The sequence below is a fragment of the Nelumbo lutea genome, chromosome 1 (genome assembly GCF_056320005.1).
Source record: "Nelumbo lutea isolate HS-2025 chromosome 1, American lotus-T2T, whole genome shotgun sequence".
Classification (NCBI taxonomy): Eukaryota; Viridiplantae; Streptophyta; class Magnoliopsida; order Proteales; family Nelumbonaceae; genus Nelumbo; species Nelumbo lutea.
The window spans coordinates 174,238,477-174,299,424 of NC_142684.1; the positions used below are offsets into that span (position 1 = coordinate 174,238,477).

At 36.8% G+C, this 60,948-nt stretch overlaps 1 protein-coding gene and 2 non-coding genes across 3 annotated transcripts; 2 read left to right on the top strand and 1 right to left on the bottom strand.

Moving 5' to 3' along the window:
- Positions 1 to 18,889: 18,889 nt before the first annotated feature.
- TRNAG-GCC (transfer RNA glycine (anticodon GCC)) lies at positions 18,890 to 18,960 on the top strand. Its single transcript has one exon. It is a non-coding gene; the product is annotated as a tRNA-Gly (tRNA).
- Positions 18,961 to 18,969: 9 nt separating this feature from the next.
- TRNAF-GAA (transfer RNA phenylalanine (anticodon GAA)) lies at positions 18,970 to 19,042 on the top strand. The gene has a single exon. It is a non-coding gene; the product is annotated as a tRNA-Phe (tRNA).
- A 14,837-nt stretch (positions 19,043 to 33,879) lies between these two features.
- On the bottom strand, positions 33,880 to 60,407 carry KAPP (kinase associated protein phosphatase). The gene is made up of 13 exons (XM_088960810.1): positions 60,204 to 60,407; positions 52,941 to 53,130; positions 52,589 to 52,789; positions 52,280 to 52,455; positions 52,013 to 52,171; positions 50,497 to 50,640; positions 50,335 to 50,396; positions 49,365 to 49,500; positions 35,979 to 36,073; positions 34,836 to 34,951; positions 34,622 to 34,751; positions 34,201 to 34,255; positions 33,880 to 34,102 (listed from the first exon to the last, which is right to left on the bottom strand). Exons 1-13 carry the CDS (start codon positions 60,330 to 60,332, stop codon positions 33,944 to 33,946), a joined length of 1,752 nt encoding a protein of 583 aa, XP_088816936.1. The 5' UTR covers positions 60,333 to 60,407; the 3' UTR covers positions 33,880 to 33,943.
- Between the last annotated feature and the right edge of the window lie 541 nt (positions 60,408 to 60,948).

Consider the following 60,948-nt stretch of genomic DNA (forward strand, 5'->3'; position numbering starts at 1 on the left):
AAAATGCAATAAGAATTTAAGAAGTATCACCTCAACAAATTTGATTTAGCTTAATTGTCATTTCTCACTTGATTATTTTCTTTGTTGGGAATCATTATCTTAACATTTTTACCACACTGCATTTTTCTTTTTATTACTTATGTTTTTTTTTGTTATTTTTTCTTCTTCTTTTTTTATTATATTTTTTTGGTGCATAATGAGCAACTGAATTCTTTTTTAAAAGACTTTTGCAGTGGTGCAACTTAAGTTTCTTCTTTGAGACATATTTATGCTTAATTTAGGTATCAAATGCCATGAGCTGCCCTGATTTTATTTCCTTTTCTCTTTTTTTTTTTTTCTTTGTAACTTCTACAGTAGAATGACCATGCGACTTAAACATAAAGGAAATGGGGATTTTATCTTCTCTATATGGTACATTTTTTTGGGGAATCTACGAGACCGAAACAAGAGATGATAGAACAATTATGTCCAATGGGACCTACGTCATGCCTTATCAAGAGATAAAAGTATTATTCCCCTCTTCAAAAAGAGCTGATCAAAACCTTAGTAATTATAAAGGCATGTACATCGAAAATGGAAGGAGATAATCATATATTCGCTTTGGGAAACACATGCATTTCATGGACAACTACCCCAGTTCTTAGTTAACAGGAGGATTTGTGATGAGAGTTGCTTGATTGAAGAAGGTTCAAAACAAAATCCCTCATCTCCAACCAACAAGGTTTATCCCGTGCTAAATTATCAATTTCTAAAGAATCGATGATGACTTAGTGAACAAGACGAGACGTGGTTTAAGACAGGGGATTTGAAATGAAGAGTGAAAGTCTCAAAAACATATTTACAATAGGAAAACAAATTCTTGACCTTTATGCAAGGTTGTTGTTTCTCTTCGTCCTCATTTTTGTTTATCTCCTCTCATTCCTTTTGCTTTTTCTCATTTCTTTTATTTTTTTTACATGCTCTTCACATCTTCAAATATGAATTATGTTACTTCACTTATCATGGTGGAATTCACATGTTAGAGAATCGAAAAACAAATACTCAAACTAACTGATTGAAGCATATATTTGCCCTAGTTTTTTTCACTGCTTCTTTATTTTGCAACATCCCGCAAACATTTCTCCATCATTCCCTTTCACTTTTCATCTGCCCCAGATTCCCTACTTTGATTTTCTTTGAATTTTGTTTCCTCAAAGTTTTTCCAAACTTCATTGATCATTCCTCCATTCTTAGTTGCTTCAATTTCTTCTTCTTTGTTCATTCCTCATTCTCTTTTTTTCTCTCTTTTTTTTCTACTTTTCCTTTTTTTATTTACTCTCTCTCTTCCTCTCTCTCTCTCTCTCTCTCTCTCTCTCTCTCTCTCTCTCTCTCTCCTGCAAAAGGTGCATCGAGAATTTATCAAGTTCACCAAGGAAAAGGTATTTATGCATTGGCTTAATCAGGGTAGACTAGCGGATCTTAAGAAATAGTAGGGTCACTTGAGTATTAAAAGCGGCCAAAGGCGACCTCCAGTCTTTTCCTTTATAAATTGGTGAAGCACTAGGTCATAATGATATCCTTACATTGTGCTAACTTTGGGGAAATTGGTGGAGGATACACATTTTAATTATCAAAATTGCCCCAGTTTAAGGATACTTGGGTGTTCCTGGACAAAGATTGGGATTTATGCACAAGGTTGTTTGAAATGTTCAATGATGTAGGTAGGGGTAGGCATCAATCCTTTTATTCATTGGGTAATCCTTTTTTTTTTTGGTATTTCCAAATGCGAGTCAGTGATTGTCAACTAGCTTTTTACGAAGACATGACTTTGAGATTCATTGCAAATGCTTGATTTTTTAGGTTTCAATTATGTAACTTTCTTAGAAGGTGGAATCTTCATCTTTTACTAAGGAAAATGGGACCCAATAGGATTTATTGTTCAATCATGATTAAGTGATTCAGGGAAAAGCAAATGTTAGAAAATGATTGGGGAAAACTGGTAATTTATTGATGGAAGAGGTCGGGCCCATGAGATGGACTGTTCTTCATACCCTTGTGAGAAGGATCAGGCCGAATGTAATTTAGTGTGTCTTCGAATGACACAGAAACAAAAGTGATAGGGACTAGGTATAATGACGAAAGGATGCTCTCGAAGAATGTGGAAGTAGGGTAGAGAGCATTGTCTCCCTACTATGGAATTTACGTCTAAACTGACAAAGGTGCCCTAGTATCGGAGGCACCATTTCAAATAGTCGAGAAAACAAACAAATTATTCACAACTCTTGGCAAAACATCTAAGTCGATCGCATAGATGTCTTCCTTAGGTAGGCTTTCAATAGCACATTCTGTTGCCCACAGAAAGGTCAGGTTTTCAATTACCGATGATGGCTCAAAATTGGAATTGTTGAGTTTGCTCAATTGAGGCTACAACAACATCAAATTTTTCTCCTTATAGTGACTACCTCCTCTGAGAGTTGGCAGAGAATTAATAGCATGCTTTGGTCAAGGCCAAGAGATCCAACTAGCTGATGTCTCTACTCTAAGAGAATGGACTACTGGTGGAGTTCTAGCGGAAGTAATGAAAATGGTAGGATCATAAAATGCCTTTCCTTCACCCGAGAAATTGATGGAAGTGTCAATTTTTTCCCTGAATCAAGTAGTAGGTTTTGGGGGACTTCTGTAAAATGTTGCATTTGCACAAGGTCTTGGTAAGTGAGAATGTTACCCTCAATCAAATCTTGAATTGATGGAAGTGTCAATTTTTTTCCCTGAATCAAGTAGTAGGTTTTGGGGGACTTCTGTAAAATGTTGCATTTGCACAAGGTCTTGGTAAGTGAGAATGTTACCCTCAATCAAATCTTGAATTGCAAACCTCAACTGCCAACAATGGTTGGTGGTGTGACTGGGTCTTTGATGATAATCGCAATGAGCATTGTCATCATAATTTCTAGGTTTAGGCTCTCGTGGAGGCCTCTATGTAAGCAGCTACAAAAATCCACATTGAACTAAAGCAAGAAGCAGTTGAGAATGAGCACATGGAAAAGGGGAAAGTTTTCTTTTTTCTTTTTGAGGAGATTGATGAGTGATCGGGGTTATGGGAGGCAGATGATATGTTTGTGCTTGTGCGGGTGAAGGATAATATGTCTATCGGGGGCAATCGAAGTGGTCTGAGAAGATCCTAGATAAGCTACTACTTTAAAACTTTTCGGATAATGGGCTTGATGTACTTGAGAGTCAAAAGTAGATATAGCTTTCGCTTCATTCCCTTCATTATTCATTGAAGAGGATTTTCCAATTGATCGTGATTTTTTGGGGATCATCATTGGGTTGATTCGACCTTGCCTAAGAGCCTCTTCAATTTTGACAATTCCCTTTACGACATCACTAAAATCCTTCAAAGGTTGTGCAATCAATAAGATCCGATATGGATCCTTCAATGTCTTAATAAACAACCTCACCATCTCTTCTTTTGGCATGGGGTCTGATATGCATAATCTAATAAACATTCTCCTAACTTCTGAGTCATAGACTCGAGATCTGCTCGATCAGGTTCTAACTCCATGTTGTAAGAAAATTGATCCAAGAATGCTTCTGAAACACCTTTCTAAGCCTTCTTTTCATCTGCCAAATTTGCAAACCAAGTTCTAGCATTCCCTGTAAGGCTCTTCTGAAACATTTGAATGAGTAACTTCTCATTTGATTCGTATTGAAACATGTCACCACAAAATATCTTTAGATGGGTTTGTGGGCATCCCTTCCCGTCATATTTTCAATGTTTGGCATTTTGACCTTAATAGGTAACTCCGCACCAGGGTACAGGCACAACTCTCTAAAATCTGTAATTCTCAAATTCCGAACTTCTTTTAGCTTCTTCAAATCATCTTTCATCTGCTCTATTTCAATCTTGAGGGGATCTTGAAGCAAAGATTGGATGGTAGTCATATTCAAATTCTTTCCTCCCAAGGATGTAACAGTGGGTTGAGGCATGGTTGAATTCTCAAAATTAGGAGTGGAAAATGTCCTTAATTGATGAGCCTGTTTGGTTCCCGTAGTAAAAACAAAGGGAGATGACTAGTATGTTGTTGTCGGCATAGGTGCAAGGTTTTGGAATGAAGAGTGTCCAAAGGCATTGGATGCAGGAGGGAAAGATGATTGAGTTTCCATTACGGGAGCAGATGGAGCAGTTTGGGATTTCCCGGCTTCCAATTTGGCCAACTTGATAGGCATCTCATTCAATGTTTCTTAGAGATGGAGGTAATCACTATAAGGGACATGAGTTGGCACCGTCTTTACTGAGTTTGGCGGGACTGCCGCTTGGAGGTCACTTTGGTTTTCACTTCTAAGTTTCCCTCCGTTTCTCTCTTTTCTTTCTCGTCTACGGTCTACCTTCCATCCGAAAGCATGCCCGGAGACATGAAACCCACCTGCAACCACGCGTCGTTAGTCATCATCAAACCTGCAGAGTTCGCAATCTAGGTCAGTCTATTGTTGACGTTTTAGGTTGAAAAACTTTTGGGTTGTTTCCTTTGAGATCTCTCTCTATCTATCTATCTTGGAAATATCTTTTTAATCTTGTTAGCCATTATTGTCGATTTACCATTAAAGAAAGCTAAATGGGTTCATCTTTTTCTTTCCATTAATGTTGATTTATTATATTAATAACCATATCCCATTAACGAAAAACAGTTTTCTTCCCAAACATCACAGCAAGAAACTAGAAGAAACCAAAGGGTTTTATCAAGATTTCATCAAGTATGTCTGAGAATGGGTCATCTACCAGCTCAAATCATACCACAGGCATTAATGCCAGACCGATGCAGCAGCGGAGGCTTCTGTTCCAAAAGATTTTATCAAGCAGCGATGTAGGTCGCTTCAACAGGCTTGTCATTCCATCAGTACATGCCAGAGCCCACTTCCCTACCCTAAAGATAGGCGGAAACATGTACAAAGTTGAGATACTAAGATTGATTGACAATCAAAATAGAACATGGGAAGTCAAGTTTGAATTCTTGCCAAGAAGCAAAACCTTTGTTCTTAGCAGAGGGTGGAGGAAATTTGTCAGGCATCACGACTTGCGAAAGGATGGTGTTATTCGTTTCTACAAATTTTTAATTCAGAGAGGAATCACTTACACTACAGTGTTGAGTATGAGAATCCGCCACCTTAGAAGTTAAGATTGTTCGGGCAAGAATTTTCACTGGAGTATCAGAACGGGCAATATAATGACCATCAAATAGTTGTTGAGTATTGTTTCTTTCTTTCTATTGTGAGGAGGAACTTATATGAAACTGGCATACACTTGGAAGGTGGAAGAATTCATGTAGTAAGGAAAGATATGTTTTTCATCACCATCCCTATGCTAAATGCTAAATATCCAATAATGCATGGCTTTTACTATACCTAGCTAAAACATTCTGGATTTTCTATATCATGTAGTAAGGAAAGATATGTTGCAATGAATTTGCCTATGGGCTTTCATTCAACTGAAAGTTCCGCATTTCATTTTAATCTAGCAAGACTTTGTTCATTTCATTTGAATATACCAAAACATTAAAAAGATATTTCCAAGATAGATAGAGAGAGAGAGAAAGATGTCAAAGGAAACAACCCAAAAGTTTTTCAACCTAAAACGTCAGAACAATAGACTGACCTAGATTGCGAACTCTGCAGGTTTGATGATGATTAACGACGCGTGGTTGCAGGTGGGTTTCCTTTGACTCGTCTCCGAGCATGCTTTCCGATGGAAGGTAGACCGTAGACGAGAAAGAAAAGAGAGAAACGGAGGGAAACTTAGAAGTGAAAACCAGAGACTTGGGTTGATATATATATATATATATAACAAGAGTGGAAAGAGTTCAGAAACTAATCAAAACAAGAATGCAAGATGACATGGATACTTATAGGAAACTTGAAGTCAAGACTGCGATTAGATTAGAAATTAGAATATTCAAGGCGTCAAGTGGGACCCAGATGCCTTCTCGTTTGTTTTATTTATTTCTTTTAGAACCTTGTTTTTAAAACCGTTCCACCTGGGAACCAATCACCTATCCGGTTCCGTTTTGCATCTGACTCAGAATTTCCCGGTGCGGCTTGCATGCGTTTGGTTGCACTGCATTGTGCATTATTATTTGCACTAGTATAAATATATAGGAGTGCAAATGAAAAAAATGCAAATTCTGATTTAATTTTGTTTTGGGTTTTGCTTGAATCTGTTTTAGGTCTTACTGTACTTCATTTATACTGCAATCAAATAAAATAAGATAACATTTGAAATAAAAATAAATCAGAATTTGCACTATCATAGTTCCGCATCAGTGCAACCAAATATAACACCAAAACAAATGTTGGCTCAAACGGTTGAATCATTCAACGGTTTGACTCAGATAACGGTTTTTTGGATACTTTTTTATTTTTTATTTTTAATTTTAAAAACATCACTTACTGACCATTTGAAACGAATGATCGGACCATTTGATCCGAAAACCTATGGGCAAAGCGGTTTCGGATCGGCTTTTAAAACCTTGAACAAAAATTCAGGTACTGAACTGAAAAGGTTATTGTTTTGTCTTTTTTTCATGAGGTTGTGAGTTCCTTTAATTTCTTTTCCAGTTCAGACAGTTTAATCCGTTATCTTGCGACCCCACATATACACCAGAGTCTCCTATAGAGTGTCTCACAAGTGCTGAATTTTCTTTGGGTGTCGGGGGCTGCAATTTGGATCGGTATGGATGGAAGTTTGTTAAAATTTGAATGGAGACTCGGTCCGTGGGCTTGGGCCCAATACTGTGTATACTCTTCAAATGATGTCTCAGATTTTGCACTTGACCGTCGATGGACTCCAAAAGTCAGAACCTGTTCCATCATCTTTCAATCTCCACACCTACATCTATTTAATGATTGGATTGGATGCGATTTTGATTTGGATAGATTAAATTTTATTATATTATAATTTAATTATGAATAAATGTAGATATTATATATTATTATAAATTTTATACTTAATAAATTCAAAATTTTATATTATATTTATATAAAATTATTATATACTATAAATTAAAAGTAATAAACTTTTAAAGCTTTTTCTTTACTTTTTTTTTTTATTTTAAAGACTATAAGCTGGACTTGGTTGTAATTTGAATCCAATCCAAGTTTGTGCTATTATATTTCGGACTGAATCTGGATGTGATTGGATCCAACCCCACAGGATTATAGACCTAGTTGCATGAGAAATGAATGAGAATGATCACTTTTAGCCCGACCCAGAATTTTGGCCACGCCTAGCCCGCAATATATTTATAAACCATTGAAATAAATTATAACATATATAATATATAAAATATTTTATATATTGAATATAATGTATTTAATGGCAAGCTAAAAGTCCTGTCCACTCAAAAAACTTTGGCTCCAACCTCGTTGGAGAAATGCGTCCGACTCAGTACTTAATTTCAGGGTTTAAGGGTTTAAGACGGTTTTTATTATAAAAAGGTAATTATATTTCTTTGAATCGAGTCGTCAGACGCATTCATCCGATCATGATAGTGAAATAAAACTTGACCATTGACCAGCCCATGATCAATATGACCTGAGGAGCAACGGGCTTAACAAGTAGGAATGGCAACGGGGTGGGGCGGGGATGGGGACAAAGTTATCCTCATCTCCATCCTTATGAGGATCCCCATTCTCTGTAATTTTTTACAATGTTAACTATTTTATTTAAAAAGTAAAATGAAATAATTAAAATTTACAATCCTATTAGAAATGATTCAAACAAACATATTGAACCATATTTTTACAAATATTAATATATAGACATATGTGTATATATACATATATAACATATATATATATATTAGTGGGGATCCCACGGGGCAGGGATTGGGGTCCCCGTAGGGCGGGGAGTGTTCTCCACGTCCCCGTAGGGTAGGGAGTGTTCTCCCCGTCCCCGCAGGGGGGAAATCATCCCTATCCTCGCCTCATTCGGGGTGGATCCCCACGGGGATCGGGGAAATGGGGAAAACTACCATCCCTATTAACAAGTTGCTAGACTAGCATGCATGGTTTTAAAAAATGACCCAAAAATGAAACCGTTTTGGCCATTGGTTTCTCGGTCGACGGTTCGAATGGACAATCCATTCTCACAAAAAATAATTAAAAATAAAAATGGCCAAAAACCTTTGAATGGGTTGACGGTTCGACCGCCCAGTGTCAGTGGTGTGGTGAGGCTAAGTGTGGTGGTCTCTTTGAAAGGCAAAGGAAGGGTGGAAGCAAGGGTAGGCTAAAGGCTTCTATCGACGGAGTCGTATGTTCATTATGATTCATGCCTCCTTTTATAGGGAGAGATCCCGAGGTTTTAAAATAATAATTAGGATTTTTCATTAGATGTCCATTTTCTAGACACTTTTCAATAAGGAAAATGATTCTAATCAGGACCCCATGCCATTAGGTTCCTAACTAATCCAATCTTGTAGCTTTTATATTACAATAGACTAAACATCATCCAACTTTAGACTTCTAGAAACCAACTCTTTGGTGACATTTTTGGCCAGATTTTGATTCCAAATTATAGTTATTGGTGAGATCTTTGAAATGGTAGGTAGAACTCGTCATTTGGACTTCTAGGTGAAAAGTTATGGCTAGGAAGTTGGCATTCTGAACTGAACTTGGATGTAAAATCCACAAAGAATGATGATTAGCCATTTTGTAATATTTTTGGGCTAATTTCGGTTCTATCTTATAGATGGTCATGGGAAGTCCACATTTGGAGTATAAATTCATAAATTTTGTCCTTAGGAAATGATTAATTGTGTTTTCTTCCCTAAACATTTGGTATTCAAGTTGGATATGTTTTGACTACAACGGTTAAATGTGTTATTAAGACCCATGCGTGGATTGTTGCATTTGTCTGTATTCTAAAATTAAGTGACTATGCTTTTGGTCTCGCCATTGGGGATGAATATGATGACATCATAGGTTAGTTTGTTCCAAGCCCTCATCACAAGGCATATATGTGGTTCTAGACCTTACCACTAAGGTTAGAGTGGTCATAGTCTACTTTCTAAATCCATTATGTTATATATGTTGCACATTCTATGTTATGTATTCTAATATTTTTTTCCAATATGTAATTTTTGTTTTATAACTATTTAAATTGTTATTTCCTTCAATAAAATATATATGGATTTTTTTTTTCCAATAAAGGATTTTCTATCAGATTCCAATTATTATATAATGATTTTTCACACCAGCTTGATATGACCAATGGGATGGGTTGTCAATTACTGAGTGTTGTACTCATCCATTTTCTTTTCATATTTTCAGATACCAAGGAGTATCTTTTGCAATTTGCTTGGGTGTGGGAAGAGTAGAGAGCTTGTTTTGCTAGTGCATTTGTCTTGAAATCACGATTAGATCTCATTAGTTAATTATTTATTTAATTTTTTTCCTTTGTGTTTTAGAGGAACTATTCTTTGAAGATAATTATTGCTTGAATAGGATCATAAGACACGTGGCAAAACCCAAGTAGTGCTTCCCTAACAACTGATAGCAAATCCAATATTCCCTTTCATAATGGGAATCAAAGGCTTTTGGCTCCTTCATTTTGGGACCTCGGGATCTCTCCCTATAAATAGGGGTCCATCTCATAACAAAGAGATCATCTCATCACTCACATTTGCCCTAGCCTTTAGCCTACCTCCTGCCTTTGGTCTTCCTTTATCCTTCAAGGAGAACCTTGTACGTAGCCTAACCACCTTACTTATATATATATATAACTGTGTGTGTGTGTGTGAATCTATCAAACTGCTTGAACAATTTGACCTATATGATCAAACGACTGACCTAAAAACCAGTGGTCAAAGCGGTATAGTTTTCGAGTTGGTTTTTAAAACATTGGTATTATGTGTTACCAAAAAAATAAATTAAAAGAAAAAAAAATTACTTTCACTTCTTTAAAAAGGAATGGGAATGCTCTCCTTTCAGTAGATGTGGATACTACTTTTTTGTAAACGAAATTTTCCTAATTAATGATGCAACAAGAGATAATAGGATAAATATTATTATATAATATTTGAATAACAAATTTTATATTAATATATATAGAAATGTTATATATTTTTTATACTAGACTAGAATTAAATAAAATTTTTAATTTGTAAAAAAATCATAGCTTTATAATTAACACGGGCCTCTTTATCAGCAGAAAATGGCAAGCACGAGCCTGAGCTTAAACCTGACCCGACCATCGGGCCTAGATATTGAGCCCGAGCCTAGCCCTTATATAAAGTCTGATCTGTACACAAAATGTATTATTTTTAATATACTTTTATAAACTAATATTATATTAATTTAGTAATAATTTAATAAATTAATAAACTAATTTATATTTCATAATAGTAAATTGATATTTATTAATAATTTAAAAAGCATATGTATATTATTGGACCAGACTTATTTGAGAAAGCTCAAGCTTGAGCCCACGAGCCTGAAATTTTGTCAAAGCCTGAAAATAAATGGATCAGGTCGGGCTGGGCCGTCGGGCTACCTGACCCATGATAGGTCTAATTGTATATATAAACAATTGTATACATAAAAAAATCATATGAAATAAAAATTTAAACATATTTTTCAATTTTTTTTCTAAAACAGGACCTCTCATAGTTTGGCTCTATCCACGGCCTGGCTTGGCCCAAGGCTCGGCCCAACACGACCCGATTTACACCTCTTCTTGAACCTACCTAATGCTGGGGACGGGGTGGGGAAATTCGAGATTTCCCCAACCTTAATGAGGAGTGGGGTGCCTTGCCCCTGAACTCGCCTGACATTGAGGAGTGGTTGCCTTGCCTTAAACCCGCCTGACACTGGGGATGGGGTGGGGATGGGGTAGAGTGTCTTGACTAAGGGGCAGAGACAGGGATGGGGTGCCCCACCCTATTGTCATTCCTATGTAATTGTTAATTATTAGTGAAATTAATAAAAAAAATGTTAGCTTTTGTAATTATTTTTGTTTATTTAAAGTTAATCAAAATTTCATTTAAAAATAATAACAATTATTAAAATTACTATAAATTATTAAAAAAACTAAATTTATTAAAAAATATTTGTTCATATTAAATTAACAATAATTATTTTCCGTAAATCAACATTAAATGAAAATATAGTTATTAAAATTTTAGATATTAACAATAACTTTTAATTAATTAATAACAAATTTTTATTATTAATTTAATAATAATTAATAGTAAATAAAATTATTAAATCTTTCATATTTTCTTGTACAGTGCACGAGTCCCCGCTAGTTTTCTTTATCAACCATCCAAACATTGACAATAAAATGAAGAGTCCCAAATTCTAGATTCTTCTAAACAATCACCAACTTTTTTTAATAGAAGAGGCTAGGATTTGGGACTGTTCAGTTTTTTGCCAACGTTAGGATGGTTGATAAAGAGAAATGGATGGCATTCTAAGGGCATTTTTAACTTTTCAAATGTCACTTAACAACTAAATAATGGATTGGTTAAGGACAAGTACTATGTTGTCACGTTTTGAAAATTCGAGTACTGGATTGTTGCATTTCAAAGTTCGGGGACCAAATTATCACTCAAGCCAAAGTACAGGGTACTGATCCATTTTTTCTATTTGGAAATGTTGCTACTAGGTAGGACGTTTACCGGAATAACAACAACACTTTCTATTTGGTACCAATGCTCCATGTCTGTTTTCAGCACTGGTACCCATTATAGAAATTCCATGTCATTGCCACATCATGTCTTCGTTCGTAGCAACGAGCTGCAATCTGAGAAAATTCCAAATTCAGTGTTGCTCCAAACTACGCCTTTTCGATTTCTAAGGCGTGACTTGGAGCACTATTTTTTTATGGAAAAATGATTCTAAACAAACTTTTCCGATGTGGCATTGATGTGTCACTGTTTTTTGGAGCAACGACATTGATGCCAAACAAATGCTTAAAATACCCCTACGGGTTTTTGATAATTGTCTAAAACCTCCTTTACCGTTATTTTTCCATCGCACGTCATTCACATGTAACATCACATAATTTATATTTTTAAAATTCCTAAACTACCTTCTTATGTACTATTCATTATCCTCAACCTTGGAACAAATAGCAGAGCAACATTGATAGCAACCCCTACTCCTGATTTGGTCAATAGGCACTCACCCCGCCAAATTTGTTGTTTCAACTTTGAATTAGGATTCGGGATGAAGCTCCTCCTTGTGGTCGATACAGGCAGCAATCTCGTTTGGGTCAAGTGTCGGAACTGTAGTAAATACACTCCATGCTCGACCTTTCTAACCCACCATTTGATGACATTCGCTCCGATTCACTATTACGACACAGCGTGTCAACTCGTCCCACACCCTGTTAAACACCAACCCTACAACCATACTCTCCTTCACAATACTGGCCACTACGATTACTCATATGCCGATGAGTCTAGAACAAATGGGTTTTTCTCTAGGGAGATGGTAATGTTGAATACAAGCTTTGGAAGAGTTGTTCAACTGAAAAAACTTGCTTTTGGTTGTGAACTTTACCTATCTGGTCTGAGTGTTTCAGGTGTGTACTTCAATGGCGCCAATGGAGTTATGAGACTTGGGTGAGGGCCCATCTCCTTCTCCTCCCAACTGGGTAAGCGGTTTGTTATTCAAATATTAAATATATGAATATTTACAAACTAAGATGTAGATACTACTTTTTTGTAGATGCCGATACTCGTTGAGAGACGTTTTGCTCTCATTGTGCTCCTTAAAAGTATTGCAAGGAAATTGAAAAATGGGTTTTGGGTCCAATGATGATAGGGTATTTCTAAAAAAATGGGTCTAATATAAGAAAAGGTAAAATGGTAATCTATTAACACCTATTAGTCTCTTACATTTTGAAAAGTTATGGTGAATTTAATAGAAATGCTGAAAAGTCATGGTGAGTCCACGATAATAATTTGACACTAAAGAGACTAATAGGTGTTAATAGATTACCATTTTACCCTTTTTTATATTCGACTCATTTTTCTAGAAATACCCTATTATCATTGGACCCAAAACCCATTTTTCAATTTCCTTGGAATATTTTTAAGGAGCACAATGAGAGCAAAACGTCTTTCAACGAGTATCCACATCTACAAAAAGTAGTATCTACATCTTAATCCCCTTTAGAAATCTGATTTGCAGCCCCCTTCTACTCTACTAGTAGCCCCCATATAAACCGCATCCTGCCCGTGGATTTGGCACCAACCCACAGTCAGGATTAACCGTAAAAACCCCAAGATTAAAATCATTTAAATATAGATTATTATTAACTCAGTGCTTGCATTGGTTTTGATGCATGCCATAAATTCTTGCCTTGGATTTTGGTTTTGATGTATGCCATAAAGGTTAAATATAATTATATAATGTCATTAAATCATTACCATTTACTTGTAGGGGTGTCAATTGGACCAGATTTGCTCCCATCCAATCTAGTACGGTATGAGTCCATTACAGATGGACCAAGTCCAATCCAATCCGATGAATATTTTAGACCATTTTGGATTAGTCCAATTCAAAATGGACCAGGTCCAATCCAGTCCAATATATATTTTAGATCATTAAATCTGGATTGGTCCAATGCAATATATCAAATCTGCCCAATTTGATTTTGATTTGGATGGGGTCCAACCCAAAACTGGTCCATTGACACTCATATTTATTTGCCTCTACACTAATCAAATTAAATAGCATTTTGATGATCCTTAAATATGATACAAAATGCCCCATATTAGATGTATCATATTGATACTTTAAACCTTGATTCTTAGTATGGACAACTAGTATACTTGGATGTTTTGTTTTGGACTGACCATTGACATGGTAAATTCAAGTTGGTATTTTATATGATTTCATTTGTATTTAGCAACTTGAACCCTATTTCCGTATGGTAATAAGGATGCAGATGGGGTGGGGTTGGATTGAGTTGAGAAATTGTTAAGGCTCAGTCTGATACTGTTTATATTTGTATTAAACTGGCCTTAAGGCTGTGTTTGGTTGCAGAGCAAACTTATTTGTACTAGTACAAATGCATAGGAGTGCAAATGTAAAAAATACAAATTCTTATTTAATTTTGTTTTAGGTTTTACTTTATTCTACTTCATGTCTTATTTTATTTCATTTGTACTGTAATCAAACAAAATAAGCTAAAATTTGAAACAAAAATAAGTTATAATTTACACTCAAATCATTTGTACTGTCATGGTTTTGCATCAGTACAAATTTATTTATATTGCAACCAAATACAGCAGGCTCAATTTGGAATATATGTAGAGTGCAAAATTAAAAAACCCGAACCCAAGAAATGAAAAAACCAAACACAGGCTGTGTAAATTTGTAAGCTGACCGGCAGGCTTGGGTTGGGCCCGCCCAAGTTGCAACCTAAGCATAATTATGTTGCCACTCGGTCGAACGAGGAATTTGAATTAAAGTTATAAATGAATTCCGTTGTTTGACATTAAGATTTACCTTTCAAGCCAGGAAAGGAAAAGCTAGCCCAGCAGTCTAACTTACTATCTACATGCAATAAAATATTCACTCCTAACACAATTATACATCGTCAACTCCTGTTTGAAGGCCGCTGCAATTAAGTCCGGCCACCATCTTCGGCATTATCACCGTTGGCAGCATTCTGATGACTGCATATGATGTCTTTACCAAGCAATCTTAGTATTTTTCTCGGTGGTTCTTCATGTTTATCACCATGAGGACGTCTACTCCTAGCAACATTAGGACCACTACGAACATACCTCATCTTGCGTGTGTTGTCTTGATCAGACAATCTGCTTCTCTGATCAGGGGCGGGATTCTCATAGTCGACAACATAATGGTTGGCATTCATCTGCGGGAAAATTTTATAGAAACAGAGCTTACAGTCCTTCTGCAACTTGTGGCCTTTCACAAAATTCTTCCATCCCTTAGTGAACGAGTAGCTTTGACTCCTGGGGCAGTACTCAAATTTCACCTCCCATGTTCGATTTTGTCTGTCAGCGAGCTGTAGCATCTCCTTGTTATATTCATTACTTCCATTCTTCAGAGAAGGAAAATGGGCCTCAGCCAGATGTCTTGGGATGACAAGCCTGTTGAAGCGGCCTACATCACTCTGATACAAGATCTTATGAAAGAGAAGCTCTTCACGCCTTGGTGGTCTTGCGTCAGTTTCTGCAATGTTTGAACTTTCAGTACTTGGCAATGGAAGTGGGGCTAGGCTTTGGGGCGTCTGATCATCCCTTACTGCAGCAGCATGCTTGGGTGTTTCTCCCTGATCATCACCCATGAAATCCCTGCAGTAGTTACATCACCAGCAATTGAAATTGAAAGCTATATGTCAAAAACAAATAATCAGATTTGGTAACAAAAGCAGAAGATTAAACTAACCTGTACTCTAAATTCAGGTTTGGTCCATTGCCCAGTTCGTCAAGTGCCATAGTTGCAGACGATGAATTAATTAATGCTCTCTTCCTTGGAGTAATAAAAATCTTTTCTTTCTCACTTTCTTTCTCCACTACCTTCATACTCGTAGTTGCAGAGACAGAGTTTAGTTCGGAATAGGAATGCATGTGGAGAGGGACTTGAACGCTGTCATCAACACTGAATTCCTTAGAGATCGGATTCAGTCTCGCAATAAAAATATACAAGTAAAGAGATATTCCCAATACACGGTTGCAAGTGAGTGAAGACTGAATCCGAGTTGGAATTCCTAAACATGTTTGATTCGTCTAGGATACTATTTAGAACGTTTGATGACGCATCAAGTGGGACCCAGTTGTCTTGAACAAGATTTCGTAGAAGCCCTAGTCGTAGTTGGACTGTGATTGTTCAACGATGGATTGGAGAGTATTCTTGGAGTAAAGGAAGAATTAGTTTTTCAAACAAACTGCCACCCGTAGAGAATCAAACCAATGGAATCAGACAGAACCAGTTAGAAGCTAAGAACAGATCGTAAACAGTAATTAGTTCTCCAGGTAGAAAACCTTTACCATGCACTACCAATGGGAAAAGCCGAAGGAAACAACGAAGCTAAAGCAAAAATACTAAGGGTCCATTTGGTATACGGTTGGATGGTCTATTTCGCACTTATTTCGTTTAGACAGGAATGAGAACTGGGATTCGGTTTCATGCACATAATCACTTAAGTTCAATGGTTTTTCTCTTTTTTTCAACTCAATGGGGTTTTAAATAATAAATGTTTTGATTTCCTCAAGTTTTCCTTTTTATTTCCCTCTTTTTTAATCAAGATAGGTCAAGATATTGCACTAAATTCCCTATTCAAGCTTGTTTTTTTTTTTTTTCCAAAATTTTATATCTAGGACTCAAACATTCAAAAATGACTGTTTGAAACCATTAGCCCATCTTGCTTCCCTATTAGGAGAAGTTTATAGATGATTACCAAGTGATTTTGAGCCATCCCAAAAGAGGGAAAGCTATTGGAGATCTAATATGACCATTACAATCATGTTATTACAGATTTTTCGCTCCTAGTAGTCAATTGGTTAAATTAACTAGTTGAATCAAGATGACTAACTAGTCAACTATTTAGCATAACTAGTCGATTCTTAGATTAGATCATAATCTTCAGATTTAACTAGTCGACTGGTTGTCATAATTGGTCAACTATATAGGCAATATTTAATTAGCCATTTATATGTAGTCAACTTCATAGCTCAATTAGTTAACACCTTATTCTCATAAATAATATTTTTGAATATTTTGGTTTCTAACGTTTGGGAAATGAGTTCTTAGCCTCCCTAAAGATGTAAACAAACACACTAAGGGTCCATTTGGTTTAAAGTTGGATGGTGTATTTCCCCACCTATTTGGTTTAAACAGAAATCATAATTGGTTGGAATGAATTCTCATTCCCAAGGGAGGCAAGTGTCCTGTCCCTAGTGGTGGCAATTGGCCAGGTTGGGTTGGGTTTGGTTAGGTTGAGTTTCAACTTAACCCATTTAACCCGCCAACCCGTTAATGACCCAATTATGTAAAATTAAATGGGTTGGGTTCAACCCAATCCAACCTGCCCAAACCCATTAATCTTATATTTATGTACTTAAAACCAAAAACTAACTCCATCATAATAAATAAGTTGGTTATAGTTTAATGGTAATAGTAGTTGTTATTTACACAAGTGGTGAAGGTTCAAATCACATTACATGCATTATTTAGTCAAACCAGACCCGAATAGATCAGATTTAGTGTGGTTGGGACCACACCTGGCCCGACCCACTTCGGATTTGGGTCGACTAGGATCAGCTTGTGTCTGGTCGGGCTGGGCCGGGCTGTGTGAATAATATTTGGACCAGACTTGGGTGAAATTGATTTGGACTTATGTTGGGTGAATTTTGTTGATTCAAGACAAAACTAAATTTAGTCAACAATTAATAGAAAATTAATACATTAATTATAAGTTATTTAATTCAAATGAATAAAATAAAAAAAAAGGCTAAGAAATTAATACTTATGTTTGTAATGGTTAATCCAACGGTTATCCACAACCCAAACCATTTAAATGGGTGGGTTGGGTGATGGGTTGATCACACAACCCACCAAGTAAATGGGCGGGTTAGATTCTGAGTGGGTTGGGTGAAAAATTGCCACCCCTACCTGTCCCATTATGATTATAGACCCCTATTCTTATGAACCAAATAGACATTAAACTCTATATCTATTGTCAACCCTCGATTTTTGCATGATTCACCACATGAACCCCTAATTTACTCTAAACAATCGATCAAACCATTCCAATCACTCCAAAACAACAAAAAAAAACCCAAAAAACCTGAATTAACCAATTGAATAATTCTTTACCTATTTGCAAAAGCTCTTCGATGCACGACTACATCCTTTTGCCTCGACTATGTCCAATTGGCAGGACCTCATCTGTTGCATGTTCGGTTCAGCACATATTGCATCATACAACATCACATAATATCAATACACTCGGATATGGCACAAGGGGTGTATCGAAACTTTGTATCATGCACCTATATCTTTTGTGTAGTTTTTTTTTTTTCAAAAAAAAAATAAAAGCGTCAGGGGATAAGTTTCTGACTTATCTACCCCCTAAAATAGGTCCAATGTCCGAAATACCTGTATTTGGTAGTTGATATCATACGTATTGGACAATACGGCTTGATATATAATAAAATTTTGAACCTTATAAAAATGGTAAAAATCAGATGTCTTTCATCAAAATTTATAGGGGTTTTGATTAGTGAAAGCTTTTATTGTGTCATGCATTTCCATCACATAGATTTACCCAATAAAAGTTTATAAAAAAAAAAAAAAAGATTTACCCAGGAAAAAAAATATATCAAAGAACTTGCCGGTTTGATGTTACTGCTGAGAAGATCAACTGATTGATCTATTGTGATCCTTTTTTTTCCTCAAAAAAATGAATTTTCCCGACATTTCAGACCCCTTACAGCATTGATTTATCAGACCTAAAGTGTTATACTTGTCATTCATGCTTTGCTTAACTGAGAATAAAAGCAGTAGAGCAGTGGCATCCATAACTGCTTTTATTTTATTTTTTATTGACTTGTGAGCTTCGGCTGGGGTTGATTTTTAGTGATTTTGGTCCCACATGGGCACATCCGGAGAAAAAAAAATGGACCGTGTTTTGCTTCTCCGAAAACATTTAGGCTGTGTTTGGTTTGAAGGAAAAAGTAGGGAAAGAAAGAAAAATGTAAGGAAATCTATACAAGGTTTGTAAAGGATTTTCTGCCTTTTCCTTTTTTTTTTTTTTTTTTCAAACCAAACATAATCTTAATAATAAAATCAATGGTGTTGTTTTATTCATTAAAGGGGTCAGTAAACTCGCTTGTTAAGTTTTGTTTATGTAAGGTCACAACGATGATATCAACAAGCACTAGTGGTCTAGTGGTAGAATAGTACCCTGCCACGGTACAGACCCGGGTTCGATTCCCGGCTGGTGCAATGGATTTTGCGGGGATAGCTCAGTTGGGAGAGCGTCAGACTGAAGATCTGAAGGTCGCGTGTTCGATCCACGCTCACCGCATTTTATTTTCTTTTTTATTTTTCTCTATGAGGTTTGTCAACATGATATATGTCCCTTGATATCTGGTTTCAGGCTTCTTTGGAGCTCGATTTTAAAAAAAATCATATATATACGTATGTTATTTATTTATATAATTTTTATATTATTTAGATTTTTATATAAAACATGTCTATATATGATGAAAATAGTTCAAAAAAAAATTTGTTTTTCTTTATTTAAATTGTTATATTTTCTTCCCTTTTTAATACTTTGTTTTAAAAAAATAAATAAATTGGGTTGAATCATATTTAGATACCCAACATTCTAATTGAATTCAAATTCAAATCAGTATTTATGAGATCCGATGGATTTACAACATATCGAATCTGATTTACATATACCATGGGGTCAAACAGCCATTGTGTATAGGATTATAGGTTGCTGCATCATAAACAGTGAGGGCTATTAATTATGATAACCACCTACGCTACATCCAGTCTGGAACTAGTCCTCACACAGCCTCTGGGCCGCACACTAGAAATATTTCCAATACAAGATGGGATGTGACTGTGAGGCGCGCTATGTGAGGGCAGAGGAGCAGAGCTTCAGCCATTTGGATATGGCATCACCCCTATCATTTCAGCCCGTAGTCAATTATTCTTTGATATGAGGGTGCGATTTAATTTATCTTGTTTGAAGGTTAAACCAGTAAGCCACATCCAAATTACAACATATTTGAAATTTTAGCAACCCTAACAATTATTTTTTAAGTTTATATTTGGTATCATTGCTGTTTCTTCTTTTTTTCTTCTCTGTTTGATAAATCACCATTGTTGTTTCTTCCTGAAACGTTTTGGATTCAGCCAACAAAATGGTGCGTATACAATCGTATTTGAGGCCGACATATCTTAAAATGCATGTTTCGCATCACTGACCAATTTTTGTATTGATCAGCCCAAAACGTTAGGTTTCACGTAGAAACATCGATGGTACAAAAAATAAAATAAAAAACACTATCCAAATATTTGCTTTAATACTATTTCTTGGGGAATTAGTTGGTTTTAATCTCAACTCCACTAATAACTTCAATGATAAAAGAAAAATATGAAAGAGAATGGAGGTAAAAGGGTTTTCTATTTCCGAAGAGAGGTAAGATGCAAGATGATGTAATCCTCACCTTATGTGAAATAAAAGCAACATTTGCACTGCCAATAAATGCAGAAATTACAATAATTTAGTAGAAATTTCAGAAAAAAAAATGAATGAAAATACTCAAATTTTGTAGAAATTGCAAAAAGAAATGTAGAAATTTTGCAAAAAAAAATGAAGAAACGCCATTTGCAGAAAAAAAAAATGCATAAAGAAATTATATTAAGAGTCTATTAAGTGGGGTCCATCTTGTCTGGTAGTAAGTATTAACTCCAATTGGGAAGAGGAACCGTAGGATGTACGGTGTCCAATACCACCAGCTCTTTGCAATTACAAATGTCTTCAACATTCAATGATTGCAGGTATGTATGACATTTTAGTAGCATGCAACAAAGACATGGGAATGGCATTCCTTGGGGTGGGGCCGGGAATGGGCATTCCCATTCCGCCTAAAATGGGAATGGGATTCCCATTCCATTTAACCAGACATTCAGAATGGGAATGAACCACTCCCATTTCGATTCCAGACTCCTATTCTCTCGAACCAAATAGATCCTTAAATTATAATTTCAAACAGACAAAAGCAAAACTGAATGGAAGGCAAAATTTGTATATACTTCAACTTCAAATTTGCACTGCAAACAAATGAAACCTATTGAATACTCAAAATAAAACTCACATAACAGGCACATTGTTATGTCCCCACCCTGAATCCATCTATGGCGTGTATAATGTAATACTAAAACTTAATCAACTCATCGCAAATCTACATGGTACACCAAATCAAGTTTAGGGCCGCAAATAGATAGGATTGAATCAAATTTGGATTTATATTTAGATTTGAATCAAATTTGGATTCTAATTGAATATTCAATAGTATTAATAAATTATATTTAAAAATCATGGATCAAAATATCACCACGTATCGGTACATATTGACGGAAATGTATTGATTTTTGGGAATTTGAGCCCTTTAACATCTAAAAAATTTAATATTCAGGTTAATATTCTTATTTGTAAATACATCAATTTGAAATAAATAAAAATATCGTATGCTAGAAAGTCTGGATATGCAATTTTTGTGTATCCAACATATACTTTGAACCACACTAAAAATAATTGGCATATTATTATAAAATGAACTAAAATTGACTTGACTTTGATATTATATATCGTGAATCAAAATAAAGAGATGACATTTGCGGCCCTACCAGATCAACGGAATGGATTGCTCAGTCAACCAAGTTTTTTTTTTTTGTTTGGAAAAATGGTTGGTTTTAGGGTAAATTACAAAGACCCCCCGTATTATAGGGTTTATGACAAAAACCTCAAATACTTTGTTTTACGACAAAGACCCCATGTACTATGACCGTGAGACAAATCCCCTTCCATTAATCTTCCATCCAAAATAGCCGTTATAATATTTTTTAATCTCCATATTATCTTTAGTTATTAATAATTAGATGAAAAAAACACTATTTATCTTCCCTAATTCAAAAGTTGGTTTCTAAAATATATATACGAATTAATGATGAATGATATTCTCATCTCCACCTTAGAAAACAAAGAGGAAAAAAACGAGAAAGCCGATGGCGTCTCGCCACTCCCTCTCTTTGTTTCTAAGTGGATGATGTTGTCGTTTCTACCCTTAAAAAAATGAAATGATGTTTCTCCATTCCTTTTTGCTTGGTTTCTAATTCCATGATACTCTTGTTTCTTCCAAGAAAAAATGACAAGAGTTAAACATGAAACAACATTGTAGATGGAAAATCATCGAGTACCAACATAAGACAGAATAAAACAAAAAGGTCTTTCAATGTCATAAACGGAATCGAGAGTGTTTCACTTTAATACGAAAGAGTAGCTTATTAGAACAGAGAAACAAAGAGGAAGAAAACGGTGGAATACAAAGCAATAATATACCCCTGTGACAGAGATGACAGACCCCATCATAAACCACGACTCGTGGCTGAAGTAGAGATGGAACCAGTCTTAGTCTTTGGTGGTGGAGGTGAGTCCGCAAATACAAGTCCTTCACTTGCAACACTACGAGCAAGCCAACTGGAGAAATTCCACTCCTATGGGATCTGTGACAAAGCGTCTCCACAACACCCCCTTGTTTGCTTCATTCCACTCCTTTTTGTCCAATGACGTCGGAGATGGGCGAGTGTAGTGGAACTTTTGAGGTTTAGTTTGAATGGTAGAGGTTGAAGTTGGGCCATCTTCTCGGTGATATGGGCAAACATCTGTTGTTGGGCTATCAAGCATTTCAATTTTTCATGATCACAGCATCGTTGGCGATGGCTATAGAAACGAGATTGAAGACCGAGAAGAGAAGAAAGGGAAGATGAGAAATGGGTTTCCTCCATCCTTTCTTTTTAGAGAATTGGGAGAGAGAAAGAATGAGAGAGGACGGTGGAGGGGAAAAGAAGAGAAGAAAGGGAAAATAATAGGTTAAATAGGTTTTAAGAGAAAATGGCCAAAAAAATAAAGTTTAATGGGGTATTTTGGTAATTTAACGCATTCCATTGTCTGACTTAACGGTCAAGGGGGGTCTTTGTCACAAACCCCAAAGTATAGGGGGGTTTTTGTAATTTACCTTTTTTATAATAAACATAAGGGGCTACACAAGACGAGGGGGTAGCACATCCCCACATATTACTACAAATAAATGCAAAAGGCCAAAGCAGCTTACAAAGGTGCAAAGAAACACAACTATCATTTGACAACTGGGCTTCATGGACTTGGGGGGCCAGCCAATCCATAGCCTGATTTGCTTCGCAAAAGACATGCTTGTAAATGATCCCCTCCCCACACCTCTCCTTGAACTCCCAACAATCTTGGATGACGCTCCTTAGGTTCCACAAGAACGGACTTGACTTGATGGTAGAGGCCCAAGAGGAACTATCCTGCAAGAGTCTCCAAACTGATTTGACTAATAAGGCCCTAATATATTTTAAAACCTAAACCCCCTCTGGACTTGTCAATACAAAGTCTATTCCATCTCACCCAACTAATATATTTCTTCATCTTGCTTTCGACCCTAGAAGAAGTCTGCCATTTGAAGGTTTAATTTTTGGCAAATCTTCTGAGGAATTTTAAAGTGGCTCTCCCTGCCTGCATGAGAAAGAAAAGGCTTGTTTACAACCTTTGATATAATCCACTAAGTCAAAAAAACTAATATTTTAGTCTAGCAATTTGGGTGGGAAAGCCAAAGTATTTTGCAATTTCCCTACTCTCTTTTATTTCTAGAAGACAAGAGATGATCCGCCTAAATTTTTGAGAGGTGTTTCTACTGAAAACCAACTCTAATTTTTCAAGATTTATGATTTGTCTGATGTCTCACCATAACTGGTGAGATTTTTTTTTATCTTAGAGGCATTTGGGAGATCACCCTTGGAAAAGAAGAGGCAACATCAGCATAAAATAACTATGGTGTGGACTTAGCTAACATTTTGACTAAGAAAGGTTGAAGAGAACCCTGATCAATTGCCTTAGATATTGCTACAGAGAGAGCTTGAGAAGCCAAGATAAAGAGGAAAGGGGCCCCTATCTAATCCCCTGGTGGGTCTGATTCTACCCCATTGATTACTATTTATGTTGAAAGTGAAATTTACCGATGACCAAGTCCAGATATCTTGGACTCTAGTGACCTAGTCATTTGGCCAAGACCCTAAACTGAGACATGTCTTAAGGGTTATAGCACTTTGGGATAAGAATGATACTTGTGAAATTCACTGACTCGGGAACCCTCCTCTCTTGGATCCAACTTTGGATTTCCTTGGTTAAGTCCACACCTATAACAGCCTAATATTTTTGAAAGAAAACAAATGGATCCCTCCCAACCTAGGGGCCTTTATAGGGCCAATGGAGAAAAACTACATTGTATATTTCACAATCAGATAGAGGCCTTACAAGGTATGTGTTCATTTCAATAGAATTTTTTTTCCTCAAGAAGATCTATAATCCCATTTGCTAAGCTTGGATTACTAGATTTGAAGACATTATCAAAATAATCAATAATTATCCCCTGAATTTCTCCTTTTGAGTACACCCTTTGATGAACATGATTTTTAGTGTAGGGAATTCGATTCTACTGTTGCCTCACTAGAATAATTCTGTAAGAAAATTAGTGTTGCCATCTCCTTCACAAAGCCATTGAACTCTAGAATTTTGGTGTTAGAGAATCCCCTCTTGAATTGCCAAACCAGAAGTTGCCAACACTTGAATGAGACAAACATGCCCTTTTAATTATAGATTTTTATGGTTAAAATGGTCATTTCCTTTTTTACATGAGAAATAAAAGAACATGGGTAAATGTACTTACCCGAGTAAAATGTTTCCTAAGAAAAACTTACCCACGTAACTGCATTTACCTACATAAATAACTTACCAAAAAACAAACAGAGCCTTAAAGTAGGAGAAAACTAAATAATTTTGACAAATGGAGAAATCCTCCGGATTTGAATGTGGCTCAATGCTCAACTCAATGCTTATTGCTTATATTAAGTCAATAAGAAACTCCCTAAGTATCTACCCAATGTGATTCATGAGCTAAACGAAATCCAAAGTAAAGGGAATTATGTGGAGGCAAATAGATTACGTCTACCAAAATAAAAAATAAAATAAATCAAAAAGTTCATAAATACGTGAGAGCAAATGCTTAGGAAACCTAATATGCTATGCAGCAGTCTAAATGGTTCTAACTTTGAATGAAAGAAAGAGAACTTATATCAAAATGTATCCACAAAGAGAAAATATTTCAACACGATATGCTATATATCCTACCCTCTTTTTTAATGGTGACAATGACCTATATTTATATAATTGAATGTCTCATATCAGCACATCTCTCCTTTTAGCAAGCCTATTTATCTCTTTTTCCATTATTTGAATTTTTATTTTCAGTTTTCTTTTATTAAAATAAAAAAGAAATTAAAGAAGCCTAATTAATTCATATTGTCTTATCAGAAGTTGACATTTTCCGATGCTCTTCACCGTTAGTATGAATACTAGAACGGATCTGCTCATCACACCTGACACCTCACAAGCACTTCACATGCACATCCTATCATGCATTCGAAACATCTCCCATACTTATTTATTATTATTCAAGGGAAATGTTCCTAATGCACGGTGGATGTGCCTATAAGGCACCCATTTGTGAGGAACAGATCCCATCACCATAATTACCCCATTCGAGTTAGCATCTGTTCATTTTTTATTATTCTTTTCTTTTAAAGCATCTAAGCAGCGCCTCTATGAGCGCCAAGAGATGGTTCGTAGGTATTCACTTGCTGAGAATTTTGTATTTTGAAAGTGTTTGAAACTATTGTAACACGTTTCAATGGCTCTAAATCTGCTACCCACAAGGGCTCCCCACATTGATCTCTACTCCACCAAACAATAACATCTGTCCCTTAAATGGTTAAATGCAACTCAATCTCTCATGTGTAAGTACAATGGGAAGGAAATTAACTCATTAAGTCCATCCCATTAATCAATTAATGACTTCTAAAAAAAAATGTTTGAAACAAAAAATATTCTCTCAGTTTCCATTTGAACATTCAAACAGCACGACACCACTTCGTCCTGTTTTTCCCTCACCTTAGCCATTGCTTCTCTCCTAGGGTTGTAATCGGATCAGATTCAGTCAAATCCGATTCTGATCTGACCATGGAAAGCTTGCACCTAAATTTGATTGAAACCCAATCTCATTTAAAGATTCCATATTCAAATTCAAATCCTAATAAACTTGCACTAGATTTGGATTTAATTCAACTCCTCTTTAATCTTTCTTAAAATACAAAATTTAAAAATCTAATTGTTTTTCAACTTTTATATAATAAATTAATGTAAATATACATATTGCATTTATTAGACAAGATATCACTATCTTGGAATCACTCTCAATTATGAGAGGAAAATTTTTTAAATTCAAGGCCAAATTATGGGCTTCTCAAGCAGCCCAAGCTTCCGCCCTATTAAAGGAGGTAAATCCCAATTTATAAGCTTTAATATCCAAAACTGCACCCAAGTGATCCCTAGCAAGAACCGCAATGGTGCTCATACCATCCTCCATTCGAGAAGCATCAATGCTAATTTTAATCACACCCAAATTAGGGGGATTCCACCTTATATAGCTACGATCTTTGGTAAAAATATCACCTTTTGACTTATTTGTACACTCTTGAAATTCCATAAGCGAGCCAAAGACATTATCAATGATGACCTTATATTGAGGAATCGAACGATTTTTAAAAACCCTCAAATTTCTTTTATTCTTAAAATGCCATAACAGGAATACACTTTTCCTTTTGCCATTCCTCCTTGAGCAACAAAGTCTTTGAAATGTCCAACCACCAATCTTTTGTAGACCTTTCTTGATCTTCAAGCCCTTGAATAGTTGGGAGAATAATCCCCCAACAATTCCTTGCAACAGAACAATTTCTAAAATTATGATCCACATCTTCATCCTCACCACAAACATCACATCCACCATCAATATTGAATCCTTTGCATCTTAAAAGAGACTTAGTGGGAAGTCGATTGTTCAACAATAGGAACATAAACACTTGAAATTTTGGCGGGCACTTCAGATTGCAAATGTTCTTACTCCAATTAAAACTATTTATTGGATTTAATACATTACCACATTTCAATCTATAGGCGGAAATTGAAAAAAAAAATTGCCATTAGCATTAAACCACCACACTAACTTATCATCTTTTAACTCTGATGGGATGAAAATAGTTTTGATCTTCAACCACATATCATATGAAACAAGATTCCATATTTTCTCTCTATTCCAAACATTCCTATCTTGGTCAATCACATCACTAACTAAGAGCCCCTCATTAGCAATGTTTTCTTGAGGAACCAAATCAGCAATAGCTTTATCTACAATCCATCTATCTCTCCAAAATTCACTGATTTACAATTAGCTTCAATTTGAAGCTTAGAAAATTTTGTAAAATCCTGTGGGTGTGTGTGTGTGTGTGTGTATGCACGTGTGTGTATGTGTGTGCAATCACATTTACAAGTGTTGAATGGACAAGGATATAAAAACCTCTGTTCAATTTACCTGTAACTCAACCAAAACGAAGAATCAGATTATTTGAAACTTAGTGAACTGAACTAGACATCGACCTAGAGAAGGGAGAGGTTTAGTCGAGGTCAAACTATAGTTATGTAATACACACACATACATAGAATACAAAATACATAGTTATATTCTATTATAGCATACTTTGTTCTACTTTTAATTTTTAATATAAAAATATTTTATGCTAGAAAAAGGTATTTTTTGACAATAAATAATGAAGTAATACACTTTTGCCCCCTTATTATTGCATAAATCACAAAAGGTTATCCAAACCAGAAAAAGATCATCCCAAGCAAGCAATCGAGCACAAAGTTATGACCTTTAGAAGTTTATATTTACATTCTAAAAAAAATAAAATTGGGTCCAATTCACTAGATTTTCGATTGGATCAGCCGAATTGAAACTTTTATTCAAATTTTAGCACATATCACCAAACCTGCCAAGAGCCTGAGTCACAATCCAACCAGTTCAACTGACGATCTGATACAGTTTTCTAAACATTAGAAAGACCTCTATGCAAAGTTGGATAGATAGGGGTCATAGGGCAAGATTTAAGTTGACCATTCAAAACTCCAGTTCTTATTAGTCTTCAACGCATTTGCCTAGTCTTTATTCCTATTTTAGGAGGCATCTCCTAATGTTTTCAACTTGAAATCAATCCACTTGGGAAAACCAATCATCGCGTCGGTTGATCAAATTTTCAAGTCCATTCCACCTCTAAACCGCTTGTAAAAAACGATTGTTAATAACCGGGGAAGTTGGATCTTTTGATCTAATCACAAGTTAGACATTCTTTTCGCATAGTAGTAGTAGTTTATCACAATTATTTTTATATAATAAGTGTATAATCTTAAATGCATGGACAAATTTCTACATATTTTTTAGGGCAAATTTCTTAAACCACCCCTAAGGTTTAGGAAACTGACTAACTTTACCCCTACTGTTTCAGTATTATTTTAAATTACCCCTACTATTTTTGACAATTGTCTAAAACCTTCCCTACTATTAACTGTCCGTCACACTCATTTATATATGACATCACATGACCAATTTTTTCAAAATTTTAAAAATTACCCTTTGGCTTTCTCACACTCGCACTCTCCCTCTCCTCACCTCCTTCACACACGGTGGACTGTTAACAAGGCCATTGACAAGATTGGGAGGTGCTAACAAAGGTTAGATCTCTGCAGTTTAGAGAAGAGAACAAGAGGGAGAGGGAAGAGGGGAAATGTTGTAACTGCAATTCCCCTATAGCATTCGAGCTCTGTAGTTCCGACAGTTTCGGAGAAGAGAACGAGAGGGAGAGGGAGAGATCTACAGTGAAATCCATAACTGGAGGAATCTTACTATTGTCCAATCTACGGTTTTGGTGGTTCCAGGGAAGAGAATGGAAGGGAGAGGGAGAGATCTAAGAGTTCTACAATTCTAGCCGTAACCGGAGTTTATTGTCCGAGGGGAACATAATAGAGATGAACAAAACCACCGATATCAGAGAAGATTTTTAAAGTAGGAATCCGAAAGAAAAATGAAAAGAAGCATCAAGAGAGTACAAAAGAGAAGATTCCTGAGTTCGTAGTTTGACGGCTTGCTGGCAAACATAGTTGGGAATAAAAAAGGGAAAATTCCCAATTAGTACCATGTACTTTGGGCATAGTGCCACTTTGGTCCCCAAACTTTAAAATGCGACAATTCAGCACCTAAACTTTCAAAACATGACAATCCAGTACCTGCTATTAACTAGCTACTAACCAGTCATTAAGTGCATTTAAAAAAGACACACATACCTTTCGAGTGTCATCTAGTTTTCTTTATCAATCATCCAAACATTTACAAACTATTAACAGTCTCAAATCCTTGCCTTTTCTATTCAAGAAAGTTGGGGTCACCAGAATGTCCACTCAAACATGACCCTAAATTTCTTGAATGGAAAAGGCAAAGATTGAAATTGTTAATTTTTTGTCAATGTTCAAATGGTTGATAAAGAAAATTGAATAACACTTGAAGGGTATTTATATCTTTTTCAAATGCCACTTAACAGCTAGTTAACATCTATTTAACAATAGGTACTAAATTGTCAGGTTTTAAAAGTTTGGGTACTAAATTGTCACATTTTAAAATTGTGGGACCAAAGTAGAACTAAGCCCAAATCACAAGGTACTAACCGAGAATTTTCTCTTAAAAAAAGGAGACAGTCCATGATGGATTGTTTGTTTCATCTGTTTTTTACTGATATTCTCAGGTGCAAAGGAATATAAAAACTAATAAAAAGGAAAACATTGTTCCTGACACCGGAACAGTTAAGATGGTTGTTGCATAAATTGCAAATTCCTGAACATCTCTCTAATAAGAAGAGAAACTAGGGTTTGCAAAACACCAAGGGAGGAATATCATGCCGAGCTTCAGTTGCATGACTCAACCTTCTAACCCAGACGAAGCCACAGCTAATAGGGCCAACTCCAACCAACCCAGCATACAACGACACTGGTAGGGGAGGAAAAACAAGGGAGGTGAGTTGCAGGTTGAAGAAGAATATAAGGGGAGAGAGAAAAAGAAAGAGAGGGAGAGAGAGGTCCAATGAGGAAGGTTTGATTCAAATCGCTAAGGGTATGGGTAGTAACAACGGTGACCATCGTAGCCGCCGCCGCCACCATAACCACTACCACCACTGCGAAATCCTCAACCCCCACCACCGTTTCCTTTGAGTTGTGCCTGATTGACAGTGATGTTTTGGCTGACGAGAATCTTTATGTTCATCCCTTCAATAGTGTTGTCGTGCGATCTGACTACTCCCAACTGGAGGGCGATCTGGCTTCCAATCGAGCAGCGAGTTGGATCTATCTACATCTGGATCTGGATAGCCCGGACGCACTAAACTAGGTCGTTGAACTAGGACTACCCGACTCCGGGGGGAACCACAAAAGGCTCAAAAAAAGTTGCACCTACCACTAGGGGAAGTGGGGCGCTCACCTGTGTGGTGTTAGGTGATGCGGTCAACGTTGGAACTCCAGACACAGTAAGCGGAATGGTGAACTGGCCGATGCACACCGTAGGGGGTTGGGGTTGTCCCCTGGAGATGTTCATCTTGCTGCTTTTCCCGGTATGACTAGAAGATGCCATTGATGTAGAAATCAAGGTTGGTAACTGTGAAGGATAGGTATGACCTTTCGATCGTTTCCCATAGACAACGCCAATTGTTGTTGCGTGATCTGACTACTCCCAGCTGGAGGGTGACTTTTTTTGAGGTAACGATGGGAACTCATCCCGGCTCCGCCTGAGTCGGAAGTGGAACGATAAGCCTTATCTACATACTGCTCCTTCAGAAGCAGAACGAACCTTATCTCCACACCCTGGAGATCTCGAAGCTCTTTCATGAGACTCATAACAACTTCAGTATATAAAGACAGGAACCTCAAGGCAAAGGTACGTGTGATTACTCTACTCTCTAGCTCTCAAGCTCTCAAAGTCTCAAAAGTATTCAGCTCGCATTATAGTACACTAACTTAAGCATCGAAGCGACCTCGCCGGGTTAGCCACCACGAGTTCTTTGATCCACCGTCTTGTAGATAGATCCAACTCGCTGCTCGATTGGAAGCCAGATCGCCCTCCAACTGGGAGTAGTCAGATCACGTAACAACAAACAGCATCCCTCATGGACTGCTCTTCACTGCTATTGGAGACCTTGCTAGAACCGCCGTTGCAACCTTCGCTAGAGACAACACTTTTAAATCTCCGTCATATGTATCTCTCTTCTCTGTAGTAGCTCATCCCTTCAAGTTAAGAAGGGATGGACAAATTCGGGTTGACGGACTTCATTGCGAAAAGGCGACCGTCAGACTCCTTGTTGTGAGACTGATGGTCCCAAACAAACATTTCCCTATGCAATTCCCACTGATCCATCAAAGTTTCTACTGCTATTTCTTTTCCATTCTAGAGAGAGGAGAAAAGAGAGAGAACAGGCTAAAGAGAACGCCAAGGTATGTTCCTCCTCATAATGACTCAAAACCCTCTCCTATTTTATCGCAATCCTAATGGAATCCAACACTCACCAGTGGTCTCTTCAATGATAGCAGATGACAAAGGCCGATTGTCGTTCCCAATTGGAACGATTCAAAAGATGCCCATTATGTTACGATTTATTATTTGACGCCCTTTATTAATATAAGGGTAAAAGTGACTTTTCATACGCCTTCGTTACGATTTAATGATAGCGATAATTTTCAAAAACAATAGGGGTACTTTAAGACAATATTGAAATAGTAAAAATAGAGTTAGTCAATTTCCTAAATCATTTTTCCTATTTTCTATAACTAGTACACGTGATAATATCTCTAAGACAAAATTATTTATAATTCATGGGCAATTTCTAAATGGTTATAAGTGGACAATTTCTGAATGGATATCAGTGAGTAGTTTTTGAAGTGAGAGCAAAGGACATATATACCCTCTTTATGCCCATTGTATGCTTAAACAAGGGGGATAGAAAACATCCAAAATTGAAGCTTAATAAATAGAGAAGGATTTCACCAATCCTTCTTTACTGAGTTCAATTGAAGCCTTGCAACATCAAAATCTGAGCTTAATTAATAGATAAGGCTCATTATTCTTGTTTATTGGATACAAATGAGGGCTTTCAATATGGGAAGAAGACGAAATGAAACACAAAAAACCATGTGCACTAACCAAACCAGGAGAATAAAACCAACAAAGAAATAGGTAAGCATAAACGATTTAATGTTGATTAAAAAATAACCAATTAAACCAAAATCATAAGATCAAGTAAAGAAATGGGTAACCATCAAATTTTCAAAATTCAATCCTGATACCGGCCAGTAAAATTCAGTCATTGGTGGTATCACCAAGAGCATGAATATGAAATCCATGGAAATCTTGTGAGAGGCTTGTGATCTTTCCTTTGACACGGGTAGCCCCCATATATTAAAAACCACAAGCTAAGAAACACAAAACAAAGAGAGAGGTGAGTGACGGAAGGGAGGGAAATAGAGACCGTTAGGTACTTGGACAAACTAAATAGAACCTCTGACATTGTTGCTGATGGTGATGATAGCAATCCCTTTAACACCACCTTTTGTAGCCATTTTCTTAGTGGGTAGTTTTTGAACAGTTATAAATGGTAGTTTCTGAACAGTTATAAGCGGACAATTTCTGGAGTGTAAAGGGCATATATGTCCTCTTAATATCCACTGTATACTTAGACAAAGGGGGTAGAAAACGTTCAATAAAAATTCCAGAAAAAGCGGTATTTACTCTTTTATAATATAATATAAATTTTATCTATTTTATACAATGCTTTAAAAAGTACCCAGAAACAGAACCACTTTTGCCTCCGGGTCAGCAGTTCATCCACCCAGGTCAAATTGGTCAACCTGTGACATCATAAAACAGACAATATAAATATTAAAAATTAATCCTATTCTATGAATTATTTGATATGATTTCTATTTTTTGCTTTCTCAAGTGTTCTCTGTTTAATTCTGTCTTGTTCTGAAAATCCACTAATATTCCTTTCGGAGTTTGAAGCATTCAAAAAACATACAAGGCACAAAAAAATTATTTCAAAGAACAGGTCCAAGATGGGAAGAGAGTTATCCAAAAGTACATCTATGGCAGATCTTAGTTTTGAATTTAGGAGAGTATTTCACACGATGAACACTTGGAACCTAGAGAAAATGCTTAGAGCTACCACAACTTTTGCACCAAATAACATGAGTTAAATCGATAGTCGGGCCCAATAACCAGGGTATTGCAGAAAATAAAATACTCATGGTAGTATTCAATAGAATGAGGAAATTTGGGGGGATATTCCGATTGGAAATCACTTATCAGTTACTACCGTTAGGGATCTACCCAAGAGGTCACCGGTCACCACTGCATCGAAAAGGCTAACAAAGGTTGTTCCATTTTTGCTTGCAAGTCCTTGCCGTGAGGCGAGAAGAAACGTCGCGAATAGAACAATGTGGTTTTAGGGTCATACTGAAGACTCGTTGCTCTGGATTCTAGAAGATTCGAAGAGAAAAATGAAAACAAAAAAGAAAAATCGATGCTTATTGTTAGATCACAAACTGTTGTCCGGGCCGAGCAGTTCGACGTTAAAATGCCTGGGTCAATGCCTCAATGGTTTGTTGACTAATTCAATAGTTTTTATAAAGGCCGAGTTCCAAGAGTTGGGACCTATTTCCAGATTGAATGGTTCAACTGTCAAGATCAACGACGGTTTTAAAATATTGATTTTATACACTTTTATTAAATTGAAGTATTGAACTCGAATCATTGATCTGCCTGGTGGACCAATGATTTCGTTTCTGGGTTGACGTTAAAACCACTAGCATCTGCATAACATTCAGATTTTGGAATCTTTGTCCAAGCTGAGGCAGCTTAGTAGCACACCCAATCAATCAATCAATCTTGCTGCTTTCCTCAATGGTTCACTACTATGGGAGAACAAATGGATATAACTCGCTTCCTCCTGAAGTTTCATCTACAAGGCACACCATGATCTTAGTATTCGTTTTGAATGCCTAGCCAGATCCCATGGTTATATACTTGTATATATATATGGTTGTAAATGGAGAAAACGAAAAGAAAAGGGCCTAAAGGGCAGCAAAATTTTCCTACATTAAGTAAGAATGGTGAAATGAACCTTTGTTAATTTAAAAACAAATTTTACATTCAGTTCTACTAATTGTGTCAAAGTCCAAGAAAATTATGGATGTATTATCCTTTGTCCTCAAACTTCTTGCCTCATCCAACATGAAATTGGCAATTTTTTCAGCCAGGTTTTCTCTATCTGCAGCATACCTATCCCTCACCTGTGCAATTTGCACACACGATGAATTCGTCAGACTACAACCACCAAATATTTCTATTTCTAAGGCATTGGCAAAACTGAGCAAGAATAACTACGTACCTGATGGACAAGCTGCATTGCCTTTTTAATGCTGATGACATCCCATAAGCCATCACTGCAGAGTTGCAGGAATTGCAATAACATCACGATTATATCATACTTGATTGTAGAAGAAAATATACTCCTTTTTCTCATAGGTTTTCTTTTAATAACTACGAGGTGTCATGCAATAAATCTGAAGCTAACAACGAAAGCTTTACATGATATATAAAAATATACATTGGAACTGACTCAATAACTTTTTCATATTTATTAATTTATTCATCACATATTTACACCCAACTTCCTACTCGAGATTTCATTAAACGGTTAAAAGGAGACAGAAAACCAGGTCCATTCCTTCATAGTTTTTTTTATATATCCTGACATCCTAATACCAGAAAAAGCACAATGAGAAACTATCAATCGGAAACAGAATCACCTTGCCAACAGTGCAAATGCATTGCTTGCTTTTTGTATATGTACAACTTGGCTGACATAAGGTTCCGAACTAAAGCGGGGATCCTGTTCTTTCAAGAATTTGTCACCAAGCATCCGGGCAAGGTTCAAACCTGAATAAAGGAACCAAAATTACAGGATTAACAGATTATCAACAAACCAATTGCTACATTACATAAAAGAAAATGAAACATTACCACACAGGCGTGTTTCACCATCTTTCAATGGTTCTCCTGTTTCTTTAAAGCGGGTTCGTTCAGAATGACTGGTTATTCTGTGGTCTTCTGTCATTTTGATTTGCTTCCCACCAACACTGCCATAAATGGAATATCTTAATTCATGATGACAGCATTTTGGAGAATACTGTACAGTTATAACAATGATAATCAAATATCCTGTAATTCTAATTCCAAAGACACTTTAGGGAGTTAATCTAAGAGGCATGTACAATAGGCCAAAGGAGCAAACAAACTGGCAAAGAATGATTTCCACTTAAGTACTTCAGCCTTCAATAAATAATAGTTTTCATTCCCCTAATTGGTCTCTTTTTGTGCTAAAGGGAAGAATATATCATGCCTATTGCCTACCTATCTTTCTTAGATCCATCAAATGGATCAGTTTATTGGGCTATATGCCTCCAATTTCCAACCAACTTGTAATTGGATCATGATCCCAAGGGTACCCCCATTGCAGATCCCCTACAAATGGTTTGATCTGCCAAAGAAAGTGCCTATAAATGCCAAAATATCAATCCAAACTCAATGGATTCAGAGGAGACTAACCATAAATGCACCATCCTTATTTCTCTCAATTTATATTATTAGTTAAGATGAATATAATTTCCCAACTTTGAGATTTTATGAGTTCCACCAGGATAAAATGCTACCACCTTAAGCTAGCTTCCAACAGTTTGAATCATAAGAAAACAGTTTTTTGAAAGTTAAGGGCCAACTTAGTTTCTTAACAAGCCATGGCAGGCGATGGCATTCAATGAAAAACAAATGGTCTTCTAAAACAAAGTTCCTCATGAAGAATATTGGACATATGAGAAGGGTACCAAACAAGGGAACCAGCAATCAAGATGTCCTCAATATAGGATGAAGTTTTTAAGTGTCATCTGCACAACTATCACAAAACATTTCATCAAGAAGAATATTGGATGTACAAGAAGGCTAACAAACAAGGGAACCAGCAATTAGGATCTCATCAATAGAGGATGAGGTTTTAAGTGGCATCCATAAGATGTCTACCTACAATTTGATCAAACCATGAACTCCAAGATGTAAAAGTTCACCAATGTACCAAGTTATTGTAAATGAGAGATAATAATAGGCACATACTTTACAACACAAGCTGAATCCCCAACATTTGCACACTGTGCAAAGAATTCTTCATGACCATCAGCCCAGACCAAAAGCACTGTAGCAGTACAGCCCTGAAAGGAATTGAATATTTACATACTTGTAGTATTGACTTTGAATTCTTAAAGCACAAAAAAAATGAATCACCTTGGTAATATGAATTTAAGTAATGATAATACACCCTTCTAAGAACATTGTAGCAAACTAGTATAAAGAAAATATTAACACATCCATTAAATTTGAAAGAGGACAAATAGGGTTGAAAACCAATTTATTGTCACACGTATTTACTTAGAACTTCTGATATCATTAGCTCATAAAATTCATGGATACTGATAGCTTTACAGAAATATGTGCAAACCAAGAGAGATCTACATCTCCCCACACTTAGGTGGGGATAGAGCGTTCTGACTATTTCTTACCCTCATTTATTTTGTCTATCCCAACTCCAAGATGCCACCATTTCAGCTTGTTCTTCCTCTTCTCCCCTTGGGATCAACTGGAACCTTAGTTTTAAAAGACCCCCAAGGGAAGTGGAGATTGCTGAAATTACAAATCTTTTCCACTCTGTCAGAGAGAAAGGTTCCTCGTTCTCATACAAGAGAATTTTGGAGTCCCCAGACCCCTTTGAGATTTTCTCTTTTCATGTGGGAGGCTTGTTTGGAGAGAATAAACACCTGTGACCTGATTCGGACAAAAAAAAGAACAGTGGCAGATTATATATTTCTCCTTTTGTTTGCAAGTTGTGCTTTTGTGATGGTGAATCTGCATATCATCTCCTTCTCCACTGATTGGAGACTAGGAAAATTTGGCATTATTTTCACAACCTTGTTGGACACAACTGGCTTGGCCCTAGGCATGTGAAGGAGTTTCTTTGGCAATAGCATGGGATTGGATAGGGCAAGACAGGGAAAATTTTTTGGTGCATGTTGACTCATGCTGTAATGTGGGGAGTGTGGGAGGAAAGAAACAAAGATATCCTTGAAGGCAAAGCCAGATCTATTGAACATCTGATCTCCCATATAACCTTTGGCTGGTAAATACTATGGTCTTCAAAGGTATTTCCCTGTCTGACTTGTAAAGGAATTTGGTTGAGATTTCACATTCCTTCCCTTTGACTCTAGCCTCCACTCGGGGACCTCAAACTAGGGAGGAGATAGAGATGGGATTAAACTTTGATGGAAGTGCTGCAAGTAATCCAGGTGAGACCGGAATAGGATGTGTAATCAAGAGGAGAGATGGAAGTATTTGTTGGGCTTTCAGTGGCCCAATTGGAATTGTCGATTCCCCAAAGGCTGAGGATATGGCTGCCTCAACAGGTCTTCAAATAGTTAAGAACTTGGATATTTCTCTCCCGAACATAGAGAAAGATTCTACAAACACTATAAAATGGATAAAAGATAAGGAAGGTGGTCCTTGGAAGCTAGCACACTGCTTGGACAAGGCTAGGGACATTTTGGCTCTGATGAATGTAAAAATCTGTTGGACCTGTAGGGAGTTACACTCATTGGCAGATGAGCTTGCTAAATCCGGTGTTCATAAGGAATTTTTGTATAGTGACTGTGCCCTGTAGTTTCTGAGGAGTTTTTCTTTTTTGTTTTGCAGTACATCAACTTATGTACTCTGGTTCTTGATCTTTATTAAATAAATCTGTTAATGTCAAAAAAAGAAAACAATGCACTTGCAGGAAAGCTGATAGAATGCAGAGTCATTGGCGAAATAAGGTTTTTATCAGCTTCCTCTACTTGGTGCCTCTTCACATCCTCCTCCCTTCATAACAATATCTCATGCTTATCAACAACTTTTTTTGGGCCATCAAAGTAAATCCATTTATTAATTTATTAAGTTACATTTTTATCAATGACTATTGATGCTTTGTTGCAGGGAGGGGTTAACAGTTTATAGTTCTGTTGCTTGGGGATTAGAATTCAATACACATCTTGAAAGAGAAATTCTCAAGCCTATCACTTTCATTACTCGAGTTTGATGTTGAAAACTTTACTGTTCAGCTTGATTTTTGGTTTCATTAGAAAGGTCATTTGATTACCAATTCAACAAACCCAAAATCACACAATCTGAACATGAAATGAGTATATGGACAAAATACAGACAACATATGTGAGAAAACTCACTGCTTTGTGGGTTATTCAAGTTAAAAGTCCTATTTATTTAAGAGTTCTGGTAAGAAGTGGCTTTAAGGATTCATTGCTGCTAGGACAGGTAATAATAAGTCATGAGGTGCAAGTGGCAAAATCCCAAGGATTATTTTTATTGGGAGTAGGCCTGCCACCGGATCGGATTCATCTAAATCCGAGTTTGATTCGACATGCTGTTGGCTGTATCCGACTCTGATCTGAAATCCGATCGGATTATGTCCAGGGAATCTTAGTTCAAATCCGATCGGATTTTTCAGATTTCGGATTTTAATCTGACTCCGACTGAAGCTATCTATTTCAGCAGTTGAATGGTCACAATTGCTGAATGCAATATCATTAAAACAAAATCTATAATCAGTAATTTTTACTCAAAAGTTTCGAAACAATTCTGTAATCTATAAAATTTAAATTTTTATTTCAAAAATTTTGAAATAATCTATAATTTATTCAGAACAAATGAAAACCTATGGTCAAGAAGAAAACGGTACATGAGAGCTCTATGGTCAAGAAGAAAACCTAGGCGAGAAAAGAACGGCGACAACAACTTGGTTGTTGCAGACAGTGAGAGTTGAGAAAGGAGAGAACGGCAGCAACTTGGCAAATGACAAGGTGAGTTAGGTGATGACAAGAGAGGAGAAGTGAGAAGAAAATGTCAACTGTTGAAGCGTTGATGAGGGTTTAGGATTTTAGGGCTGGCCAACTAGGGGTTTTAAGGAACAGATTTCCTCATCTACCCTAAGAAATTTTATCTATTCCATTAATGTATAAAAGTATATAATATAAAATATATTTATATTTATAAATATATTGGACTCGGATTTTTATCAGACCGGATGGGGTGAATCCGAGTTCGATCCGATTTTTAATTGGGTTCTACTTCTGCCGTCCAAATCCGATCAGATATGACATTTACCTCATCCGAATCCAAGATTACCGGATCGGGTCGCAGGTTTACGAGTATCATTGGCAGGCCTAATTGAGAGGAAAGGCCTTTATCTAGGCTACCTTTAGAGAATTGGAGGAAGAGGGATACTAATCTGAAGGAAGTGGATATGAACCCAGCAACAGTTGCAGAAGAATGTCTGAGGATGCTGTCGATGAACTTTTGATAAGGGATTTGGTATTGCTTGGTATCATTAGAGGCAAAGGACAATGAAAATCAGAGGAAGGTGGCCAAGGCTAAGAGGATGGTTCTGGAGATAGCTTTTGCTTCTAATAGAAGCATGACACAGAGCAAGAGGAGGAAGGAGTGAAAATCTGTATGAAGTAGTGGTGTTGGAGAGGGGATATTGCCATTTTGGTTTGAGATTATACAATATACATGTACTTTTCATATTAATAAAATTTTATTACTTGTAAGAAAAAAAGGGTTCTTTTGATTTGTTGTTTGTATGGTGTTTCTTCGTACAAAAAGCATGATTCAAGGTCAAAGATCATCTGAATCTTGGAGTATATTTTGCATTTGACATTGGCACTTTCTACTAGTTTTGGGTTTTCTTTTCTTTCTTTTTTCTTCACTCTTGGCCATATACACCTTCTATAGTTTTTCACTCTTGGCCATAACTGTAAAAATCACTTTGTCATGCCAACTCATGAATAGTTCAAGTAGGCTAGGAGTTAGCTCTATGTCGTTAACTTCATGGACATCATTAGAAATTCAGTAGCAAGCATAAGAAGAATAATAACCTAAGTAGAAAAAAGAGTTCAGAATATTTATAAGCTCTATATCAATATAATCCTATGGAGATTTCTTGGCAGCAAGCAGAAAAATGTGTTGACAATTATTGCCTCCTTAGAAAGCTATCCATGGTATATTGCCTTCCTTATGTTAAATTTGATGTTTGTGCAGGAAACAAAGTATTGTTTTGGGAAGATGTTTGGGTTGGAGAGAGTCCCCTACTATTTATTCATTGTCAAAAAACAAAAGGAGTGATCTCTTCAGTTTTTATTGATAATTCTTAGGACCTGGGCATGAGGAGAGGTCAAAGGGAGTCAGAAATGATAATGGTGGATGAATTAGTTAACCTTTTAGGGTCAACCTATCTGGATCAATCTTGTTTAGACAGTAGAATTTGGAAACCTTCCCCATCTGGTGTGTTTACTTGCTCCTCCTTTGATGTCCTCATTCAGTCAACAAACCCTGCAAGAAATTTTCCTTCAAAGGAGGTTTGGTGTCGACCTATACCTCCAAAAATCCAGGCTTTTTGTTGGAAGGTGGTGGTTCTCCAAAAAATTAATACTCTAGATATGTTGCAAAGAAAAAGGCCAAATTTGTGCCTATCACCTCATGTTTGTAGCCTCTACTTGGGTTCTAGTGAGACAATCACACACCCATTAATTTCTTATCCATTTGTGTGCTTTCTTTGGACATGGTTCTCTTCTATCTTTGGTTGCATATGGACACCTCCCCTCAACGTGGTAAGCCTTTTTTGACCCAAGCTTTTTCAAGTAACCAAAGAGGCATGGAAGAATAATGCGGAGGGCCACAAGAGAAGCTATCCTATGGTCAGTCTAGAAAGAAAAAAACAATAGAATCTTCAAAGGAATGGAGAAATCCAAGGAGGAAATTGTAGAAAGAATAACCATTATGACCAATCAATGGTTGAAAACTTTGGGTCTACTTAAAGACTTTTCAGCTAAAGACGTTTACAGGAATTGGGGAGTGATGGCAACTACAGCCTCCATATAACCTATTGTGCAAGAGTTGTGGTCCCCAGTCCCCAACAACACAGCAAAGAATGAAACTGAACTTTGATGGGAGATCTAGAGGTAACCCAGGCCCTTCAGGTATAGGGGGAGTATTCAAAGATGAAAATGGCAGAATTGTGGCTATGTTTTTGGGGCCAATAGAAGTGGGCAACTCATTGAGAGCAGAGGTGATGGCCTTACTTCAAGGTGTAAGATATGCCAAATAATTGGGGTTACACCAAGTTGAGATAGAGGGAGACTCTAAACTCTTGCAATCAGGTAAGTTGGGAGCCTAGATTTACAGACAACCCACAAGGGAAATCCTCAATCTAACAAGGGAGATTGGTGCTTGCTTCAAATGGACAAGAAGATCAGCTAATGGTTTAATTAATATGTTAGCTAAACAAGGGATTGTGAGAGAGGGTATGTTCTAGGCAGTTTTGTAATAAAGACTACTGGGGACTCAATACCTGCTTAGGGGTTGACAGTTGTACCTAATATTGTATTAATGAAATTACCATTTCTAATAAAAAAACAATTATTTCTTATGAATATATGTTGGCTGTAATATTTCAATCAGTGTTAAAAGAAAAAATAGGAGAGACATTTGAAATTGATAACTAGGGTAACATTCAAGGAAAGAGAACTTTAATTAATTAATTGATCATCAAATAATGCATTATATAATCAAGATTGCAGAATGCACTAATGAGAAAAGACCAAAAGGAAATGAAGCATGCAAACAACCATGACATACTTTCATATCCATTGTGGAATTCTTGGTTTCATTTTTTTTCCTTTATTTCCAAGTTACAGTGTATGAAAAAAAAAAAAAAAGCTTATGGTATGGTATATCGGCCCTTCTTACTGGAGGTGATGAATAGTTTGGAGATAGATGGTGCAGTTGGGTGAAGGGGTGCGTTAGGACTTGCCATTACTCTATCTTGGTAAATGCAACAGTGGTGATTTCTTCCCAACAACAGTGGTGACCCCCTATCTCTTTTCTTGTTTACCTTGGTTGTAGAAGTTTTGGGGAATTTGATCTCTAGAGAAGATTCTAGAAGCTTAGTAAGGGGTTGGAGAATAGGAAGAAAGAACATACCACTCACTTGTAGTTTGCAGATGACATTTATGTGAAAGGGGATTTGAATTGGAATAGGAATTTGAAACTTGCAATACAACTTTTTGAACAAATGTTGAACCCAAAAGTGAATTTTGAGAAAAGTTGTATAGTGGGAGACAATATGGAGGAAGGGGGAATCCTTGAAGGAATGCATTGTCCTAACTCGCCATGTCTATTTTCCACCGCAATTGTAAAGGAAGGGGTGTGTTAGGACTTGCCATTCTAATGGTGTATTGACTTGGCGAGCCCTAACATACAATTGGGTAAGGGGGCAGTATGGATAGACATTGTAGAGATCCCACTACATGCATGGTGTATCAATACATTCGAAGAATTAGCTGCCACATGCGGAAGATTCATAAGAATTGACGACAAAAATAGGACTTGGGAGAAAATAGACATGGTGAGGATACTAGTTGAAGTTGAAAACATTTCTAACAACCCAAAGAGATTGTGCTTGGGTTTTATAGGTGAATGGTACGACCTAAGTTGTTTGTAGGAGTAGATGTAGAGGTGTAAAACGGGGCATGCCGTCCTGCGGCCCAATCCCTTACAGGCCCATGTTGTGCTACGGGCCTGGGCCAGACGAGCTACAAGTCGTGCTATGTTGGGTCACAGGCTGGTCCTTGGGCATAGGCTGAACACCAGACTGGTTTTTTTTTTTTTTTTGACAATTTTTATTTTTTATTTCTCTGCTAAGTAAAACTAAAATATTTAACTTTCCTTTGGAAACTATTTGAAAAACTTAGAAACCTAACAAAGAAATGAAAAAAAAATACTTAACCAAATAAGAAGTCAAAGAGACAAAGACTCTAAGTGAAAAATAAATTGGAAGAAAAATAGGAATTTTATTTCATTTAAATTTGAATGATACAAAGCATACAATGGTTGGATGAATGAAATATGAAAATTTGAAAATGGAAAAAATTAATAAAACATAAAAATACAATATAGTTACAAATTGAAAATAAGAATTATGTTATTAAAAATATCAAATAAATTAAATAAAATTAAAACAAAATTTACAATAATTTAAAAAAAATGCTATACAACTATTGAGTATACAAAAAATATTGACTTCATCATTTTCTCATATTGTTCTTGACTTTGATCATTTGCTTCAGGTGAAACATCAAGTGTAGTGTCATGCCCTCCTTTGTCTTGTATATCTTTAGCAATCAACCAATCTTTAAGGCAAATGCACATTTCTAGACTTTCATCATTCATACAACTTCTGTTGTTGTCTAACACCCTACTACCTACTCTAAAACAAGACTCCAATGGAATTGTAGACACCAGAGGGGTTAGTAGATCACATGCCATGGCAGCGAGAACTGGATAATTTTTTGAATGTTCACTCTACCAGGCTAAAATATCAAAATTATTTGTTCCCTCTGAGGTGAAGGAAGAATCACCTACAGTAGAAAAACTTGCTTGTAAATAAAAATTAAGTTCAGTAATGAACTTTTTGTCGAGGCAATGGATCTCTGCCTCTTATTAAATAAAAAAAAATTCTCTTCCACTACTAGACTTAAGTTCAAAAGTGAAAGTTTTTTATTATTCCCTATTACATCATATTCATATAAACTATACATTTCATAATAAACTATTAATTTCTTTTTTATTTTCAATTTCAATATTCATATTTTCACAATATGTTTCAAGTAAAATATCTAAACCATCTTTCCTAATCCTAGGATCTAATATTGTAGCTAAGCAATAAAGAGGAGAAATGTTCTCCCAATATTTTTTAAATTTAGTTTCCATTATTTCAACAATACTTATAAATTGTCAATTTTTTCTATATTTTGCAAAACAATCACTAATCATCATTAATTGATAAGCTAAATTACAACTAGTTGGATAATAAATACCCAATAATTCATTAGTTGCATCATAAAAATGTTTTAAAAAATCTCTTATACAAATTGTCATTTCCCAGTCTTTCCCCAAATATAATATCAGTAGGCATTTTTGCATTATAAAAATCACTAAGAACTTGTTTGGTGAGAAATACAACTTTCTAACATAGCATAGGTAGAATTCATCTATGTTTAACATCTAATACAAATTGTTTATATTTTAAACCATAATTTTGACATAAATATTTAAATTCTTGTTTGTTTGCTCCAAAACTTTTAATATATATAATACAATTTCTAATTTTAGAAATATGAGTATAAATAATATTTAAAACATCCTAAATACATAAATTTAAGATATGACATGCACATCTGATATGAAATAATTTACCATTTAAACATGGTTTTAATTGAGATTATAAAGTATTTATTGCTGAATCATTATTACTAGCATTATCAAAACTAATAGAAAATAATCTATTGTCAATTCCATAAGCATGTAAAGTATTTAAAATACTTGAAGCAATAGTTGGGCCAGTATGTGGCCATTCAAGCCTAGTAAAACTTAGAATTCTTTTATTTAGAAGCCAACTTTCATCAATAAAATGATCAGTAATACAAATATAACTTATGTTAAATTTAGAAGTCCAAATATCAGAAGTAATTGCAACTTTAGAATTAAGATTTGATAATTCCTAAAAACTTCTTTAAATTGTGGATTTACAGAATTACATACATAACCAAAATCTTCGGCTAACAAAAATGGTTGTCCAACATGCACAATGTATTTTGCTAATACTTGCCTCATTTTTTCTTGAGAATGTTTAAAAAGTACCAACACCCTCCCCCCACCCAATTTGTGTTCGTGTTGTTTCTCCCCCTTCTTCTTCTTCTTCTTCTTCTTCTTCTTCTTCTTCTTCTTTCTCATAGGTGAGCAAATAGCTACACAAATGGCCCATACCACCCTTGCTACAATAGCTAAAGTCTTTCCTACATTTTTGGCAAATAACTCTTTTTCCCTTCCCCTAAACCTCCTCTATTTTAAATATATTCCAAACCGAGCTAATCAACTTAGTGGCGTTCTTTTTCTTCCCCTAGTATTAATACTAAGGGTGGAAGTTCTATCAATATCAATAGCATCCATGTCACTGCTAATACTACCATGTTGCGACTAAATATCATTGTCATTGAACACGTTGGGGAATTGGTTTCGGGAGGATCTAGCCATTTTTTTAATTCTAAAAAATAAAAATTAATTTAATTGCACTTACCCGGATTGTTGGTTCGGAATCCCAACTTGATTTCAACGGTTGAAACCTTTCAACCCCAAGAATCCAAGCCTCCCAAATTGATAACTTGAGAGTTGAAATACTAGAGTTGTTGAGTAAGCCTTCTTCTTGTTGAAACTTCAATGAAGTTGAGAATTGGAGAATCAAAGAATGTATGAGAGATTGAGACATTAAGACTTGAGAGAGTATGAGAACTAGAGAAGAGAATAAAAGAATTGTTGAATTGGTGCTATGAAAATGGTGGAGATTAGGGCTATTTATAGGAATTGAAAATAATTCAATTGCCCCAAATACCCTAAAAACCAGCCATTTTTTAGTTGTTGGGAGGTGGTATTTTGGTCATTGTAAAGTTGTGTCGCTTTACCCAAAATGTCCCCCCAAACTAGTTATATAGCCATTTGGGACATTTGTGTCATTCTTTCTCCCCCTAAAACCAAAATACATAAATAACCCCGCTAAATAGTTGTTTATAGCTGTTGGGGGTATTTCTATAAAAAAAAAACCCAAAAAGATGGAACTAGCCATTGGGGTTCGAACGGGCCAAGCTGGACCGTGGACCTGGAACCCCAGGACCAGCACGGCCCGAACCATTGTTTCAGGCCTAGCACGACCCACGTGCCAAGCCAGTTCGGTCCGGTCCAAATTTAGGCCAAGTTGTGGGTGACATGGCCTGATTTACACCTCTAAGTAAATGGCACTTACTATAGAGCTAAGAGGCATCAAGGGGCGAAGACAACCTAGGACAGGGATACAACTTGGGCCAGGGTGGCCCGAACCCAACCCGAAAAAGTTAGGTTGGGTTGGGTTGGGTTGATGCTCGAGTTAGGGTTGAAATTTATGAAACTGACTTTACTTCGGATTAGGTTAGGGTTAACCCCTCAGGCAACTAAACCCAACCCAAACCCGAATCTATAGTACATATCATATATAATATATTATATATATCATATATCATATATTGATTTGTTTATATGCATGATAATTGTATAGCCCCACCACATACTATCATTTATTTCTTTTAAGATAATCACTTCACTTAATCCTAATTAGAAATACTAAAACCTTAATAACATATTTTGTGTTTTTGAATATTTTATTCTTTATCTCCTCTCTATTGCTTTACCACCCATAGCTTGCTGCCCATAAAAGATAGTCATAACTCATAATAAACTACACTCATTTCAAACACTTTTTTTCTGAATTTTGTACTTAAAGAACCAATAAAAACATCAACAAACAAATACTAATGAAACATAGGATTAATATATGTAGTGAAAGTTGAGTTAAGATATGAGATTAGAAAATTCTACAAGATTATAAGGGATGGGAAGAAGGTTGGGTTGGGCCCAACCCGAGCCCAACCCAACCCAAAGTTGGGGTTGTAGGAATTTAGTTAGTGTTAGGGTTAGGGTGGAAGGGGTTAGGGTTAGGGTTGAAGAGGTAAGTCAGCTTGGAGTGAAGAGCATTCTGGTGCTGGAAACTCCAATCAGAGAGGAAGGGAAAGAAGGAAAATTTAATGAATCCATGTAATTTAATCAGAGAGGAAGGGTTAGGGTTAGGGTTGAATCCATGTAATTTTGATACATTAATTCTGTTAAGCAGATGGTTTGTCATCTAGGCAACCAGTATTTTGAGATGTATTGCATCTTTTACAATTTAATGAATTTCCTTTTTATTCTTCAAAAAAAAATCCTTGAAGTTGCTGACATATTGGAATGTTTAGTGTCTAATTGGCCTTTAAATTACTTAGGTCTGTCACTGGGAGACAATCTACAGAGAGGTAGTTTTTGGACTCCAGCTGTGGAGAGATTTGAAAAGAAACTTGCCTCATGGTAGAAAACTTACTTATCTCTTGGAGAAAGAATAACCCTAATTAGGTCTAATTTAGCCTACTTACCTATTTATTATTTACAAATCCCAACAAAGGTGGTTCACAAATTGGAAAAACTAATGAGAGACTTTCTTTGGGATCCAGGGGAGGAGAATAGGGACCATAGGGTGGATGGGAGGTGGTGTGTACAAGTAAGAAATGTGAAGGTCTAGGTATTAGGAATATTAGGAAAAAAATATGGCTTTGTTAGGAAAATGGTAGTGGAGATTCCCCTTGGAAAAAGAAAAGTGGTGGGCTAAAATAGTTGTTAGTATTCATGGGCCTGCAAACAATGGATGGGATGTTGGGATTTTGGCTAAGACTACAAGAGCATCCAAGTCATTTTGCCTCTTTATTCTCCATGGATCAGGTATGACTTGCACTCAGGCAATCTCATTAAGTTCTAAGAACAGGTATGGGCTGGGAATTTCCGTTGAAACACCAATTTCCAACTCTTTGTTATTTCCCTCTTTAAAAATGAATTCATAACCACTTTCATTGTACCCTCTAACAGTCTAACTCGAATTCCAAGTTTGGTTGGAACTTAGGTCTAAGAAGAGCCATCAGAGATACAGAATTAGAAAGTACCTTGTCTCTTTTGGGCATCCCTGAAGGGGTATTCGTGGACCCCACAAAGTCAAACAACAAAATTTGGACCCCCTCTCCATCGGGATCTTTCACATGTGCCTCCTTTTATAAAGCCCTTACCCAAATGGATGCTCCCTCTAGCTTGTCTTTCCTTATTAAAGAAGTTTGGTGCCAACCTATCCCACCAAAGGTTGGGAGTTTTCATTGGGAAGCTTTCTTGGAAAGAATCAACACAAGTGATTTGCTTCAAAGAAAGAAACCTAATAGATGCTTATCTCCTCATTGGTGTATTCTTTGTAAGGCTGATGGTGAGTCTAGTTACCACTTATTAATATCTTGTCAATTCGCTAAACGTAATTGGGATTGGTTTACTTCTTTTCTTTGGGTGCAGGCAGAACCCTGCAGTAAATGTGCAAAGCTTATTCGCTGCTTCTTCCAACTGGCCAACAAAAAGAGGAAGGATCATGTGGAGATGTGCACGGGATGCTGTTTGTTGGACTATCTGGGAAGAAAGGAATACAAGAATCTTTTTAGACTAGGAAAGAAGCTTAAAAATGTGCAGGAAGTGATCCATATAAGGGTTGTATATTGGTTGAAAACTCTAGACTATTCTCTGACTTCTTGGTGGATGATATGCTAAAAAACAGGAAAGAGATTGTGAGTTCAGCCACAACTAAGAAGGTTTCGAGTCCTTCCTCCTCCTAGCACCTTCATCAAACTGAACCTCGATGGCAGTAGTATTGGAAATCCAGGGCCTTCAAGAATTGGGGGGTATTAAGGAATGAGCATGGGAATGTATTAGCTCTTTTCTCAGGCCCAATTGGAGAAGGTGATTCTCTTAGGGCTGAGATTCTGGCAGCTGTGGAAGGAGTAAAAAGAGCTAAAGATCTAAATGTCAATAAGCTGATTATAGAAGGAGATTCTGAGATTGCCGTGGGCTAGTTAAAGGAAGACAAAAATATTCTATGGCATTACAGCAATGAAAAGAGAAATTTCAAATGGCTGGCTAAGGATATTAATGTAAAATGTACTTGGCTGAAGAGAAGTGCAAATTCCTTTGCCAATGGGCTAGCTAGACAAGGGGCAAATAGGGATTTTGTTTTCTGGATGGCTTTTGGCCTCCTTGGGGAGTTAAGAAAGTTTAGCTCCCCTCCCTTGTAGCTTTCTTTTTATTAATGGAAAGTTCTGTTATTGATAAAAAAATTAATACATACACCAAGTTTCTAACAGATATATGGTGATTTACAAAGCAGTCTCAACATTTTCCAAAGGGGAACAAGAACACTTGGCATGGGAAGATATGAAGCTGATGGCATGGATACATGCAAAAAAAAAAAAAAAAAAAAAGGAAGTGGTATAAAACAATAAGTTAGGTTAAAGGACACCAATTTTCAACAACAAGACATTGTTCAATGTATTCTAGCCAACCAAAGTAATCAATATCCAAAAGAAAATGGCCTAGATTTAAATACATTGCAAAACAGTTACAGATACTACATTCTGTCTTTTAGGGTTCATTTTCTATAAGAACAGAAAGTATTGTAGCACATGAAACTAGTTTATACAGGGGGAAATGTACATACAATCACAAAAATGGGATAAAGAGTGAAGGATAGAAATACAAGCAATGACAGCTAGATAAATCAAACTCCACAGAAAGGAAAGAAGACTGAAAAGATACAGAGATTGAAAACCACCTATGTACCACACATGAATATAATTAATAATTCAAATTAAATCCTAGGACAAATTTAATGTCAAAATAAGAAAGTAATGACAGAGAGAAAACCTCATACTGATGATTCATGGATGCTTCTGTTTGAGAAAATGCATCCCTAAGCACATCTGAGGCATCACACAGAGAAAGAACCTTTTGCCTTTTCTCTGAAACTGACAAGATATTGGCAACCATCTCAGGAAGAATTCTGGAAAATAAAATATCAGGGCCATTAACGATTAACAAAATCTATAATCTTTTTTTTATAATCAAACGGAAAACAAAAACTAAAATCCAATGGCATTGAAGATAAATAAAAACATTAGATGATAAAGAAGATGATTATCTAAAATCCAGTCCCACTTTCTTAATTAACATATAACATAGTTGGAAAGCAAGACCAGAAAAGAAATGAAGCATCTTAAATGACATAATGAAAAAGGTCAACATAGTAAAACTCAGAATCATCAACATTTATGCAATACATGAAGTAGCAATTAACTTATGGGAGATGAAGCCATAACCAAGATGGAATTGATACCCTTGAAGCATTTAAATTTCTTAACCCAAAATATTTAATAAGATGATAAAATCTCAGAGGTTGCCAAAAAAAGAAAATTCCATAAGATGATAAATGCAAATAAAAAAGAAATGAAAAGGAGTCACAATTATTCTATTTCCAATAGATATGGCATAAAGAATGCATTTCTGGATACTATGCTTCAACTAAAACGAGTTCCAAGACATAGGATGTATATCTTTCTTTTAGATACAACATACAGAACATATTATCCCATTTGAAGCAAAAACTTAAAGAACATGCACCACAGTATTCTGTAGATTAACATCTCAATGTATTCACCCATAACACAACATATGTATACACATACAAAGGAAGTCAAAGGAAATGAAGATAAAACAAGAAGACACCAACCATTAACATGCATACTCCTGATTATAGAAAACAAACATTAGATTTTTTTGGTGTTTTATGGAGTGAATTTCATTCAATTATAACAAAACTACTTGGAAAGAAAAATACTTGCTAGCAGATTTGGCAGCTTCTGCTCCACCATGCCCATCACAGATGCCAAACAGTCCAAACTGCATTACACATTTCATGGGATCAACTCTTTAACAGAATATATATATCAATAGATAGATAGATAGATAATCCAAAATAAAATCCAGTGAACATTAAAACCTGTTCAAATCCTGGAAGAGGCCATTGGTAATAGCAGACGTCCTCCATAGGAAGCTTCTTTCCTCCTCGACGTAAGGTCATAGAATCAGATGCAACACCAACTCCAAGTGGTATTTGGCAATCTGCAAACTGAGTAATTTGAACCTGCAAAAAGTGAAAGAATGAACATATAATAGACTAATAAAAATGAAAAGGACCTGTAGTAAGCACAGTATTTTAAAAGTGCAGATATCAAATAAGAAAGTGTGCATTAAGTTCATAGTTGGATAAACTTGATGATGGAATAAATATTAGAGAGACTTAGCTAATGCTACATGGTAGTTTAAAGGCTTATAACTTGAAAGAAAACATAGCTCATAGATCACAATGGAGGGATAGGATTCATGTAGCCAAACTCAAATAGTTGGGTTCTCTCCCACCTTTATAGCCTATGGTCCATACAATCTCTTTTTCACCTTTCAAAAAAAAGTCTTTTCAGGATGTTGCACTAGAAAAAAGGGATTTGGCATGCATGGAACAAGTAGATCAGAAGGTGCCCTTGCAGTACCGGTGGATGGAACACCAAAAAATAGGTTTCTTGCTAGATAAAGTTTTAAACAGTGCAAGCCCCTATCTCCTTTTATATTAACTTTGATGGTGGATGTGTTTAGTGGGTTAAGCAGAAAGCAAATAAGGTGGTAGTGCTCAAGAGTATTTAAGGATTTAGGGTTGGTTTTAAAAGTCTTAAGCCTTGAGGCAAAGAGCTCAGATTTTGCCTCAAAATTTTGGTTTGAGGCTTAAACCTGTGTCAGAAAGAGGTGTAAGCCTCAAGCCTCAAGGCATGAGGTGTAGAAAGGTGTAAGCCTCAAAACCTACCATAAATGAGTTATTTAGTAAAAAAAAAAAAAAAAAAGAAATGGATTGTTTTATGCCTTTTTTAAGTTTAAATCATAATGGGAAGGGCATTTTGGTAATTATGGACCAAATAAATAAATAAGTGAAAAGCTAATAGAGCAAATAGAGTTCTTAGCTCCTCGTAGGGTTTTAGAAGAGTTCAATGGATGACTAGAAATCTAGCGTCCTAAGCTTGTCATTCTTTCTATTTTCTCCATAGGAAAATACTATCTACCTGATTTTGCCTCTCAATTCTTTTCCTAATGGATCCATTTTTTTATTTGTTCTTTTTTTTTTTTTTGCATGGATTTAACCAAGTTGCTTTCTTTCTTCTAAAATGTTGGGTAACCAGAAATCTAGTATCAATTATATGAATGATTCATTAGACAATCTCATTATAAATAATTAGTAAAGGTGGAATGAAGGAGTCTTGCGACAAAAGCAGGCATCTATTTTTTATCAATAACAGAAACATTTTGTTTAAAAAAAAAGGCATCTCTCACACCCCTACTCAATCTGAAGGATAAATGTAAAGCAAATAATTGGTGCAACATCAGTCCATTTACCATTTTACATCCATATTAAGCAATAACCACATCCACTAAAATTAGCTAATAAAACATGAAATGGGTCTTCAACTTACAAAAACTTTAGATGTTGTGCCAAGAGTTATTATGTCTCCACTTGCAAGTTCAACGGGTTCACTCCAATGTCTACTCCCAGTATCAGGATGGTTGATTGCCTGGGAATTCAATAGTGTTCCATTTAGGCTTCCCATGTCTACAAGCTCCCATTTCAGTTTCTGCCACCAGAAAATACAAGTTCAGCAATAAGTAAACCATCAAGACCATAGTTAGGAAAGCAAAAATCCAAAAGGGATGAAAATCAAACTTGCCGAGATGAAACATACATCTAGATTCCAGTTAATCAGAGCATGTTTTCCTGAGACCTCTGCATCCTTCAGTAACAGATCACTTGGAGAAGTTCTCCCAAGGGTCACAGGAAGTTTAGATGTATTAGTTGACAGTAGGGAACATCGAAGCCCACAAGAAGGACCAGATATAACTTCCAGAGTCAGGCTGCTTCCTGCACTTCTAACAGAGCAATAGGATGACATATTTTACACATTCAACTGATATATAAAAGAGGACCATACAGCAGTAACCACTTCAGATATCAAAAAATAATAGAACTCCTATGTGATGGGATGAGAGAATACTTTGAGCTGTGATATCCTTAAGCATAGGCTCTCGAGGACTATCATTTTCAGAAATGAGTGGCAAGCCATAAATTGGCCCTTCTCTCCTAGCATGTTTTCGCTCTTCAACTGGGTGCTTTGCAACCAAAGTGCGTTTTAAAGTATGACCAACCATGGCATTTTCTGATAGATCAGAAATTGCATCTAGAGCCAAGTTTGAGTCTGACAAGAACAGACAGCAGTAAGTTTCCAAGGAGTGAAGGCATTCAGATAAGTGATTATGTTAGAATTAAAAAAAAAAAAAAAAAGATAAGTTTTAGAAAAAAATTAGAAAAAAAAAATGAATAAATAGATTAAGAAAAGGATGGCATGCCTTGGCTAGAATGTGCATCTGTTGATGGAAGCCTCTGTTTAGAGACAGGTCCTTGTTTTCTTGGTGAGCTAAAATTCCCTTCAGCTTGAAGATGTGAACCCTCTGAAAACCTATTTCTTGGTGACTCGTTGCTTTGATTTTGGACAGTATCCATATAATCAGAAATAAGAGGTCTTTCTACATCACTGACCTGCAAATAGGACCAGAAAATAAAACATTAGTTAATCAATCTAAGGCATAAACAGAAGAAAGAAAAAATGTGTAAAGTTAAGTATAGGGCAAGACCATTCATCAAAATCATTCAGAAGCGTAAGATATCTACACACTTTTCTTTTCTGGTTAAGCAGGCATTGGCACATGATCTCAAGCAGTTAATAAATTTGATACTTCCATACATCCCAAAAGACAGCCCATGTATATAGGAACCACATATAGAGTAAAAAACAAATGATGCACCTGAAGTATATCGGATGTATAGACAGAGAAGAAGAACTAGGTAGGTTATGTTTTCCTTATTTTATCAGTAGAAGTTCAGGACTGTTATCAGTCTTGAACCCTAATGGATTTCAGAATCGAAGATAAGAATAAAGGTAAGAGGAAAGAAGAAGAAGAGGGAGGAGAAGCAGTAGAACACAAGGGTTGAAAGGAGGAACAGAAGCTTAATGTTCTGCCGCAGCCACTTTAATTAATATTTATAGGTTATGCTCATTACATGGAAAGGACAGATCTGCCCTTAGTCTTTACATAACAAATAGAGCGAAAAATAAGACTAAAATAAATAACACCGGAAACAACTAAATGACCAATAGCTAACCCTAGGCAGACTAGAACATCTTCTACCCTACGAACACAGTTGAACTGTAGCTGTGGGGCCCACATCAGTGTTTTCTACACTCCCCCTCAAGTTGGGAATAAATGTTTATCATTCCCAACTTGGATAGATCTGCCTCTAGCTTCTTCCGTGGTACAGCTTTGGTGAGGATATCTGCCAGCTGCATATTGGAGGTGATGTATGGGAGACACACTTCTTGTGATCAGACCCTCTCTCGTACAAAGTGTCTATCAACTTCAATATGTTAAGTCCTGTCATGCTGCACTGGGTTGTGTGCTATATTAATAATCGTTTGATTATCACAATACAGCATCAGGGGCTTCTCATACTCAATACCCAACTCCTCAAATAGTGATCTCAGCCAAAGAATTTCAGCCACTCCATTAGCCATTGACATGTACTCAGCTTCAGCACTGGATCGGGAGACAACACTCTGTTTCTTACTCCTCCAAGAAACCAGGTTACCTCCCACGATAGCACAATATCCAAAGGTAGACCTTCTGTCATCAACACTCTCAGCCCAATCGGCATCCGTATAGACTTCCACCTTCATGTGGTCATTGTTCTTGAACAGTATACCTCTACCCGGGCATCTCTCCAAATATGCTAGTATTTTTTCTGCTACTAGAAGGTGCGTGGTTCTAGGAGAATCCATGTACTGACTGACAACACTAACGGCATAACTGATATCTAGCCGAGTGAGGCATAGATATAGGAGTTTTCCCACTAACCGCTGGAACATAACTTTGTCTTCAAGCAGCTCCCCACTCTCTACACTAATCCTGTGGTTCTGTTCAATGAGTGTATCTGCAGGTTTGACACCCAGCTTTCCAGTTTCAGCTAAGAGATCTAAAACATATTTCCTCTTAGAGACAAAGATCCCCTGTTTAGATCTACCAACCTCAATACCCAAAAAATACCGTAGTGTACCCAGATCTTTCACCTCAAACTCTTGATGAAGGAGCTGTTTGAGGGACTCAATATCATGGTTGTCATTTCCTGTCACCACAACATCATCAACATATACTGCAAATAGTGTCGGTGACGACTCCACCCTCTTGATGAACAGTGTATGATCTGACTGGGCCTATACATAACCGAACTTCCCAAGGGCTAATATAAATCTGTCGAACCAAGCTCTAAGTGACTGCTTCAAACCATACAATGCCTTATTGAGTCGGCAAACCTTCTTACCTGCCTCTGTATCATAGAATCCAGGAGGCGACTGCATGTAAACTTCTTCCTGCAAGTCCCCATTCAATAAGGCATTCTTAACATCCATTTGATACAAAGGCCAAGTGTAGCTTGCCGCAAGAGATAATAGAACCCGAATAGTAGTCATCTTGGCTACCGGGGCAAATGACTCCAAGTAACCTATACCATAAGTCTGAGTGAACCCTTTTGCAACTAGCCGAGCTTTGTACCTCTCAATGGAACCATCCGCATTGTGCTTCACAGTAAATACCCACCTACATCCAACTGGTTTCTTTCCTTTGGGAAATTCAACTAGCTCCCAGGTATTATTTTTCAACAGGGCATCCATTTCAACTTGCATTGCACCTCTCCACTCCGGGACTGATAGGGCTTCTTGCACTATTCTCGGAATAGGGACATCAGCAACAGATGTGAAGTAGGACATGTAGAAGGGAGATAGGCGGTCATAGGACAAAAACTGGGAGATGTAGTGGGCTATAGATGTGGTGCAATCCCGTTTTCCTTTACAGAGGGCAATGGGAAGGTCAAGGTCATCTGCAGAGGGTGAGGTAGCACCAATGGAAGGAGTCTCTGTGGGCCCTGGGACTATAATATCTGGACTTGGAGCCGCATAAGAGGTTGGAGCTGGCCGGGACCGCTGATGATTGGGATCAACCTGCCTGCATCGCCTGTGATAGACTCTCAACTCCCGATCCCTCTGACCACCCTCGCTACTGCAGTCCTCATCACCAACTGGAATAGGTAAGGGAACAGCCCCAAAAGTATTAACCCTGTCCTCATTGCACTCCCCCTGAAGAAAATGACCCAAATCTCCACACTCACTACCTTCCCCCTGAGGAGAGACCCGAGAATAGTAGGGTGTCTCCTCAAAGAAAGTGACATCCATGGATACAATCTTCTTCCCTAAGACAGGATCATAACAACAATAACCCTTTTGAGTTTGTGCATAACCAAGAAAGATGCATTTGGAGGCCTTGGGTTCAAACTTGGAGTGATGGGGACCGAGAAGCTGAACAAAACAGGTACAACCAAATGTCTTGAGGGGAATAGTGAACAATTCCTCATTGGGGTATAGAAGGGAAAAATGAAGTTTCATATCAAGAACCCGGGAAGGAATCTGATTAATAAGATATACCGCCGTAAGGATAGCACCACCCAAGACTCAAACAAAGTAGGAAACAGACTCTTCAAGGACCGAAAAGATAAATGACCCAATCGATTATGCCAAAGCATAATTGAACTCACAACTTAAGAAACAAGTAACTTCTTATCCACTGACTCTTCCCAACGAGAACTCTCCCCGAGCAAATAGATCCCATTCGTCTCACAGCCAGTCCCAATCACCTTCTTCGTCTCCAGGTCCTGAAAAACACATCGGTCAAGAAAGAAAGTTACTGAGCAGTTCAAATGTTTGGTAATACTACTAACGAAAATGAGGTTAGTATCCAGTTTAGGAACATGCAAGACAGAGGACAAGGATATAGTATCCGACAGTTTGATGTCACCCTTGCTAGAAATAGGGACAAGAGAGCCATCAGCTATAGATACTTTATCCCTACCAGAAGATGAGTAATAAATAGTAAACAAAGAGGGCAAGCTAGTCATATGGTCAGATGCACCTGAATCTATTACCCAACACGGTTCAGTAGTACCTGGAGCGGAGGCATGGTAGGTTGAGGCTCGAGTACCTGAGTGTGCAAAGGCTAATGTGGCCGGAGCTGACGACTGCGGTAACTGAGCTGAACTGCCAACTTCCTTCTCCAATTGTATCAAAGCAGCCCGAACTGCAGCTAAGGTCTCTAATGGTGTGCCTCTTGTGCCAGATGAGGATGTTGAATCAGTAGTCATAGCCACATGAGCATTACCCTTTTATTTCTCAATTTTGCCGGGACCAAATGTGGATGCAACTTCCAACATGATTCTTTTGTGTGTTTAGGTTTCTTGCAATGCTCACACACCATATCCCTTTTATCTTCCTTCTTTTTGTCCCTCTCTGAATCATCCCCTGTTTTGGGTTTGACAGCTACCAAGGCAGGTGTAAGCGGCTGAGGTTGCATCATGACTTTCCTCCTGGTCTCTTCATTGTGCATTAATGAGTATGTCTAAGAGAGGGTCACACTATTTCTGGTCAAAATCTGCTGCCTCACAATATCATATTCTGAATTCAGTCCTACCAAGAACTCAAACACTCTGTTTGTCTCGATGTGCTTTCTATGTATCTGAGCATCTTTGGAACTCTCCCACTCAAGAGTCTCTAAGTGATCAATATCATGCCACAGGGACTTCAAGGTAGAAAAGTAGACCGACACCGGTTTCTCTCCTTGTTTAAGGGAATTCACCTCACATTTCAATTCATATGCTCGGGCAATATTAAGGGGTTGGGAGTAAGTCTTTTTCATCACATTCCATATCTCCTTGACTGTCTTTGCCCATAAGTGATTTCGGTTGATATGGGGCTGCATAGAATTATAGAGTCATGTCATAACCAAGTAGTTTTCTTGGACCCACTTGGTATACATAGGGTCTCCCTTTGAAGGTTCTACCACATCTCCCAAGAGATACCCTACTTTGCCCCTTCCCCCAATAGCCATCATAGCTGATTGGGTCCATTCCAAATAGTTTGATCCATCAAACTTTACGGTTGTAATCTGAAAACCTGTCTCAGAACCACCACCATAACTGTTGTTCCCAAAACTGCCTTCTGCCTGATTCTTAAACTCCATTTCGGTCAAGAACCAGGAGTCTCAAAATTAGGGTTACTACAGTCAAAACCAGCACTAGGACTACCAACCACAATCACAAAATCAGTATAGAACCAATCTGTACTCACAGTAGATGTGCATGAAACATGTATAAAACTGATCTGAAATCAACAACCACCCACAACAGCAACAGTCCGAACTGTTTTCACCCCTTTAGAAGTGTTCAAAACCCCAAAAGAAAACTGAAAAACAGTTTGAAGAACAATCTGATATGCTGAAGCCAATTTGAGGTTTTAATCAGTCCTAAAAGCCGTACACTCCAGACAGTACCGTATGGATAAGGTTTGTATTAGGGTTAATATGAAACCTTAAAATTGATCAATCTGATATGCCGAAACCCTAAAACTGAACTATTAGGATTTGCCGCAGGGATAAGATCACAAGGTTCAATCCAATACTAGGGTTTTCCGCAGGGATAAGACAAAGCCCTAGAGAATAGAGAGATAAAACCCTAAAGTGGTTCGGCCACCCTTGCTGGATAGGTCCAACCTATCTTCTCTGATGTTACTTCTCTCAGAAAATAAAAGACTTACAATAGGATGCAGTTCGCTGCCTACCAAGGTTACCCGAACCCTAGCCTTCTCTAATTCTTCCTGATCACCAACTCGCTACTGTGGCACTTTTTCAAACAGTTGCTAATCCTCCGGATATCTCCAAGAACCAGTCAACGAACTCTGCTTTCTCAGCTTCCAGCTTTAGATGGTTCTCATGTGGTCGGCTGGACTAGATTCACATGAAAAACCCTAGCTCTGATACCAAGTAGAAGTTCAGGACTGTTATCAGTCTTGAACCCTAATGGATTTCAGGATCAAAGATAAGAAGAAAGGTAAGAGGAAAGAAGAGGAAGAGGGAGGAGAAGCAGTAGAACACAAGGGTCGAAAGAAGGAGCAGAAGATTAATGTTCTGCCGCCGCCACTTTAATTAATATTTATAGGTTATGCTCATTACATGGAAAGGCCAGATCTGCCCTTAGTCTTTACATAACAAATAGAGCAAAAAATAAGACTGAAATAAATAACAACTGAAACAACTAAATGACCAATAGACCCTAGGCAGACTAGAACATCTTCTACCCTACGAACACAGTGGGACCGTAGATGTGGGGCCCACATCAGTGTTCTCTACATTATCTTTCAAGTTGATAAAAAGGATAATTTCATGACTATAATAACTAGTTTTAGAATAAGTAGGTGTGTGTGTGTGTGTTGTGTGTTGTGTGTGTGTGTGTGTATGTGTGTGAGAGAGAGAGAGAGAGAGAGTTTAAATTCTTAGTAATTGAGAAAGAATAAATGAAAGAAAAGTTTGTTGAGCCTTTGAAACAGTTTTTGTGATTTCAAAAAAAAAAAAAAAAAAGACCAGCTAGGTGCTGATCCAAAAAAGGGCCACTCGGATCTCTTGAACAGAGAAACTTCACTCTTTAGGCCCATAAATCCCATTACTTGACTTTTAACCACATAACTAACGTTTCTTTCATATGGTACCCATGTTCCTTTAAGATTAACAAAGGGTAATCCTCGCAGTTTTCCCATTCATAGTGCATTGATTTGAAAGAAGGCTTATTCAGATGCATCTATGAATGAATAGTGAATTCAAGCACCTTCTTTAATTAGACATATTAGCCAACAATTATTCAACAAAATTAATTAAGCACTTAAAATTTTGATAAAAGTCAGTCAGTCAGACTATGTATCCACATTTCCGGAGTTTCCATATAGAACCGAAAGAAAATAACCGCAATCATTGACAAAGAAAACACTTCCCCTGCTCTGAGCCTCTGACATCCAGACAAGGTAAAAATGCACACGTTGGTAACCCCAACACAAGAATTCCAGCAATGGGACTAACGAATGAGGAAAGTCTAAACATCTGCAACGATTATATTTTGGCAACAAATTTATTAAATATAATAAACGGGTTATTTAGTTAGGTGGGATTTGTTAAGTTTTTTAAGTATGTCTTTACTTTTACAGGGAAGTATAAGTAAGAGATTGTCCTTATAATATGTAGATTCTATATGGTTGAGACTTGAAAGACAAGAAAAGTTTGATTTGATTTGAGCTGGCCCCCAGAAGAAGTGGTTCTTCCTCATGTAATTTATTGTTTTCATGTTAATTTTTATCAGGAGACGGTCCTCACAAAATCAACTCAGTTCTATTAAAAAACCTTCTCTTCACTTTATACCAGCATAAATAAGCTAATCTAGAAACCCTAACAAGAAAATAAGTCCGAAATAATGCTCATTCGCGAGAACCAGAGCTACTCTGCAAATTCAAAATAAAGACTCTTCGCGGAATCCAAACTGCATTTCGAAATACACCAAAATCGACGCAGAACAGAAACTAAATGAATCGAGTATGGAGAGCTGAAGGAACCAATTAGTAAGGGAGAGAGAGAGAGAGAGAAAAAAAAAAGAAAATGCCAGTTTTGTATCGGTTTCGGTTGTTTCTTAGCTACCTTGATCGGGCGGGTCTGAGACGAGGAGAAGAAGAAACGCCATGGCTTGCAGAACAAAAGCAAGAGGACGACGATCAAAACCAGAATAAGGAGGAAGATACTAACTGCTATCGCCATTGCCATCGCCATCGCCCCCGTGGAAAGCTAGTGTGGGAAGAGGAGAACTGGAGAAGGGCGTTACGGGCGCTTTGAAATGGTCGCATTAATTGTTTAACAAGTTTTCTTAGTTAATTAATAAATCCCGGATTTAATTAGATAAAAAGAAAATTAGAAGGGAACGATTTGTCATGCATCACGTAATCGGTAACCCAATAGAAAATATACTCTTAGCTGCACGTCTTCAACCTGTAAGCGTGATATGGACCGTTCGATTGAGTGAATCAAAATCCTTATCACAATTTCTCTTCACTTAAGATGCGTCGAATAATTGCCGCAATGACGATGACGTGGATCAACGGTTTTCGCTCTTCCACGTGTTTTTCTTTTGTTTCCTTATTTTCTAGTTTCTAAATGATGATGATAAGACCATCCTGGCTACGAGGCTCTGGGGTTCTGGGGCCACAGAAAGTGCAAGATATGCTGAAATTGCCACGCTTCCTATGGTTTGGACCATTCATTGGGTGGGTCCAAATACTTTTGTCCATCTGATTGGGACATAATTCGAGGGGCTTTTGATGGTTTAAAAGAAACTTTTTCCAATGTAGGGATAAATACAAGAAAATCGTATGGAATCCACCCAAAATAA

Coding starts and splice junctions, on each gene's coding strand:
- KAPP (XM_088960810.1), bottom strand. CDS start 60,332: ATGGCGATGGCAATGGCGATAGCAGTTAGTATCTTCCTCCTTATTCTG. Junction 49,501..50,334: donor GCTGCCAAATCTGCTAGCAA/GTATTTTTCTTT, acceptor TTTATTTTCCAG/AATTCTTCCTGAGATGGTTG. Junction 34,103..34,200: donor CAATGCAGCTTGTCCATCAG/GTACGTAGTTAT, acceptor CAAATTGCACAG/GTGAGGGATAGGTATGCTGC.